The sequence below is a fragment of the Diabrotica undecimpunctata genome, chromosome 6 (genome assembly GCF_040954645.1).
Source record: "Diabrotica undecimpunctata isolate CICGRU chromosome 6, icDiaUnde3, whole genome shotgun sequence".
Lineage (NCBI taxonomy): Eukaryota > Metazoa > Arthropoda > Insecta > Coleoptera > Chrysomelidae > Diabrotica > Diabrotica undecimpunctata.
In genome coordinates this window covers 99,055,658-99,127,746 of record NC_092808.1, presented here as the reverse complement: position 1 = coordinate 99,127,746, position 72,089 = coordinate 99,055,658, and the positions used below count along the sequence as shown (strand labels likewise).

At 33.1% G+C, this 72,089-nt stretch overlaps 3 protein-coding genes across 3 annotated transcripts in view; 1 reads left to right on the top strand and 2 right to left on the bottom strand.

Moving 5' to 3' along the window:
* Positions 1–2,087: 2,087 nt before the first annotated feature.
* LOC140443626 (glutathione S-transferase-like) lies at positions 2,088–13,637 on the top strand. The gene is made up of 4 exons (XM_072534983.1): positions 2,088–2,300; positions 6,077–6,244; positions 8,178–8,317; positions 13,393–13,637. Exons 1-4 carry the CDS (start codon positions 2,159–2,161, stop codon positions 13,579–13,581), a joined length of 639 nt encoding a protein of 212 aa, XP_072391084.1. The 5' UTR covers positions 2,088–2,158; the 3' UTR covers positions 13,582–13,637.
* An 18,917-nt stretch (positions 13,638–32,554) lies between these two features.
* Positions 32,555–46,626, bottom strand: LOC140443624 (glutathione S-transferase-like). Its single transcript, XM_072534979.1, has 4 exons — positions 46,370–46,626; positions 42,350–42,517; positions 34,228–34,367; positions 32,555–32,831 (listed from the first exon to the last, which is right to left on the bottom strand). Exons 1-4 carry the CDS (start codon positions 46,503–46,505, stop codon positions 32,643–32,645), a joined length of 633 nt encoding a protein of 210 aa, XP_072391080.1. The 5' UTR covers positions 46,506–46,626; the 3' UTR covers positions 32,555–32,642.
* A 22,715-nt stretch (positions 46,627–69,341) lies between these two features.
* LOC140443623 (glutathione S-transferase-like) overlaps positions 69,342–72,089 on the bottom strand; it is an 11,310-nt gene continuing 8,562 nt past the window's right edge. The window contains exon 4 of the mRNA XM_072534978.1: positions 69,342–69,615. Coding sequence (XP_072391079.1) covers positions 69,427–69,615 — 189 coding nt within the window. The 3' untranslated portion in view covers positions 69,342–69,426. The remainder of the gene's footprint in view (positions 69,616–72,089) is intronic.

Genomic DNA, 72,089 nt, shown 5'->3' with positions numbered 1-72,089 from the left:
ACTTAACAAAAGTAAGAAGAATGCCGAACACCTTGGATGACTCAAGAAATACTGTAAATCATGGGACAAAGAAGAAAATATGAAAATAAAAACCCATAAATTAAAAAGAAACAAAATAAAAGAGTCTAATGAAAAATAGATGAAAAGTGGATTTACATAAAAAAGTCAGATAATGATCTGAAAAATCACGAACAAACACACCCAACCGTTTAATTGACAACAACTTAATAATAACACAATTGAAATAAAATAAGTATGGGCTTAATCTATTGAAGATCTTTTCATGGACACAAGAACGGAACCATGACAAATTCATAGCCAGGAAGCTGCAATAATATTTAAAACTGAAGTACAGCATGCTAGAAATAGTTAGAAATGTTTTTTTTATATAAATGTTACTAGTAACTGTTCTTTGGGACCTCACTTAGAAAAAACAGAATTGTATTTTCGAAGCAAAGGCACAGGGATGTTTCCATCGGTTTGCTTCATTCGTCTAAGTAAACAAATTTTCGGTATTTTACTTCTCCTGCCAGCTTTTCTGATGCTTGTTCTAGCGGCTTGTAATAGCGGCTTCTGCATTCTGTTGCATGCAATCATGAAATCACTTTTTCTCGTGTAATTTCTCATTTGAAAGATCAGTTAATAAAATTAATAAACTTCTGACAATAGGATAATGGAGACTACTATACGGTAATGGAAACCACTACGGGTAACAGGGACCGTAGTTCTGTCTGCCTCTATGTCAATGGTCCCCATTACTCAAAATGTAACTATATCGGAAAGTCACTTATATTACTCAGTCAAAATGCATGCTACGATAGGTTAGTTTTGTAGATTTTTCAGTGTATACTATCATTGTACACTCAGATTTTTTCAATATTATAGAAGCTTTTTACAACATATAATATTTTGGTAAAAAAATGTCTATCAACTTACAGTGAAAACTTGATTTTATTGTTCAATGGCACAACACCAAACAAAAAGCATCTGTCATAGAACTGAATTCGGTTATTGCCAACCTACTAATATAATTGCACACGAAATTCAAAATAATTGTACACGTAATGATGGTGGTCCTCGCTGTTTGTGATTGTAATACCTTGTTTGTGATTGTAAGTTTTGAGCTTCTACCTAATATCCAATATAACTCCTTTTATTGCATTTTCATTTTTTAGTTTTGTTTCAGACATGTTCCTATCACTTTTATTTATTATTCAAAGGTATTTAACTGTTTTCCCGTACACGACAATTTTATTGTTTAGTCAGACTAGGTGATTACTTGTTGTTTTTTGAGTGAAATCGAAATGAGAAGATTTTCCTTCAGTAATTTTTATGCGTCATTCATTATTCCAAATGCTTATTTTTTTCACTGTTTTTGGTGGTGTCTAATTGTGTCTTCTAATGCTTTACTGACTATTAGTATTGTAGTTTTGTCTGCAAATGTGGCCAGTTTAATATTTTCTGTAGCAGGGATCTCACAGGTATATAATAAATATAGTGTGTGTCTACAGTGATCACTGTCTTGTACTAGTAGTACAAGACAGTGATCAGAACTGGGGCTATAAAAGGTTCTTCTATTTTCATATAAGTTGTAACTTTTTTTGAAATGAAAAAGTTATTCAAGTCGGGTTTTTTATTTTTATCAGTGGGCCAATAGGTGGGTTTTCCAGTTGAGTGCTACTTTTTATTTATGTTTTTATAGCTGCATGTAATTCTCTTTTCTCCGTGTGGGTTAACCTTGAACACTATACAGTCATTTTAGCAATAAAGTCTTCATCGATAATCAATTTTTCTACAAGCGTGTTCAGCAACTGGACGCAATTTTCTTCTTTTTTTTTAATTATGTTTTGGTCTGTGGAAAATATACAGCTGTTATTGCTACGTCATATTTTTTTGTTTTGAAACTAACTGGATGGATGACTTCAGTATCTCTCCTTTTTTTAACTTTTATCACAATAGGTATTTAATTATCACCGTAATTATGACTTTATACATTTGCTAGTAATACGATGTTTACTTAAGGAAAGTCAAATGAATACCTACTCACTTTTGAGATAAGATATAGTAACGATATAACTATAAAAACATTTTCTACTAATGTATTAATTTTAATAGTACAACCGTGTTTGTAAGCTAATAAATAATTTAGTACACTAAAATGGCACATACCTATAAAGTGACCTACTTCGATATTAAGTTCATCGCAAGAGGTGAACCGATTCGAATGCTATTAAGCTATGGAGGAATCCCGTTCGAGGATATACGTATTAAGCACGAGGATTGGCCAAAAGTTAAACCCAGTAAGTACTAAATATTTTTGCTATAGAATTATAGTCAATATAATGATACATGAGTATCAAAGGTTTTTTTTATTAACAAAATCGCTATTATGGCTAAATGGCTATTAGCGAAACAATAGTAGCTAACACTAATTTATATTACAATATTTATATTATATTATATGTTCAGATAGCGTTTAACATATTAATTGAAGATAATTTTTAGGTAAGACATATTGCACCGTAGACCTAAAATATCACATAGTTTGTGGGGTGTATTGTACAACATGCGCTTTGACGTTAATACTGGACACTGTTTGACTGTAAATTTTTTTACAGTTGTCACATATTGGTTCTTGTTTGTTGGAAAACACATAGCTATTAGTTAATCGCGTATGACCCAACCGGAGTCGCGTTAATATTACCTGGTCTCTTCGACTTGTTGGTAATGTGGGCCAGAGTTTTATCGATTTTTTATTATCGCGTAGCTTGGCCGATAACACTTTCCACTTTTCTTCCAACATATATCGCACTTTACGTTTGACCGCAGCTTTTACGTCCGCACTCGTAAATGTTTCGGTACACTCTGCACTATCACTAGTTATAGCTTATTTTGCAGCGTTATCTGCCTCTTTCTTTCCTTTAATTCCAATATGGGATGGTATCCAGAAGAATATGATATTTTTTCCATTCAGTTGAGCGGTATGAACTTGTTTTATCTTGATGACCAAAGGATTAGTTGGATAGATATATTAGATTGACTGTACGAAATTTAGAGGGTCTGAAAGTATAATATAATTGGTATTATTGGATGCGTTGACAGAAAGGGTGGCCTGGTATAGAGCAAATAGTTCAGCAGAGTAAATGGAGTACTCTGAAGGGAGTTTGTATTTATTTGTCGATGTTGGGGTTATGACTGCAGTACCAGTACCTTCATTTGATTTAGATGCATCTGCGTATATGTGTGTATAATCCTTGTAGTTGTGAAGCATATCATTAAAGACGGATTTGATTAACTGTGGGTTTGTTGAATGTTTGTCAAAAGAAAAGAGGCGGGTTAGGCACTGAAAGTTCTTTTTTTGTCATGGAGGAATTAAGGACGATTGGGAGAAAAAGCATTCTGGGAACGTGTACTTTAATTGAGTTAAGTAGCTTCTAATACTTGCGTACTAAGGTTTGGCCGTTCTTGGCTTATTTATGAAGAAGTTTTGGAACTTGTCTGTAAGACTGTGATGTCCTCTCGTGGGAGTCACTATCCGGGTAGCTTTTAGACAGTCAGAGACAGAGTTCAAAATAAAAATAAAACTTTATTGCCTTCCTTAAATTAAATTGACAAAAATCTTATGTACATATTTACAATTTGGTTTAGTCTTCTCAGTACTTGGCCTATTTATTCAAATTAAGTTTGACCTTGTCATATGAAATTAGTCTTATCGGCAAGCGAGTGTGTATTTGAAATTTTACGGGAACGTTGTATCGATTTAATAATAGCGGACGATAGGTACAAAGAAAGGAAAGGAACTCAACTCGTCCCTTAAGTGATTCGGGTTAATAGGACACTCCTCGACAGTCTCAACACGACTGCTTCAGAGTACGGGTAGTGAAGAGCTCAACACGCTCTTCGGGTAACGGCGGTATGGTACGGAACAACTTGTGAACTCAACACGTCCACAAGCCGGGGTAGGGAAGAAGAGAACCTTCAGTCAACACCTGTCGATTCTCTCTCTATGAGGAAATGTTGCGGTTTATATAGCGGAGCTTGGTAATTAGTTTTGCCCTTTCTACTGTCGATACATTCCTACTTCATGGGTTGGTTCGCGCGCACGCTGGTTTAACGGTGATGGCTTGGACTCATCGTTACAAGACAGGTTTTGAATATTAGGTTTTTTTGAGTTAGGCCTGATTTTTGCGGCGTATGCTACACTTAAATAAAGTCTTCTGTCTTCTAGAGATGGTTCATCAATTTTACAATAAATACTTTCGATTGATGTTGTCCGAAAAGCTCCAGATATTATACGTAAAGAGAGATTGTGAAGACTGTCAAGTTTTTTAGCAGTGTCTTAGTGGCTGTAGAATACACAGTAGATCCATATTCTAATTTTGATCTGATTAACGTTCTGTATGACATCAAAAGTGTTTGGCGATCCGCACCCCATTATTTATTCCCCAGAGTTTTTAAAAGATTTAATCGCTTATGACAATATAAGATACAATTTGTTATATGAAGTTTCCAGCTTAGAGTTTCTTCGAATTTCATGCCCAAAAACTTTATTGACGTTACATGTTTTGGGTTCTCATCACATAGTCTTATGTTGGGGGTAATTGTGACATTTTTCTTAGAAAACAGGATGAAACTAGTGGAAAAACAGAAACCTGTTTTCTTGTGACCAGAGTTCTAAGTGTTGTATAAAGTTCTGTGTGTGACAAAATATATTTTGTATATTTTTGCCTTTGCAAAATCAAAGGTTTTTTTGTACCAAGCTAGATTTCATAATTATTTTTCTTCCAAATGATATATACATCGAGTGATCTAATGAGTTAACACAACTCGGTCACAAATTCTTCTACTTACTTTTACACAAAGCGAAAAGTTCGGGTTCGTTCGGAAAAATATTCCCATGAGATGTCTTTGCATAATCACTTCATGAGATACCCCAAAATAAATTTCAAGAGGTCGCCCAAGCAAAAATGTGTTCAAATTTTTTTAAACAATTTGTTTTAAACAAATTCGTCGTCTACTTTAAAATGTATAATATATGTCTGAATTGTCAATATGAATGAGTCAGATAAAAGTAAATTATTAGAAGAATTTTTTACCAAGTAACAAAAAACAAAATTTGTTCAATTTATTAATGTTTTGTATTTTGAGAACGATTTTCGAAGTGAAAATTGAAACGGTAAAAGTAAACTTATTTTAAACTTAAATTGTGGCTTATTCCCAATTAAAATAGTAATTCCTTGAGATACCACTATAAAATAGCTTCATAACAATATTAATTATTAATAGTAATTAAACTTTACTATATTTTCATTCTACATGGTTTTGAAAAAAATCGGTTGCCTGTAAAGTCGGTTTTACGGGCGAAGATTTTACGTGACAACGTCTTTTTCTCGGTAGAATATTTATTGATATGAATATTATTAAATTGCACAATAGGAACAAGGAATTGAATGAAAATAAGAATTGCACAAATTTTAACTATAGAAATATATTTTGTTTACTAAAACATTGTACATGTAAACTTAAACTTAACTAATTTCTATTTGAGTGATTTTGTTGAGGATAGGACGATGATAGGAGAAATATGAAATGAAAGGAAGTGTTTCTGCTGTAATGTGTCTTGAACGCCAAGAACGCTCTAGAAAGACAGAGACACAAGCACGGAAGCACGCACCGATTCAACGCGCCTAATTCTCTAGTGCTGCGCGCGCAGCGGACCGATCATGTTTGAGTGGGAGAGAGACGCAAGGCATTCGCCGGTCCGGCGGGTCTCTCTCTCGTTCGGTGACTCATTGTAACAGACGTGAGCGGGCGTTACACTTTTTCATGAATGACTCCGAGCCACAACCTAATTTAAGACGTTGTCACGTCAAAATTTCGATTAACTCATCTCTGATTTTTCAAGTACAGACCTTGCAGCATTAATCGGAACGTGGCAAATTTTTTGTCAGCTAGCGTATAAAGAGGGATTATAGTTGTAAACGCATTTAAAAGTAAATGTCATAAAATTTGTATTTATTAATTTTTCTTTAAGTCTTTTGTTTTTTCTCGGTACATTAAAAATTACTCTTTTTAGCTACTCCTCTTGGACAACTTCCAGTATTGGAGATCGACGGCAAAGCGATTCCCCAATCTAAAGCAATATGCAGATACTTGGCATCACTAGTAAAACTAGATGGAAAAGATGTGAAAGAAAATGTTGCACTAGATGTCGCTGTCGAAACTCTTTTGGACGTACAAAACCGTGAGTTTACAAGTCACAATATTATGTTCAATTTTAATGTCAATATATTATAATATTACTCAAACTCTTGAAAAAATGATGGCATCTTTATAAGATATAAAGTAACGGGTACAGTTGTTGGAAATTCACTATAGGGTTTGGCCACTTTTACAAAAATATGAAATATTAAAATTTTCAGAAATTATAAGGAAATAAATATATTTGCATTGCACTCTGGCACTATTGATATTTATTTTGTCAAACGGTCAACTGTCTCAGTTACGATTGTCTTGTTGTTAGGGCGTGTGTTGCTCGAAGCTTAACAGGTGGATCCAGTTTTAAGAGATTTTTAAAGAATTCATTAAGGAAGTATATTAACGAGGTAAGTTTTCTTGGCTAATAGAATTGTGTATATTAAAGTTATATAGGGATTTAGTGGGGTATATCTTACATTATCGGTGGTCTTAAGATGTCCGCGTTATATTGATTGGCGTGATGGCCAATGCTGGTGCTGTTGTGACTTTGTTAGTAAAAACTTTTAGTTCTTCTAGGTTGTTCGCAACTACAATCGTGTCATTTGCATACCCGATGTAATTCAACTGATACCGGCTTAGTAGAATACATTCTTTAGTTTCGTACAAAGCTTCACGAAATATTCTGTCAGAGTGAAGATTAAAGATTAGAGAAAACAAAATATAGCCTTACCTTACTCCACGCATGGTTTTTAGGAATTCGGTGGGTTCACCTTTAATTCTGAGATTTGCGAGTTAATTCTAGTAGATATTTCCAATTATTCTCAGATCTTTGTTGTTAATTCCCGATTTTTTTAGTATTTGCATTATCTTGGCATGCTGTATTCGATCAAACGATTTTATGTTTATGAACTGGTTAAAGGAAATTTAACTTACACATAACTTGTAAATTCTTTAATGGAATATCTTAAGGAACAGTTTTAGAAGAAGACTTATGAGGCTTTTTCTTCTTCTTCTAGTTCTAAGACCAATATCGATCGTTGGATATCCTGTTGGCTACCATATTCGATATCGTGACGTTATTGACAGCAGTTCTAAATAATAATGTAGTCGATTTTTCGTACCATTGTTAGGTTTTTCTGCCATGATGTTCATGATAGTTAATGTTTTATTCCTTTTTTCACTAGAATGGCTGTACCTTCTGATTGTTGCCTGTGATCATTTCTATAGATACCATAGCCCGGAAATTTGGTTTTCACTCTTTTCCGTTAATTCTGTTTCTTGTAAAGCTATGACATCTACTTTGGGGTCTGTTGGTAAACTCGTAATACTGGTATTGTATCATTAAGCGAAGCTACTCGGTGCGTTAATGATAGTTGATATCTCCAGCATGCTGGCGAAGTTTTGGATTTTTGTATTTAAATTTGCAATGAGTGCTGCGGATTCGCTGTTAGTTGCAGGAGTTAATGGTGCAAGAGCTGCGAGGTTTGGATCCTGTTTTGTAGCTTGTTTATAGCTTACATTTTTATTTGTTTGAGTTACTTGTTAAATATTCCTGCCGCTTGTTGGTTGTGGAGGCAAGAGTGTTACATATTGGTGAGTATTTTTTTATTGATTCGCTATCCATTAGTTTGCGTAGTTCTGCTTGTATATTAACGCATGTCCCTAAAGTTTTCGGAAAAAATAAATATGTAATTTCTAATTGTAAATTAAATTTATTTTATTAACTAAATACAGGAAATTGAGTCTACATATTTAGAGTTTATAATGTATTTTTATAGAACAGAAAGAGGTCAGTGATCTTAGATGGCACGTAACATTTGGTCTTGCATGTGCAATAAGCCTTTGGACTGTTTCTAAGTCGATCTCACGAAATTTTTGCAAAATTCTTCGCCTAGCTGATCTTCATTTTGGACGTCTCAGCCATTAATATACACCATTTGACTGTGGTTGTGCTATCTTAATACTATATTTTGTTGCAGTTACTTTCGATACGATGTTTATAAGTGACGCGGTCGAAAAAGAGGAGAAACTTAAAAAACTGAAAGAAGTCACGTCTTTCTATCTTGGAAAGTTAGAAGAATATGCCAAAAAACACAATGGCTATATAGCTTTTGAACGAGTAAGTATATTACAAGTGTTTTTAACATATTACTGATACTGTTTTCTTGTATATATAAACATTATGTATTTAATTTATAATAATTTTTCCTTTTATAGGGCTGTAAAATGTTTTTCTGAAGCTATTTTCCTAGCATCTTAATGTAATTACTATTTTTATTGAAAACAATGAATGAGTTGAATGAAACAAAGATGATTTTTTTTTAATTTACATAAAACTGACTTTACTTTAAAGATAATTTTTTGGCATTATAAATTAAATATAATTTCTAGCATATTACTCCCACGGCAGGCTCTGATAGTCTTATCTGGAGGTCCAATTTTCGATGAATTTTTACAACAACGCGGCGCATGTTGTCCTCCAAGTAGTAAATTGTTTTAGGCTTATCAGCGTAGACTAGCGACTATCTCCACAGAAAATAGTCTAGCAATGTTAAAACGTACGTTCTTGATAACCAATTCACGAGTTCTAAACGTAAAAACTATGCGTTACCAAACGTTTCCTTCAATCAGTCAATTGCACATCATGATTGTTTAATTGTGGAATCAAAAAGTCATCAATCATGGCTTTATAGCGGTCACCATTGACTGTAACGTGCTGGTCAGTACTGTTTTTTAAAAAGTACGGATCAATAATTCCACCAGCCCATGAACACCAAACAGTCAGTTTTTATAGATGTAATAGTTTCTCAATATTTAACCAAAAGTGAGCTTCATCGGTAAACAAAATTGGCTTATGAAAATAGGGATCAACAGCAATCTCGTTCGATGTCTCTATGGATAAGTATTATCATTTAGAGTAAACTTAGTGAGAAAAAGTTCCATCGTTATTTGAATTAATTGCTCTAATGGACGAGCATGTTCACCATAAAGTGGACGATGTACGTGATACGTATTTCGCGAAAGATTTCAAAAAAAAATTTACAATTTGGAAGCGTTGCTCAGGCGTTAGTCTATTCATGCTTCATTTGCATTCTATTCAATGCCAAACCAAACTAAACATAAATCAATTGACAGCTGTCAAAATGACCCTCATTAAAAAGTGTTTCTAACTTACATTTCTATAACTCTAAAAAAAGACTTATTATAAATTAAATGTGATTTTCCTTATCTGTATATTTATACCTGAATGCTGGAAATTTTCATTCTTTAATGTTCCATGTTTATACCTCAGAGCTAAACTGTATTTTAACTCACAAAATTTCCGAAGTGGAAATTGAAACGTCAATAAACGTACTTTAACCTTTAATTGTGGCTTATTCCCATTTAACTAGTAATTACACAAAATTGAAATGGTAAAAGAGAGCAGTTTAAAAGAAATATAAACAGTAAATTTTAAATAGAATTTTTATTTCTTTTTCTTCAAATATGTGATGGACACTATTTGATAGGTATAAATGATATTATATATCACTGTATTTTTAATCTACACTCGCGATCATAAAATCCGGGTCATCTTGAAAATTTCAAGTTTCTTCAATATTTTTGCCTCTGGTGCAGTAATAACCTTTTTTTGGCTAATGTATTTTTTATTTGTCATCAATGTTTGATTTGAAAGAAAAAAAAATGATTTTTTATTGTTTTTATTGAAAAAAAAACAGAAAACAAATCAAATTGTTGGTAAAACAGACATACGAAAAAATATGGAAAATACAGAACGTGGTAAAAAATCAGTGAAATTTCAATGACCAATATCGTGTATTGCCTCCCCTTGCTCTAATAACCTCTTGCAGACGACGGGGCATACTCTCAATTTTTCTCCGGATTACATGTTGTGGTATGTTATTCCACTCGCTCACTAACAGATCCTTAAGCTCCTGTGCGTTGTTAGAAGGAGGTGTATGGGTTTGAATACGTTTTTTCAAATCGTCCCAGAGATGTTCGATGGGATTCTGGTCCGGAGACCTAGCTGGCCAGGCTACCCTCGTAATTCCAACTTCGTCCAAGCATTACATACTGATCCTGGCAACGTGCGATCGCACGTTGTCCTGCATAAAAACGGCGTTTTCTCCAAGCCCTGCCATGTTGGGCATAACATGTTCTTCCGGAATCTCCGTAATGTACAGTCGTGCAGTTAGGGACCCATTTTCGATTAAGGGTAATTCTGTGTGGAAGTCGGAAGATATACATCCCCAAGCCATGACCGAGCCTCCACCAAATGGCATTCTTGGAGTAATGCAAGCTTGTGAAAATCGTTCACCGGTTCTCCTCCAAACTCTTACACGTCCATCGGATCCAGTTAGGCAGAAACGGGATTCATCTGAGAATAACACTTTGCTACAATCGTTAATTCCCCAACGCGCGTATTGTCGAGCAAAAGCTAGTCGTGCAACTCGAGGCACTTGGCGACGTGGCGGTCCTCTAGCCATTACCCGAGAAGATAGTCAAGAAGAACGAAGTCTTCTTCTGACTGTTGCAACACTAAAATTGCGATTTCGTACTTCCTCTAGACGATTTTGATGCATAACCCCTGTTGAGATCCGGTTTCGTAAAGACTGAAACACAAGGAAACGGTCATCCAGTGCCGTGGTCGTTGTTCTTCGTCCAGAGCCAGGTCGCCTGGTTAGCAAACTTGCCTCCTGAAAGCGTTGAAGCACTCGTTGAACCGTAGAAAGTCTTACGCCAACAGTTCTTGCGACTTGCCGTTGAGTGTGACCGTCTTCCACAAGTGCAACAATTTGTGCCGTTTCAACAGTCAAAGGCATTTTTGTCAAAAAATAAACACTACTAATGGCACTAATAAACACTAATGGTGGCAATAATAAACGTTTGTCCGTTGCATTTGAACTGAAAGTCGAAGCACAAACGAGAATTTAAAACAAGCGGAGTTACAGGTACGTTCATTTTGGGAAGTGTGCACTTTACCGCGAAATTGGCACTATTGGAATTCTTTGTTACAAAGGAAACCGCAACAATTCTCAGAAACATGCATTAGTTTGTATTTGTGTTATTAATATTTACGATAAAGCTCGTTAAAAATGAAATATCGGTGATTTTCAAGGTGACCCGGATTTTATGATCGCGAGTGTATTTGGCTATATAGTTACTTGAAAAAACATGGAGTTAATACTGTGTGGCATGAAAACAATTATCATGTTCGGGAGATAATACAATGTTAAGTTGACAAACATAAATAAATAATCTGAAGATAATACGGTAAATAAAACAAAATTTAGTTACGAACACTTCTTTGTATTTAATTAAATGATTTAAACAAGTCATACCTATAAAATAAAATAAATAAACAAAACTTACGCAAAACAAAACTTAAAGGAGCATGTATATTGTTCACTTAAAATCATTTTAGACAAATTTTATAAATCCTCACCTACTTTATCGGAGTGGGATATTCACCGATATATCGGAGTGGAACCAATTAACTTGGTTGAGCAAACTTTGCAGATGTGTATATTTTTTTGTCGATATTTTCTTTGACTTACCGTGAATCAAAGGCAGGTGAGCAGGAAATTAAACACGTAAACACGTCTAGTATTTCTGTTAAGATTAATAGATTGGAATGCTTCCGAATTAAAATTAGTTTTGAAAAAAAGGAAACCCAAATTATCGCTACATACTTGAAAGTGGATAACATCTGACATACGAAAATCTTTATTCTGCTGATTTTTTTTCCTTATAATAAAAGGTGAACAGTTGTTGTTAAGAGTTTTAAAATCTTTGAAGTCATTTTGTTCCATATTAATTACATTGAATGGTTTATAACGACAGCAAAGTCGTGCTAGCTGCTGCCAGTTCCAGGGATTCATGATTTTTAAAAAGGGTGTTTTTTTTTTCGTTTTTTTTTATTAAGACAATATTACTATCCACTGCTAAATGGGTATGCCCACATAATAAAAACATAATTTATAATTTTTATCTATGGATACTTGGTGAATTAACCATAAGTAGAGCGTGACTATTACCGTTCTGATATTTCTGTTCTGGGATGGGCAATTGTCGAACCGCACAGTAATTTCTCTTGCGTTTTTATTTAAAAGCTTTAGTCCATTTCAAAAATCCTAAAGCCTAAATCGTTTGCTTGCTCCACGTACAGATTTTAATTCATCCCACATCATGCAAAAAGACCTGAAGTCTCAAAATCGTATAATTGTATGTCCATAACTTGGGTTTATAAAAACTCTGCTGGTTACTTAGAACAGACATTTCTGTAAACTAAGTGTCAATATTGTTATTATTCCACCACTTGTTACTGCTCTTTCCTTATCAAGTATTTTTAATTCATACCTGTTACTAGCCTCCTGAAGATGTTGTTGATAATCTTGTTTAATATTTTCTTTTCCTTCTACTATCTAAATTTTAGCCAAATTTAATTTGTCACATTCATCAGACGTGTTAATGTATGGAAGGAATAAACTCTGTGTGAAATATTTCGAAATACAGTGTCAAGGTTTAGCAACGTTTTCTTGGGATGTATTGCTTTCCATTAACTCAGCATAAACAAACTGATTACAGTGCCACACCGCGGTTTTACATCGCTTCATGAAGTACTCCATCGCACCATTTCTTACATGTGCAGGTGATATTAACTCCTCTAATACTTTTATTTTACTGGGTAATAAGTCTAAACGATTGTTTAGCTCGGAACTACTGAGAGGCTTAATACACTTTCACGTTGTCTATTGGAACCACATTAAATAGGATTTAGTATCGTATTGCATATGAAAGATGTGAAGTCTGTTACGTACAAAGTGAAATAATACAATTTTTTTAAAAACTGGATTTAATACAGTTTGGCTCTGAGGTACAGATATGTTTGCATATAATAATATATAATTTCTACTGAGATATGACAAAATAAATTATTTTGCACTATTGGTATTAATACAGATCAGGTAGAAAGCAAAAATAGTTTCTATTAAGTAATCCACCTGATAAACTATCATTAGCAGTTATAAAGTACTTTCGTTATAAGTACTCAATAAAAATAGAAAAACATATTTAAACATAAATTTTTTAATTTATCTGGAAAATAGTAATAGTAATTACTTATGGTTCTCTATGCATCGTTATCTCTTTAGGAACAATCTAAAACTAACCTTGACTTTTATTTATTTTCAGTTGTCATGGGCTGATATTTTATTCGTTTGCGTCTATCAGTTATTGGCCAACGTTGTAGGTAAAGAGGCTGTCGATTCTTATCCTAGTTTACTAAAAGTTAAGAAGAACGTTCTAACTGTAAAGAATATCAATAGCTGGATTAGAAATCGACCAACATTACCTGGATATGACTTGAAACAAGATCTTTAAGACGTTTTTTTACAAATTTATGTATTTTATAATAATTTCTAATATCTATTTAAAATAAATGAAATCAATGAAAATACTTATTTAATTTTACGCTAAGTAGAACGTGCTTACTGTTATTTTTAAAGAAAAGTACTGATACTGTATCTCGAAGGAGTCTGTAACACCTGGAAAGCGCGTCTCCAGGTGGCGGATAGGGAAATACCCAACCTGGTTCACCAGTGGTTAGGAGTGAAAATAAAATACCTCCCGTGGACCAACAGGTACTTGTTAAACCACCTGGCCAGCGTGACAAATTAAGGGTAAAACGTCCCTTATAAAATGTCGAATATACAAAACTAATTACTTGATATTGATATTACGTGATAGTGATAAGACTGGCAGAAGTATGATGAAAAGGAGAGTTTTGTATCGACCTAAGAAGTGGCCACCAACTATTCTACAAACAAGATGAAAATCAAGCAGTAGGCGGCGTAGGCTTACTTATTAATAAAAAAGTGACATCCAGCATCACACAGTATAAGGCTATATCGAAAAAACTAATTTCAATAGAAATACATATTAACCAACGTTATACATGTAAAATTATTTAGACCTATGCCCCAACATCAGAAGATAAGATAGTAGAGCGATTATACGAAGAAACGAATGAGGCTGATGGCAAACAAAGTAATGTATATAATTTTAATGGGCAATTTCAATGTAAAAATACGGAAAGAAAGAAACCAGAATAAATTTTTAATAGGGCCCTATGGATTGGAAAAAAGAAATAATAGAGAAGAAATATTAGTAAACTGCAAAAGAAAATAACTTATATATAACTAATACGCTGTTTAAAAAACCAGAAAAGAGAAGATGGACGCTCTATCCCGTTAGCGTCACTAGCCTCTCTTATTCATTGCCGACTCTCACCTCCACGCGGTGAATCCCGGTAACCTGAGCAATTCTGTAAAATATTGCGGTAACCAACTCCAGTGGAAAGCAGAGTCAGGACAGACGAGAGCGGGATAAATGGTCCTTCAAAAATTTTGGGGGTTAGACAAAAGGTTAACGACCTCTTCCCTTAAAAAAACTTATTTTTATGAAAGCACAAGAAGAAAAGCCGATGTGTTTAATTCACAACGACCTAGCAAACGACAAAGGAATAATGATTTATGGATCTGCACATGTAACGTACCAACCCTTTATGTCCCAGGCGCTCTTAAATTACTAACACAAGAACTGGATAAAATGAAAGCCAATGTAATAGCGATTCAAGAGATGGAATGGACTGGTTCAGAAATTATCGAGAGAAAAGACTATAATATATACTATAGCCGACATAGCACCCGACACGAGTTGGTTTTCTAGTCAGTAAAAAAGCAAAGCAATTAGTCCTTAACTGTAAACCCATAAACAACAGAATATGTTATCTATGTCTTAAAGAAAAATTCTTTAATTATAGCTTACTTAGTGTACACGCACTCACGAAAGAAAATAAAGACGACAAAAAAGATGAATTCTACGTCACCTTAGACAAAGAATGTGATCGATGTCCACGTCATGACGTGAAAATAATTGCTGGGGATCTTAATGCAAAAATTGGCATAGAACAATTTTTCCAGTCAACTATAGGACGTGAGAGCTTGCATAAAGAGTCAAATGATAACGGGTTGAGACTAATAAACTTTGCAAGTACCAAAAACATGAGATTAGGAGGAACAAGATTTCCCCATAAAATAATACATAAAGGAACATGGAAATCACCTGACAACGAAACCGTTCACCAGATAGATCACATACTAATAGATGCAAGGCATTCTTGCGACAAGGCATTCTTTCTTGTAGAAAATATAAAAAAAAAGGAAAAAACAAGATGGATAAACTCACTCAAGCTACTAAAGATCTTATAAACAAAAGAAGAGAATTGAAAGGCAAATACACAGATAATTTTATAACACTTAGACAGTTAAACAAAGATATCACAAAATCCATTCGAAAAAATGTCAGAAAATACAACACTGAATACATAACTCAAGCCATCGATAAAAATAAAAGTTTAAAGGTTCTGCGCCGACAAAATGACTAAAGGATCGAAAAATATTTGTAAACTTGTAAATAAAAAAGAAGAAACTACAACAAATAAGCAACATATTTTAAAAAGTACTCAAGATTTGTACTCAGAATTGTATAAGCGAGAAGAACTTCCAGATCCTGATCAAAATCAAATACCAAAAGTTCAAAATGTAGGCTCGGAAGACATCCCAGATATCACAACAGAGGAAATAAAATCAGCTCTCTCGGAGATGAAAAACAATAAATCACCTGGAGAAGATGGGATTGTCATTGAACAAATCAAAGAAGGAGGAGGAACGTTAGTAAATGTCTTGAAAAAGATGTTTAATACTTGTTTGACAAGAGGTGTAACCCCCTCCCAGTGACATAATGCAATAATAACCATAAAGCACAAAAAAGGTGACATTTCAGACCTAAAAAACTACAGACCTATTACTTTTCTCTCCCATACATACAAACTATTCATTAATGTTTCATAATAAACATTACCAACCTTGTAAACAGGCTGTGTTCTGCTCCAGATACGGAACAAATGATCATCTACAAGTTATAAAAGCGCTAATAGAAAAGTGTACAGAGTATAACAAGCCTATCTTTCTTATATTCGTAGATTATGAAAAGACGTTTGATACTATAAATCATCATAAAATGCTTGGAGCATTAGCTGACTGCCGCATTGACTACCGATATATCACCTTGATTAAAAGTATTTACGAAACTGGTACAGCTCGTGTCCGTCTTCATAAAGATACCAAGAAGTTTCGAATAGAACGTGGAATAAGACAGGGTGATACTATCTCCCCTAAATTGTTTACAGCTTTTCTTGAATATATGGTCAAGCAAATGGAACAAGAGGATAACATGGGAATTAATATAAATGGGGAAGATCTGAACCACCTAAGATTTGCCGATGACATCGTTTTAATATCTGATAGAGTTGATAAAGCTACAGAAATGCTGCACACGCTCTATAAAGTGTCAAAAACAATTATTGGTCTTAAAATTAACACCTAAATTGAATAATATTTTCAAGTCTATTATCCCAGTTTGTTTAAAAAGAAAGGTTTTTAACCAGTGCGTTTTACTGGTTCTTACATATGATGCAGAAATACTGACTCTAACAATAAGAACAATAGATAAAATAAGAGTTACACAACGCGCTATGGAAAGATCAATATTAGGTATTACCATCAGAGATAAAGTACCAAACCTAGAAATAAGAAGAAGAAGAAGAAGAAGAGGAGTCACAGATGCAGTTGAAAAAATAGTCATGGCTAAATGGCCTTAAGCCGGACATGTTGCCAAATTAACGGATGTAGATGGACCAAAAAGATTCTGGAATGGCGACAAAGGCAAGAGGCATATCGAAGCAGAGGACGACCACCGACTAGATGGACGGATGATATCAAGTGCATCACCACAAACTGGATGCAAGAAGCTCAAGATAGAAATAGGTGGAAAATTTTACGAGAGGCCTACGTTCAGCAGTGAACAAATATAGGCTAATTGATGATGTTGATTCTTGCGACCTCATGGATGTCAGAAGCTACCGAGGTCAAACATAGATAGTTACCACTTTCTTTTAATGGCAAAAATCTGAGGAAGAATTTTAAACCTAAAGAAGGATAAACATATGCAACAAGACAAAATTAATGTTGATAATCTGCGCATTGAAACCGTTGCGAGAGAGTATAGGAGATAACTGGATGAGGAAATAGAGAACCTGGAAGCGGGGGAAAATGTGGAGGAATTGTGGACAAAATGTAGAAATATAATAACTGAGAAGGCATCGGAATATTGGGAAAAACCAAACCCGTTAAGCAAAAAGGAATGATTTGACGTGGAGTGTCAAGAAGCAACATAAAACAAAAATAGAGCATACCTAAAGACAAATCAAGCTAGATGCACAAGAATAGCAAAGGAGGATTACCGGACCCTAAGAAAGAGAAAAAAGGATTATATAGAAGAAAAAAAAGGCAATTTGAAGATAACAGACGTAACAAAAAGAGAACAGACGTACAAGTAAAATTTTGAAACAATCTGCACCAATAAAGAAATCGAAAAAATATATGAAATCTAACACAAAAAGATACCAGCTAAACGCAGAATATATGTAAGGAAGCGTCTTCATCTTCTGATAAAAGTGTAGATGAAAATGAACTCTGCGATTATGATAAACTTGACGACGCAGCTCCAAACGAATACTGCATAATCTGCAATGACTTTGGTAAAGATGATGAGCTATGATTGAGGTACAGAAATTGCGCTAGATGGGTTCATCAAGAATGTAGTGGCTGCGAAAAAGCAAATATGTACATATAATGCACATAATATCACATATCATAAAAAGGCAACTGAGCGGTATTACCCCATACCTCCATCTAATGCCGTCTGTGTACGTTTCTCTTAATATTTTTTTATTCGTTATTAGGTTTAAGTTCTTTTACATTACTTGTAGTGAAAGTACTTGGCATAAAGTATACAGGGTGGTCCTTAAGTAATTGTACAAAAAGAAACCGTAGATTCTGCACTTAAAAATATTACGATTTAAGTCAACTTGCCTGTATAAAATGTTAATATTAATAAAGATACAGGGTGTTAAATGGAAATTGAAAATTTTAGTTTTTGCTATAGCTTTTACGTTTATAAATATTTATAGATAAAAATCTACAACTGAGTACTTTTGAATATGGCGAATTATAATTTGATGCCCACTTTGATGCAGCTGATAGAGGGCGCCAAATATATGGCATACATTTGCGCTTAACCTTTTTGCTCTTTAAGTTAGCGCTAGTTGTTTTAAAAAAATTAAAGATACATTATTTTTACAGAGAAAAGGTATACTTGTGAATAACTTAAAAACTCAACTGTTTTCAGTAGTAATATCCCTAGGATATTGATAACAGACGAGATAATTTCATGACAATCGAAAGCTCGTTCCTTGGTAACAGCACGAAGCCTTCGGCTTATATTTGTGAATGTAGTTTGTATTTCTGGGAATTTTTTCTTTGATTAGCGCATTTATACTTTGAACATTCTCATTGCCGAAACGTGACATTTTGAAATTTATTTGGATGAAGTTGTCAAACTCGATCGTGTTGTCATAGGGATTGAAAATTGCACTGAATGCAATTATCAGTCTAATGTTGACATGATTGGGTGAAATTGTTCCACATGACACAAAATGACGAAATTTGAATGGTTGTTAGAACAGTCGAAAAATTATCGAGATAATCGCATTTTATAAGTTAGCTGCATAATAATTTTTAGTTGTGATATTTGTTCGGTAAAGCACTCGATACCTGTGGATAAGTATAATTAATAGTTTTTTCGTATAAAAACAACTCAAAGATTATAATGTAACGTAACATCACAAAATGCTTTATTATGGCTGTTAAATGTCTTATTGGGAAGAAGCTTTTATCTTCTTTAGGTACCGTGTCCCTATTCAGACGTTGGCCGTCATGATGTTTACAATGTTCTTTCTCTATCGCTTCTATTAGTTTCTATACTGGCGTTTTATTTCTTTTTATCTATTGTAAAATGCTGAGGCAAGCGTCACGGAAAAACCGCTATGAAAAGGCGTCAAGAGTAGTTTTACGAAATAACGGTCTTCACATCGATTTACTACTCTCTATCATTTCGTTTTTAGTCATCATATATTTTTAAAGTTAGTTGTTAATTCCTTTCAAACTATAATTAAATTTTATTTTTTAACATCTTATTTATTTTGTATATTAATTAAATTTACTATCAAATTAATGATTAAATATCAAATTTATATTTTATTAATAACTTCATATCTAGTCTCACTTTGACGGGTCTGTATTTTGTTGATACGTTAGCAGGTAACGCTACTAGCAAACATAGTTTATTGAATTATTTTAATATAATAAATTATTTTAAAATACAAATAATGAATTAATATTAAAATTACTTTATTAAATGTTAAAAATATTATTTAAAAAATATTGAAAACATAGTATGAAGCTTCGCGCTAGTCTACTGTGCCAGCTACTGTACCTACCACCTTCTTTTGAAGCCAGTTTTGATTCCAGTGGATAACCCCAATGTATTACCGGAAATTTTAACATAGTGGGCTAATGTACCGAATGCTTTTGATAACTAAAAATAAGTCTTGTTTCGATTAATCAGTGATTTTTGTAATATCTAGTTTATTTTGGTTTATTAAAGAAAAGCAGAAAATGCCGAGGGATAATAATTTTTCTAATATAGATATAAGAAAAAATAATTAAAAAGATTCCCAAACAGGCTACAACCTAATCACCAAATTTTTAAACATCTCTTTCGACGAAAATTTAGGCAAAAGTGGTTCATTTCGTCCTAAACGTGACAACTTATGCCGACCGAAAATCATTACGCCTGATCAGGAAGATGAAGTAATGGTTCGCGTTGATGATGATTCTTAAGTAAGTACACAACGTTTACCTTCAGCGTTAGGAATCAGCAAAACTTCAGTTTTAAAAATCCCACACCGTAAGCGTTTTCATCCTTACCATTTTACGCGTGTGCAAAATGTATTGTCAGCAGATTTACCTTTAAGATGCAGATTTGCAAATGATGTCCAAAACAGGTAAAATCTTGACCACTCCTTCGTCGATAGAATATTTTTTACGAACGAAGCTAAATTTACACACCGTGGTCTTTTTAATTTAAAGAAAAATCATTTCTGAGATACTGAATATCCTCATACAAAGAGAGGAAGGCATTTTCAACATAAATATCAAATAAACTAATACGTTTGAAACCATTAGTAATAATTCTTTACGGACATTTTGCGAATTATCTTGTAATTTGAATGGAGAGATTTATTTACATTTTCTACGAAATGATTTGTTGGAGGAATTGTCATTAAACTTAAGGCAAAATATGTGGTTTATGCAAGATGGTACACCACCACATAATAGAGAGGGACCATACATACTGTGGTGTTTATCAGATAAATTTCAGGCTACATCTGGTGTCCCCCAAGGGAGCAACTTAGGGCCTTTGTTTTTCTTAATTTTTGTCAACTCACTACCACAATCTCTTAAATTTTCTTCTAGTTTGATCTATGCTGATGATTTTAAGCTTTTTAAGAATATACATACTTCAAATGATTGTCAGTTACTACAGGAGGACCTGACCTCAGTTGTGGAATGGTTTAGGGACAACAATATGATCTTGAATATTAAGCAGTGTAGAGTCATATCTTTTACTCGCAAAATCGACTACATTCAAAATAATTATAGAATTGACAATTGTGTAGTATCTAGGAAAACCAAATGTAAAGATCTGGGAATATACTTACAGGCTAACATGAAATTTAATGAACACTATATAAATATTGTTAATAAGGCCTACAAAATATTGGGATTTGTAATAAGAAATTCCAAACACTTTAGTATAAACACAACCATTAGACTATATAACCATTGTTTAAATAGGACTAGTTAGCCAACGCAATGTATAAATTTGTTTGATTCTAATTGAGACAGTCACTAGATGTCACCACTCTTTCTGTCTCAATAGATTTTAATATACCATTGTTTGTTTGATATACATTATACTAGATGGTGCTATGTGAAAAAGTTAAGGACTAAACTAAACGTCCATTTTTGATCCACTGAATTAAATTCACCAGCGTTGCAATATTTCACTGACCTAGTAGCAACAGGTTTACTTACAAAAAACAGACCATGAATCACAACGTGTTCATTTAAAATAGAGTTATTACTATCAACTAGTAAATATAGTGTCAACTAAAATTGTACATAAACGTACTGTGGCTTCTAAATCTTCCTATATCTAAATAAGTTTAAAGAATTTAAATATTTTATTTTATTTGGAAGTGTATTACAAAAATTTGGTTCGAGGTAAGTAAAACATTTTAATTATATGTGTTTAAAACATAAAAAAACATTGTATGAGAAATGAACAAATTAGTTATTCAGAAATAAATTTTACCGGATAATACATACATTCGATAATATTTGAAAAAACTGATTTTAAATTAAAATAATGTTACTTCCATAATAAATAAATGATTTTTTACAGATGGCCGGAAATATTTGTTGTTATTACAAATGTGGTTTATCACCATACAAAATTCATTGATTAAGAATGTTCAGATTTCCGACAAAAATCCTTCGGCTTGCCTAAGATGGATATTACACTCTGGTAAGTAAATAGAAACTTTTTTTATATTCTTTTATTTTACACCGTTTCCGTTACGCAATTAAATTAAAAAAATGTTTATTTTTTTTTTCATTCATCATTTTTTATTATCGCCAGGGTGCACGCGTCATATTCGAGATGCATTAATTTGAATTTTACGTTTTCGTTGGTATTATAATTATGATATAATAAACTTCGGAAAAACAAATTAGTGATTAAATATCAAGTTAATAAACATAAACAAAGTATTAGATATTTAAATATGTATTTATTTAGCTATCTTTGGTTATTGTATTGAAAAGTAGAAATAAGTTCATCTTTATCGGAGAACTAATTTATACAAAGGTCCATCTGGGAAAAAATTATTGGTTTCACGTAAAAATTTTATACAGATGTTTGAAGGTTCTAAAAGGTATATGAGTGTTAGTTAATAATAAATCTGTGAAGATATACAGGTGATTTTGGCTATAAACGTTTTTTATCCAGTTTAGAGAAAAATAGTTAAAATAAAAATTGTAGATTCAAAAAGTTCTTCCATTTGTGAGTTTCTCAATTAAAATATATAAAGAATTCACCAAAATAGTTGCAAAAAACCCTTGATTTTGCAGAAATTTATAAATTTTAATAACTTTGTTTTTGCATAATGGTATGTAATGTAACTAATAAAAATAGTGACGATACGTTTATCGTAGAAAGCGATTATGTAAACAACTTTTTGTTGAGCTATCCCAGTTTAAAAAAAATTTATGTTTTACGTGCCACAGAATCCAAGATATTGCAAATTTTGCAATCGCGCTTCATTTTGAAAAAGTTCAAATCTAAAAAAAAAACCGAGCTCAAATGGTTCTCCATTCTACTTTTTCGAAGCGGTATTTACGATACGAATACCATCATTTTAACGGGTTATAAATTTTTACTTATTTATCGCATATGCCATATGTAAGTTGGAACGCACAATTCAGATCTTCATTTAGTGTCCCTTCAATTTTCAGCTCTTACTGTTGATAGACAATGGAAGTATGATTTTAAGAATAAAATGCTTTGGTTTTAAATATAAAATGCTCTCTTGCCTAGTAATGGTCATAGAAGATTCTGTTTTTTTTAGAAAGTGTGTTTTTCACCAGTTTTTCATAAGCCTCTAAATAAGTTTGTGGCGTAAACGATATCAACGTTATTATAAATGTTTATAAACAGATTAAATAACCTATAAACTATTTGCTCTGATTGATATTTAGCGCACTTTAATAACTTATTCATTTCCATAATTTCAAGGAGCTATGTTACATGTCTTTGCGCAAAAAAGAGTTATTATAATTTATAAATAACTGCAAAAATAAGGTTTTCTTTTGCAACTATTTCGGTTAATAGTTTTATGTATTTTAATTTGGATACTCTCAAAAATTACATAACTTTTTATGATCTACAACTCTAAAAAAGCTGAAAAAATCTTAAACAGATATTTAAAGTCTCTAAAAGGTATATGAGGGGTAGCTGATGACAATTATGTGAAGACTACAGCTAATTTTGCTTTGTTTTTTTATTAAACAATCGCAAAAAGTGAAAAAAGTTTCATAAAACGTTACTTATTCATGTTAGAGATATATGATTAAAATAAAAGTTATAGATCATAAAATGTTCTCTAATATTGAGATTTTTATAATTAAAATACATAAAGAATTGACCGAGATAATTTAAAAACCCTTATTTTTAAAGTAAAATTTATAAATGTTAATATAAATATAAATAAAATAAATATAAATAACTTTCTTTTTTGTATAACGATATGTAATACAACTATTTAAAATTATGGCAGTTAATGAGTTTTTAAAGTGTGCTAAATATCATACAGAACGACCATACAGTTTAAGAGTTATTCAATTTGTTTATCCAGGAGACCGATTATTTAAACAACTGTACTTGTCGAAACAGTCACTCTAGGGTTATTTTGTAAATAAAAATCGATTTTTATGGCTTCGTTTTAAATTATTAAAAACAAACATCAAGATTATATTAAATTTGTTTTTAAAAATCAGTTTGAAGAATAACAAATTTTGAGCATATAAAAATTTCTAATAACTTTGTCTTTTTTATGTGATACACTTGTATCTAGGCTCAATATAAAGCTAATAAAAAAACATTTAAAAAAAACCAAAACCTTCTATTGCCCAGAGGAAATCAAATAGCATTTTTTTTTCTTGTTTAAGAAATTGCAAATATTTTCATTGTTTATTAACATTAAGAGCTGAAAATTAAACACATTGTAAAAGAATATCTAAATTTTATAATTCGATTTATAAATGGCATACACAGTAAAGAAGTAAATTAGTTTTGAAACATTAAAATAATGGTACTCGTAAAATATCGCCACAGAAAAATGCAAGGGAGATCTGTCCGCTGCAATATCTCAGCTTGTTTCTTGTTATTGGTTATGTAAATTTCTGTTTTTTTTTAATTGTGCTTTTACACCAGCTTTTCATTGAGCCTACGTACAGCCGTATGACATGAAAAATATCAGAAGTAGTATAAATGTTTAGAAGCTAAAAAGCACTTTTTCAACCTGTTTTTTTAATAAAATGTTGAAGTTTACAAATAAAGCTTCAAATAATCGAATCAAAAAACGTCAAATAACTGTCAAAGCTTAAACACCCTTTTTAAAGTTTCTCACGGATTTTAAAGATTTAAACAGTGTTAAACAGATAAAGTAATTCATCGACGAGTTAACAATACGAAGCGAAGTTCTTTAATCAGAATGTGATAAGAAAACGAGTATCAAATTTGGTTTTATATTTCAATAGTCGAATTTAATTGCGGCTATATTGGTGTAATTAAAGAAAACCAGTGAAAATCCCAAGAAATAGGTGAGATCCTTTTTTCTTTCTTTCCAGTTTGGGAGAGGGTCTATTAGGTACTCACATTTAGGTATTGTGTTACGGTCTGGGTAACCAGGACTACACATCTGAACATTTGTAATCCCTGACAAGGTGAACTTCGAAGTGTAATCTTCTCTGTTAATTAACCATGAAAATACATCCTTTAAAATATTTTTATTCTCTGACAGACTATAGTGTTTTCTTTGTAAGCTTACGGGTCGTTCCGTGAGGTCCGATTGCAAAGTCTCCAGTTGACCAGATCATACACTCATTGCAGCTAATGCTCCTCCCTCTTCTTCATTTTCAGCTAACTCTAAAGAGTCCTTAATCCTAAATCCTTAACTTCATCAAAAGAATTTCTATCTTCGGAAATTGAGTCCATCTCCGTTAACTACATACCCATCCTGGCTGCCATTACGGATTTATCCATCCCTCGTCGTACTAATTCAAAGCCCATGTTGGCGGTAGGACAAAAAAGGGGACACTTCAATGACAGTCCTCCTGATACTCCTACCATTCTATCTTCATCCGGTATTCTTGCTCTATTAAGCTTTTTTCCTCCTTCGGCATTTTCGATGCCACCCAAACCAGCCAAAAAATGTCCAAATCTAATCTTTGATTGGATTACTCGATGAAACCTTATTATATTTCCGCTATAGAAATGATTTACAAAGATAATCCGTAATACATACAAAAGAACTCTTTTGTATGTATCACCCCACTACAAGAAGCTTAAAAATCCTCCAACATAGATGGTATTCAAAAGGACTTATTGCAGCTCTACATAGGTACAAGGAAAAGATCACTAAAAAACCGTATCACTAGAATCTTAAAAAAGTTAAAAGAACAGCCTACCTCCGACTTACAAAAGTATGTATAAGTGCATCCTCTGATAAATCTTCTGATGTCAAATCTAATTACAGCATACATGATGAATATAATTTCTCTCTTTCTCTCGTATTTATTCATTTTTTCTGCTCTCTGTATATTTTTACTTTATCTTTTGCCAAATTTAGACACGATATTTAATTAAGTAAGAAAACTTTATGTACTTCAAATACTAGCCCAAGTCCAGTGTGGAAAAAAAATTGTTAATAAAAAATAACCTTAAAATATCCAATCTCTTTTTTAATCGAAAGGTTATCCTTGACAATTAAGAGACAGCCAAGATTCTGGCAGAAATTTTAAAATAAAAGTTTTGCAACAAATCTGGACCTAACCATATAAATACTCTTTTCTTCCTTCGCCCTTTCATTATTCATCCTCAGTTTCACAAGATACCAATTATCCGAATTCTCGTATAAACTATTTCGAACTAAAAGCTGCACTCAAATCCTATAAAAACACAAAAATTAGGGTTTTCTAGAATGATCTTGAAAAATTTACATTAGGGCACCAACGACCCTCTAAATGAAGCCAGTAAATTTACCACTGACATACCGCTGACAATCGTTAATGAAAGATCTTGCCCTAATCTATACTAAGATAAAAGAAAGATCATTACAAAAAACAAACGAACACAAACGGGTTATGTCATGAAGACAAATCGTTTTCGGAATCCATATTCCATCATCAGTGTCTAGGTGTACATTATTTGAGCCACTAAATATCTGGGTAAAAACCCGTTAAAAGTTATAGGTTACAATTTAGTTTAATTATTTAGTCTTATATATTAGGATGTTAAAGTTACCAGTGGATATGATAACTCCACTCTCATTTATAAAAAAAAACTGTTTCACAAATCCAAGGCAATAAAACTAACCTTCATCCTATGAATTTAGTCATCCTTTATTCTTCTATCCTAACTATTTCTCGTATCATCTTCAACAACACAGTTATCTCTGACAGTCAATTCATTTCCGACACACTCGCTAATGGGGTTGAAGACAGATTCAATAAAAGTAATATGGCTTTTACTCCCAGTTTTTTAACGCGCTCAATCTTTCTCCACCATCTCGTCAACTCCACACGATGTCACGTTTATAAACGCCTTGTTTACCCTAAATAAACTAATATTTACCTTGTTTTCATGTACAAAATCTGCTGATGATCCCGATGATATCCCTTATATAGTTTTAAAAAATCTCTCTAATACATCTCTCTCCAAACTTCTCGAAATTTTTATAACCTTATCTAGAACACACAAAAATTCCCAGATGTTTGGCGCAATTCTATAATCATTCCAATTAAAAAATTTGACCAAACATCTATAACTCCAATATCTTTCTTCTGATTTCTCTTACTTGTATTACCTGCAAACTTCTTGAAACAATGATCAATGAAATACTCACTTGGTTCGTTAAACAGTATAATATTATTCCCGACGCTCAATCCGGCTTCCAACGTAATCGGTCTACTATTGATAACTTTTTTATTTTTCAAACACACATTTCTTAAGCAATCTATAATTAACAAGACGCCGTAGCAACTGTACTTAACGTTGAAGGGGCATTTTATTCAATCTCCAGAAAAGCAATCATTGACAAAATCTCCCACTATAATTTAAATGGTAATATTTTCTCATTTGTAAAAAAATATCTAATTGAAAGAATCTTTAAAGTCCTTGCCAAGGGTAAACTTTTTAATCTCTTCCTCAAAATTAGGGTGTCCCTTTAGAATCTGCATTAAGTTTAACTTTATTCATTCTGCCATCAACGAAATCTGCCTCTTATCAAATATGTTCAATACGCTGATGACCTAATCATTTACTGCCATGTTAAATCTGTCCCAACCTCATATAAACTTATACAAAGCCAAATTAATAAAATTTTCCATAGGGATTTCCACTCCCTTCCACTTCCCTTCAAAAAATCAAATCTCTGAACTTAAAATCAATTGTTTTAAAAGGTTGAACATTTTTAAAACCCTCAGTCATCTTCAATGGGGTGCCAATAAAACTACTTCTAGGTCTGAGCGCTTTTCGCTTTAGTCCTATTGAGAGTGTATACCGTGAATCTAATAAACTTTCTTCTACCCAAGACGATAATCACTTCTACTTTCGTATGCTGCATCTACATTCGCAAATCCATTTAATCCCGTTCATTCCCTAACTGCCACAATGCCGTCTTCTTCCACTAACAATAACCAACACCTTATCATAAAACCTATACCTCAATTAATTTGTCCACTACTTAAAAATATTGACCTTTTTCTGACTAGTTCATTTCCTCTACCTTTACTTCCCCTCTGAGCTAAAGATCTCCCTTTAATATATACCTCACTCACAATTTTTAACAAACTTGAATCTTCTAACCTGCTTATAAAGAAAGCATTTTTAGAATTTAATTCTCTATACAAATGCTTCTAAAACTACCACTGGTATTGGTTGTGCAGTAACCACTAAACATGAACTTGTAAGATCATCTCGGTTACCCTTAATATGCAACGTTTGCACAGGTGAACTATATAGTATTGTGTTGGCTTTTAAATGCATCTCACATCAAAACAGATATATTGCCATTTGTTCAGATTAACTTTCATATATCCATTTAGTCAATACAATTTTCACTGAGCACCTATTAGTTCAAAACATTCATGACATAATACCAAAATCTCTCTGCTTACGATGTAACAGTCTCTCTCATATGACTGCCTTCTCACACCGGAGTTACTGGTAATAAAACAGCAGATCATTTTGCCAAAGAAGCTACCAACCATGTGGTGACTGAAGTCACTCCAATTCAACTAGCTAACGAATCTCGAAATTCGTTTTTAAAAAGTCGGTATAGCATACTTGACAAAACTTAGAACAAAAGAGCAAAACAACTTTTCATAAACTTCAATCTTTTATTGGTCATCTCTCCCTAGACTTCATAACTAGAAGAGAAGCATCGACTATTACAAGACTACGAATCAACCATACCAAACTTACCAACTGCAAACAATTCACCAACCTGTATAAAGCACTGGACTTGAAACCTACTCTAAGGAACTAGAGAATTGTCTACCTCTTCCTCAACTGTAAATTGTATATGTTGATTATGATACTTGAAAATGTTGACTATTTCAATAATTTTGTGTTGAGGAAGTGCCAAAACTAAATCATCTACATATCTTTAAAAAAAAAGGAATGAAAAAAGTGCAATTGTTGATACAATCACTGATAACATCATCCATGACATAGCTACTTAGAATGGGTGAAAGACTAGATCCCATAGGACTACCAAAAATTTGTTTCTGGTAGTCCTATGGGATTTATATATATATATATATATATATATATATATATATATATATACATATATTGGCATAACTGCCAAGTTATTTATATTTAGAATACAGAACTTAAATTGTTTTTTTACTTTATTGTGCAGAAAGTTGCTTTTTTTTTTCAGTTGTGTTAATAATAATATTGTTGTAGGTAATACTGCATTGGAAAGTCTGAAGCTACCCGATTTAAAAAAAATTCTATGCAGTAAGCATTTTGTCCAAAAATATCTAAATGCAAACCAAAAAAATATAGAGAGGTAGAAAAGGAAGGTTTGTTAACGACACCACGCGTTTTTCATACGTATTCGATAGCAAAACAACCTCAACCAGTGCCAATAGTGTTTCGCACTACATACATTGCTTATTTTAGTTCATGAAAACAATGTTACAATCAATTTCTATAATTATTAATGTAAACAATTTTGTTTTGTTATGAATTATTATTTCGTTAATATTGTCTATGTGTAGATATTAGAATTTTGATAAGTGGTATATAAGTATTAAAATAATGCGAATTTAATTTTTACAATATCTATCACTTTGTCATTTAAAATTATTTCATTAATAAACAGCTCACATCGGGCGAGTTGATTGAAAAAACATTTTCATTTATGTAAACAGAAATACAAAAATGGTGGTTATATTATAAAATACATAAATAAATAAAATAAAGGATACTATTTATTAAAGTGTTGTTAATTATTATTCCTTTTATCCCAACACATAGATTAATTTTTCCCTAAATATGTGTTGCCTCTTGTTGTGGCATATCGATGTGTTTATTTGTTTCAAAAGCATTATCAAAAAACCATACCCATAAATTGACTATATTTTCAAACGTCATTTTAAAGATTAAAAGATTGAAAATTTAATTTTCTCAAAACATACATAAAACCATTGTTTAAAAAGATTTTCTTTTTTAAACAATGATAAAACTTACGTCTTGACTAAAAAATAAACCTCCGCATTAGTGTTCTAAGACGATAGCAATCGAGTCTATTTCAATAAAATATTTAATCCTTTTCTAGCAAATCATATAACCAAATTAAATATCTGGTAAACTAATAAAAATTAAAAAAGCATTTACCTACTTCATTTAAATAGATTACTAACCGATTTAGATTTAGCAAGTCTCAAAGTATAAAAACAATTTGAAATATTGGCTCGAAATAGTCAAGTTATCTTTCACTAGACGCATACAACGATAATAACAATAAGCATTTTATTAAAGTCTTATATTTTCTTCACAATCTGGCATCCGTGTACAGGATGCCAATATACTCGAATAGAACCCTGCAGAGAATTAAGTTTCTGTTAATAGTTTTTTAAATTTATGACTAGAGGCCGCCACATGACGGCAGACTGAAAGTCAAACGTTTGTTCCATAAGGATTGTCTAACTAGTCCTATTTAAACAATGATATAACGCTTTAGTCAGACCACACTTGGAATATGCATCAGTGGTATGGACTCCTGAAGCCAAAGTTCATATTAATCATATAAAAAAGGTACAAAAAAGATTTCTAAGGTATTTATACCTTAAGAAATACAATGTGTATACTCACCTTAAGCCATCAAAAGAGTTGCTTCAAATATTTGGCTTGCAGTCATTAGAGCAAAGAAGAAACATGCATTGTGTTGTGTTTATTCATAATATCATTAACAATGTTAAATATAAGACATGTGGTTTGATCAACTTTATTAGGTTTCATGTGCCAAAGGTCAACCTAAGGGTAAACAGTAATGACCTATTTTCTTGTAGTCCATATAATTCTTGTGCAATAATAAACTATATGCAATATCAGTGTAATGAGTTAATAAAGATCTGTGATATAGACCTCTTTACCTGTAGTGTAAGGGATATTAAAAAATGTTATGAATAGATAAGTAATGGACTGAATTTTAAAATTTTATTAACTTGTGTCTTTTTTTTAATGTGTTTTACTTTCTGTGTTTTTATTTTGTACTTGTGTATATTGTAGTTTTTGTGTGTATATCTTTATACCAAGTAATGAGCACTCTTACATGTAATTACTACCTAGGTGGTGTTTGTAAGTTTTAATAAATAAATAAATAAATAAATAAATACTTAACTACAACTTTCCTGAACGTTAGATTGGCCGTGGTAGTCATATTCCTTCGTCATGTGGTGAGATATTAGTAGTAGATAGTAGATAGATGTGTAGTAGATAGTAAATATTCCAAAAGAATATTTATTATTTTAATTATAATACTTATAATAAATACTGCAACAGTTTCTTTAGAATCAATGACGCTATTTAATATGAGACGATCTTGTATGGAATGTTATAGTGGTTATGGAAGTGAAATAAAGAAAATGGTGGACATATCGAACACTCACTTTGACAAAAAGTTTAATGTGATCTAGTTTAACTATTTTTAATTTGGTTTGTAAATAAAATGTTTTAATTATGACTTTAATTTAATATAAAACGTAAAATGTGTGATGTAAAATCCTATTATTCTGTTATTTTGTCAAATCCTATTATTAATTATCCTGCTGATATGCTTATTTTATTTAATATCTCGGTAACTATTAACTTAGGTTAAAGGTATTTCATACCAAAATTCAGAATGAATACCAATTTTTAGAATTATTGATGTTTTTGTCTATTTTTCCTTGGTTGCCTGGAGTAGTTGCGTTAAATCAGAATTATGCAGCTAATTTGTAAAATGCGATTATCGCGAAAACTGTTAAGTTTTTAAGTTAATAACAGGCATATTTTTTATACTTTTTTTTTTGTTAAAATATTGTATCTTAAATTTTTTTTATTAAAATTACCGGTAACTTAAAGAGCAAAAAAGTTAAGTGCAACTTTATGTCACATCTGTAGCATATATGGCGCCCTGCATCAGGTACATCAAAGTTTGCACCAAATTATAATTTCTCATGTTTAAAAGTACACAGTTGTTGATTTTTATACATAAATGTTTACAAATATGAAAGTTATAGCGAAAAATAAAATTTTAAATTTCTCCTTTAACACCCTGCACCTTTCTTAATGTCAATATTTTATTAAGACAAGTTGGCTTAAATCGTAATATTTCAAAGTGCAGAATGTCATCATCATCATTGGCTCCACAACCCATGGTGGGTCTTGGCCTGCTCAAGTCTCCATTCTCTCCTATTGTTCGCCTTGGCTTTCCAGTTTCGTACTCCCAACACTTTCAAGTCCTCCTCCACCTGATTCTTAAATCGTGCTCTGGGTCTGCCTCTCCTACTCACTCCATCTATTCTTTGGTTATAAATATGTTTTGGCGGCTCCAAGTGCAGAATGTACGGTTTCTTAAGTACAATTACTTAAGGACCACCCTGTATAATCCGTATTTTACAGCTTATTTTTCCTATTTGTCTAAACAAAATTACATTTTCTTGTTAAGTTAACCTTATTCCCCCAAGTTACCCTACTGCAGCTCTAGTTAATTTGTGAAAATAATTATATTGTTATTATGTTATGTTAATATTATATTTGTGAAATATTTCTATTTTTGCATAACCATTTCATTCGAGTCTTTTACTTTCTTTTCTGACCATTATTCTGATTTGCTTTTTATCGCCTACTCCTCTTGATGATCTTTTACTATTAAATTTCCTGAAAAGTAAAGAATAAGCACAAAGAATGACCTAATAAAAAAACCAATACAAATTTTTAATTATTTTGTTTATTTTATGTATAAATTAAATATCAATAGTAAATATTTTTAATCAAATAAAAAATTTTAAAGTAAATTCTTAAAGATCTTGTTTCAAATCATATCCCTCTACTGCTGGTCTATTTTTAATCCATTTAATAATACCTTTGGCTGCTAGAACATTCTTTTTAACTTGCTGTAAACTAGGGTAAGAAGCTACGGATTCTTTACCTGCAACATTGGCTAGCAATTCATATACGCAAACGAATAGAATATCAGCCCATGATATCTGAAGACAAATAAAGATTAAGGTTAGTACTTGTTTGTTAATGCAGATAATAATGCATGGGAAAATATAAGAATTTAGATGTTTTCTCAAAGAAACTAAAAATTTATGTAGCTACGACTAACGTTTATTTAATTTTTATTAAAACTACCACCGTTTGTCGTTTCTATTACTTCATTCAAAATTACTGTACTTCTTTCGAACATGGGAGCGATACCAATGCTATATGACACAATATGATGACTTATGGTGTTTTAGTTACAACATAACAGTAGAATTAATCAAGTAAATTATCTTCTGGATCTTTTTTCAGTAGAGCTAGAGCTAAAATTAAGCCTTGGTCTCTTTTTATTTTTGCCTCTAATACAGTCACTTGCCTTCATATTCCGAAGTCATCAAGTTCTGCGCGTCCGTTGGAAATTAATTCGCCTATTTTTTATGGTGTTATCTGCGTATCAATGATTTTTCTTAGATACGTTAGGTTTTTTAGTGAAATATGTGAATCAGCGAGACGTAAGCTTTGTTGCCCTTTATTATTCTTTCTGAAATGTGTGCTTCTTCTCTTTCCTCTGTATTGAATTAGTTTCCTAGGTAGGCTAAGTTTTTTATTGCTTCAACATTGACCCTACTCCGATTTGGCTTTCATTTTCTCCTTTTCTTATCTGTGTTGTTTTTTTGTCTGTTGTACCTATGTTTATTTTAATTTTATTCTTTTTGGTTGCATATTTTAGTTATGAACATATTTCTACAAAAGTAAATTATATCCGACGAAATATAACAGAATGAAATCTTTATTCAGTATTTGGGAATAAAAGAACCATGGGTTTTATATGGGAATAAAAGAACCATATAAAATAAAGAAAAATAAAGAAAGAAATAGATATTTAGGTGAAAAGAAATAAAGAATAGAATTTCTTACAATCAATTTATTGTACCTCGGATAATCAGTTTCAGATACTACAATTTTCTATGCATCACCAGGTCTCCGGTAAGGTAACTAAATGTTGAAAATACAAATTGCCAGTATTAAGGTAGTACTTATAGTTGCTTGGTAATGCTTATGTTATAGCAGTATTTATATATTTTTTACCCTTAGAACCCTTATACTGGCAATTTGTATTTTTAGCATTTAGTTGTCTTACCAGCGAACTGACGATGCATTGCAAATATTGTTGTCTGCGAAACCGGTCCATTGAGTTAGGATAATTTGATTTTAAGTCTATTATGTATTTGTGTTCACCTAAATTAAAATAGGCTCACATATTCAACCAACCAACATTTAAAGAAATAGATGCTATTTCTGTTTAAGTAAAAAAGAAAAATTATGAAATAAGAAGAACACTTATTTAAAAGGAATTAAGTGAAGACTATTATTTAAAAAATTTTAAAATCTACTTACCCTTTCAAAAGCTATATAACCATTGTGTTTCTTAGCATATTCTTCTAACTTTCCAAAATAAACAGGTAATACTTGTTTTAATTTTTCTACTTTCTCCTTTTTCTTAGCCGCGTCATTTTCAAACATTAATTCGAAGCCAACTAGGAAAAAATAATTCACTAGTTAAAAAATAAAATATCACAAAATTACTAAATTGCTTAGAAGCATTATAGGTTGATGCCGAGAAATTACAAGTAGTAGATCAAATCAGTGGGAAGATAATAATATTGGGTGATTTTAACGCTCGAATAGGCAATCAAGTAATACTCAGAATTAAGCTAAAACGTAATAAGAATGTTAAAAACGAAAATGGAGAACTTCTGCACGAATAACGAACCTACACATATACATTTAATAACACCCGTGGACAAAGATCTATGATAGATTATGTTATAACCAATGGAAATATACATACATCAAAAATATTTGATGTAAGAATCATCATAAAATACTTCACAATACAGACCACAACAAACACAACAGCCATACAACCACTATAAACGAATCAGAAATGAAACGAATACTTTAGTTAGACAAGTACAAAGGGAAAACTGGCATAGTTTCTCAAAATAGATGGAACACGACTTCTGCGGAACACAAAAAGAAATTGGAAAATCATCAGGGGACAAAGAAAAGAGGTGAACAAATTAATAAAAATTAAATACATTCAGAAGGAAACATGTGTGCTTTACTTTTGATCCCTATTTGCTAAAGGTGGGACTAATGAACCACCAACACAGGAGGTGACCACAAATGAACAAATAAATATTATAATAATAATAATAATAATAATAATAATACTTTATTTCCTTTTTGACAAATACAATTTGTATAGGATCAGTCACAGTTTAGTAAACAAAATAAGTAAATATAAATGTAAATCTAAAATTACGCTAAACCTAACATTACAAGACAAACACAAATAGAAAATGTAAAATTACTAGTGTATACTTAAAATAATGTCAACTACTAAAATATTCATCAACAGAATAAAACGTATTCTGCAATAAAAAATCTTTTAAAGTTAATTTAAATATTTTCATATTCTTACATTTTTTTATTGGCTCGGGTAACTTATTATATATTCTTTGACCTATTATTGCAGGTGAGTAAAAATGCATATTTCCTTTAGAAAAAGGCACATGTAATTTTTGATTCTGCCTTGTATTTATATTGTGAATTTGACTATTAGTTTTAAATTTCTCAAGATTTGAATGAATAAAAACACAAACTTCAAAAATATATAAACACGGCACAGTTAAAAGTTTATATCTAGTAAAATAACTCTTACAGCTAGTGATTCGAGAAATACCAGCAATACAACGGACTATTCTCTTTTGAGACAGAAAGACTTCACCGAATTTACAAGACCTACCCCAAAATACTATGCCATACCGCAAACGAGACTCCACCTGAGCATAATACAGCATAATTAGCTGTTTTTCACTTAGTATATCTTTGAGGTTTCGAAGCAGGTAGCATGATGAGTTCATTTTGGAAATAATATCATCACATTGCCTTTTCCAATTGAGACATTCATCAACATACAAACCCAAAAACTTTAGGCAATGAACTTTTTCAATTTGTTTAGAATATATTGATAGTTCGATATCTAACAGATGTTTCTGTCTATTGTGGAAATGAATAGCATGCGTTTTATCCGCATTAAGATGTAAGTAATTCGAGGAAAACCAATTACTAAGATCACACAAAAGTTCGTTACATTTATTTTCAAGAGATATATGTGATTTATCTGATATAAGTATTGAAGTATCATCTGCATAAAGTGTAAACTGTACAGCAGAATTTATTGAGACAATATCATTTAAGTAAATAAGAAATAATATTGGGCCAATTACAGAACCTTGTGGAACACCTATATGAATGTAAATGTAATCTGATTTGCAAATATTTACTGATTGTTGGGATACATCTGTTAAGGAGACATACTGACGACGTTCTGATAGGTAGGATTCTATCCATTTTAGAGAGAGATCTTTTATTCCAATATTTTCTAACTTATTAATGAGTAACGTATGATCGACACAGTCAAATGCCCTACTGAGATCACAAAAAATCCCGACAGGGCATTCATCCGCATCAATATAGTTAGTTAAAGTCTCATAAAATGAATGAACTGCTGTATTTGTAGACTTACCTGCCTGAAAGCCATGCTGATATTTACTAACAATACCTTTCTCCAATAAATAAGAGTTTAATCTGTTAAGATAACAGTATTCGAATATTTTTGAAAACACTGAAGGGACAGTTATTGGGCGATAATTACTAATATTCTTTGGATCACCTTTCTTATGTACAGGAACGACTTTTCCCACCTTTAGATAATCCGGGAAAATACCATTGCAAAAAGACAAGTTTATTAGAAATGTTAAAGGTGATAATATGAATGGAATTACTTTTTTTAATAAAAATTGAGGTATTTCATCAAATCCACACGATTTTGAAGATTTCAATTTTCCTATCAATAATTCACTCAGCTCATTTGGAGTGTAAGGACATAATTGTAAAAAATTGTCATTTTCATTATAAGGCGGTTTCCATAAAGTACTATTTTGATGAGTGGGAATTTTAGAACGTACCTTAATTGGAGCATTCTTAAAGAAAACATTGAACATGTTAGCAACAATAGGGCATTCCTCTATTACACAATTTTCATCTGATTTTAGACATATATTTTTCCTTCTATTATTGTCAACATTATTAGTCACGTCGGCAACAAGTCTCCAGGCACTTTTTGTTGGATTATCTGATGATGAAATAATATTCTGGTAATAATTTTTCTTTGTCAAACATAAAAGTTTCTGGTGTTTCTTTTTTTCTAACTTGTAATATTCACGAAGACACGGACAGGATCTAGATAAAACATGCAAGTTTTTTAAGTTACTACTAGATAAGCGTACTTCAGTGTTTATCCATTTTTTACGATCATTTATAATACGTTTATTTTGCAATGGAAAATTAATGTTAAAATAATACGAAAAAATATCAACAAACACATTAAAAGCCAAATTAGTATCAAGTATACCATAAACAAGTTTCCAATCTTCCAGCACAAGACTCGTAACAAAATTATCTATCCCACTCTCAGAAAAATATCGCTTTTGACAAGACATAGGCAATTTCGATATATCGATTTCAAGTTCGACTAAAACAGTTCTATGATCAGACACAGTGTTGTCAAGAATACATGATGTACCTAAATTAGAAAAATTTACAAAAATATTATCAATTGTTGTTATGCTGGTATTTGTTACTCTTGTGGGCCATTTGACAAGATTAGTATGTATGTTATAAGCAGATAAGCAATTAAGTAGTTTTGTTTGGTTATTGTTTGACGTTTTCATATCAATATTAAAGTCACCACAAATAATATAACATGCATTTGTCTTGTATAAATGATTTAAAAGACAGTCAAGATTATTTAAAAAAATATTTACATCTCCACACGGAGATCGGTAGCAATTCAATATGTAAAAGATATTATTGTTTTTATCCCTAATTAAAGAACAACAAAACTCTGAATGTTTATCAGAACAGAATTTTTTAACATTAATATTATGAGCGTTTACATTTCTCTTTACGAATATTCCTACACCACCTCCTCTTACTGAAGAGTTTCTACAATAACTACTACTCATAGTAAATCCATCAATGCATACATTATTAATAGAGTCAATGGTTTCCCATAATTCTGTTAGACATAAGATTTCTATATTTTTAAATGTATTAATATCCACAACAATGTCACATATTTTATGGTTATTTATACTTTGAACATTTAATAACATTAATTTAGGGTTAAACATTACCTCTGGAACCTCTGATTTTTCCGTAGGTACAAAAAATTGTTCACACATGCATTTTCAGGCCAGAGTGCTGGATCCATAGCTTTATTGAAATTATTTTGATATATTCGGACCTTAAATGATGAGTAAAGACTTGGGTAGCGAGACTCCATAGACTCGCAAAGCACTTCCGGAAAATGGGGTTTTAGAAGATTTTCCATTGCAGTCACATTGGTGCTAGGATCAATGCGATACACATGTAGATCCACATATTTTGGAACACCTTTGACAGATCCAGCACCAGTTCCAACAACTAACTGTCTTCTTCTTTTGTTTCTGTCTTGAACTTTCTGCCATGGAGCTTCATCTTTTGTGGCTTCTTTCGTAAGATTTATTACAGATGACATAATACTTTCTTGGGCCTTTTGACACTCATTACTTCCTAAATCAACTGAAGCTGGAAGTGCTGCTTCCACAGTGGACGTGGATTGACTTTTACTACGACTACGACTACTATTATTAGCTACAGCATTTAAATTTTCAGGTGGTTTAAGTCCCCCGTTAGTAGGCTTGGCAACGTTGGACGTAGTCCGTTTATGTTCAATATTTTTATTTGAATTTGTTTTTAATAAAGAAATAATTAAATCTTGACGTTCATTACCTTTTACTAGCTCTGTATTTAACGATTTTAAGTAAGTAATCTCGATCTCGGCACACTTTAACTTGCACTGTAGTTGAGTGAGTTCTAACCTCAAATCACTATTGCACAGTTTCACATCGGAACAAGAAGATCCACTGGTCTCCAAAACATTTTTGACACTTTCACTAATTTTTATTCCTTTGGGAACCTTTTTGTGAATAAGTATTTCCAATAATTCTGATTTCTTAAGACGATCTAGTTCTTTGTATATTAATTCGTCAGTCGCCATCTTGATTTCTCCGATATTGAGAAGAAAGAGGTAAAGGAAGCATTAAGGAATTCAAAAAACAGATAAGCACCAGGAGAGGATAAAGTACCAAACGAACTTTCAAAGTACGGAGGACCAGATCTGACCAAATTGTTATAACAGCAAACATTTAATACGATTTAAATTGGAGCTGAAAGGTCAGATAATAGAACAAGTCATGGAGCTCAAATATCTAGGCATCACATTATCTAGCTACGGAAAGCTCGAAACACAAGTAAAAGATCAAGTGAATAAAGCAAACAGAACCGCAGGTTGCCTGAACGAAACAATATGGAGAAATAAAAATATCAGGAAAGAAAAGAAAGACAAAACATTCATCAGACCAAAAATGAAATACGCAGTAGAAACACTACCTGGCACAGAGAGGACAAAATGATGTTAGAAACAGCAGAGATTAAAACACTTTGATAGCCAAACACTATAGGACCAAGCTAGAAGTACAGATATGCGACGTAGATGCTAGGTGGAGAACATCAAGGACTGGGTAAGAAATAAAAGAGTAGAATAAAATGACCATATAAGCCAAATGATAACAAAATAGAACAGTAAAGGTGGCAGGAGACGGTTCCCCAATAGGAAGACGATCAGTAGAAATACCAAGTAAACGATGGAACGACAACTTACTGGAGGCACATTGAAAAACAAACAGAGTTATGTCTACCCAAAAATAAGAGCAAGGGGTAGAGAAGAAGAAGATATTTATATATATATATATATATATATATATATATATATATATATATATATATATATATATATATATATATATAGAGAGAGAGAGAGAGAAAAGAAATTTAATCTTTGCAGATTAGTTAAATAGTAAACTCTTAAATATTGGGGAAATCTGCAAGAAAGACTCTAATGTGTATCAATTGTTTCGCCGAACGTTTTCGCCAAAGAGAATAAATTTGGCTTCTTCAGGGCTGAAAGAGAATAAATTATAATTAGCTACCATATATTATCTATTAAAACATTATTGATCTTACCGTAACTTAGAATTGTAGAGTTAGAATATTAAAAAACTTTGCTAGTAACATAGTGGTGTTTTTTGTTACTATGTGCAAAAAAAGTTTTTTTTTAAAGGTTTGAAATGTATGGTAGCTTTGAACTTGACACGTAAAGGCTTACCCAAGGTTAATCGAAAAACCCAATGTAACTACATTTAAAAGGAGGTAATTCTTTGAATTGTCGGCAATAACTAAATTTTTGATTTTTAGATAGTTTAAAAGTGAGGTTCTGTTTTAGCCAGAACGCAAGCGCTGACAACTTCATTAGTTCGTATGAATCTTTATGTCGTTAAGGTTCATTGGTAAAAAACGAATGAATTTAAATCCCAGTAAAGGGAAATATTATTTTGATTTTCTTTATTTAATTATATTATATTGTTCATGTATTATTGCATCTTATTGAGATGTATCTAAGAAAAGCAAGGGAATGTTATATATTTTTTGTTAATGAAAATTAATTATAAAGGTATGTTAGTTGTTAATGTATATATCAGTCAAGTTAGTTATCTGTGATATAGTATTGTTCTTGGTATCTGATTTAAGTAACAGGTGGTATATATCGCTTAGATTCTTGATGTCACTCTTAACATTAATGGAGAAATCGTTAAGGAAAATATAAGACATTTCAATGAACTCTCTTTTAGATTTATTGTTCTCACGGTGGAGAATTGTGCTGTTAGTATAGTCCATGAGATGACCAGTGGAATGGACATGTTTGGCTAATGCACAACGGTCAGGGTGAAGTCGAGAATCACTTTTGTGTAGTGTAATGCGTGATTTCAATAATTGAGATGTTTGACCGATGTAGGAATTGTTGCAAGAGAGACATGGAATGTTGTAGACAATATTACTAAGCCTATCTATGGGAGTCTTATCTTTTATCTTAGAATAAAGATTATTAATTGTTAGGGCTGATCTACAAGCCACATTAAGTTTAATGTTGTTATTATTATTGCCAAAGCTATTTTCAACATGGATTCTGAAAAGTGTTGAAAATAGCTTTGGCAATAATAATAACAACACTACACAAAAGTGATTCTCGACTTCACCCTGAACGTTGTGCATTAGCCACACATGGCCATTCCACTGGTCATCTCATGGACTATACTAACACCACAATTCTCCACCGTGAGAACAATAAATCTAAAAGAGAGTTCATTGAAATGTCTTATATTTTCCTTAACGATTTCTCCATTAATGTTAAGAGTGACATCAAGAATCTAAGCGATATATACCACCTGTTACTTAAATCAGATACCAAGAACAATACTATATCACAGATAACTAACTTGACTGATATATCCATTAACAACTAACATACCTTTATAATTAATTTTCATTAACAAAAAATATATAACATTCCCTTGCTTTTCTTAGATACATCTCAATAAGATGCAATAATACATGAACAATATATTATAATTAAATAAAGAAAATCAAAATAATATTTCCCTTTACTGGGATTTAAATTCATTCGTTTTTTACCAATGAACCTTAACGACATAAAGATTCATACGAACTAATGAAGTTGTCAGCGCTTGCGTTCTGGCTAAAACAGAACCTCACTTTTAAACTATCTAAAAATCAAAAATTTAGTTATTGCCGACAATTCAAAGAATTACTTCCTTTTAAATGTAGTTACATTGGGTTTTTCGATTAACCTTGGGTAAGCCTTTACGTGTCAAGTTCAAAGCTACCATACATTTCAAACCTTAAAAAAAAAACTTTTTTTGCACATAGTAACAAAAAACACCACTATGTTACTAGCAAAGTTTTTTAATATTCTAACTCTACAATTCTAAGTTACGGTAAGATCAATAATGTTTTTATAGATAATATATGGTAGCTAATTATAATTTATTCTCTTTCAGCCCTGAAGAAGCCAAATTAATTCTCTTTGGCGAAAACGTTCGGCGAAACAATTGATACACATTAGAGTCTTTCTTGCAGATTTCCCCAATATTTAAGAGTTTACTATATATATATATATATATATATATATATATATATATATATATATATATATATATATATATATATATATATATATACATATATATATATATATATATATATATATATATAGAAATAATGGAATTAACAGCACACATTTAAGAATAAAAAATTAAAAAGACCAGCAGAAACTAACTAAAATAAAATCCTATACCAGTTATGAGGGACATAGTATGTTACGAAGGGAAACAAATAAACTGAAGGACTCATCTGCCTGAGGAAAAAATTTATTTTATTATATTATTGAATATTTTATATATAAGGTAGCAATCTTAAACAAAATACTCACGTTTTTGTAAATCTAAAAGAGTTTCCACTGCAATGTCTAGCACAACATTTTCTTTCGCATCTTTGCCATCGAGTTTTACTATTGACGCCAAGTATCTACAGATTGCAATAGTGTGAGGGATTGGCTTACCGTCGACCTCTAACACTGGAAGTTGTCCAAGAGGAGTAGCTAAAATTAATAATAATTTTTATTATACAAAGAGAAAATAAAAGCCGTTGTCAAGTGAAATACTGTGTTATGTTACAACTTGTTAAAAGTACATTTTATTTAAAGCATTGCATTGAACGTTAGAATTAAATATCATTAAATTCAAGGTTAATACAAAAAAGTATACAGTAAAACAACTTTTAACTTATTATTCTTTAAAAGTCTATTGACAATATCATATAGTTATTACACTTCTTCCTAAATATTTTGTAATAAATTATTGCGCTTGAGGCCTTGAGCCACGAAACCTACGAGTCCCTAGCAAAAAAAGGTAAAAGACTGTGAGCGGACTGCGATACTGTTGCATTTAATGATATATTTTTTGCGATCTACTTCTTAAGAAGTTAAAAATTAAATAATCATATGAAATAATAAATCTATATATTTTAGAAGTTGTAAATAACAAAATTAGCAGAGTATCTGCTACAAGATGAAACTGTACCATTCACACAGTTAACTCTATTTTGACCAGAGTGAAAAACTAATTAAAGTGTTTGAAGAAATCGAACAAAAATGTGATAAAAGTTTTGTCACGCACTTTTCAAATTTTTAAGTGCATTAGAAAATCAGGATTTATTTGTTTTTTTTTTTGTCAGTATTCCATAAAATATTGCCTTCCATGTATATTATTTATAAACAACTACAGTCCAAAGATCAAGATAACATTTAAATACAAAAGGAATGGAATCTGATAAAAGCAGAATACTAGAATATTCGTGTCTATGTCAAGAAAATATGTGACATAATTATAATACAACTAAAAGAAACCATTTCTTTTAGAGGTCATTTGCAGACGCCAGAACTCTATAAAAAGAAGCTTATTTGAAATATTCCTGAAATGTCCCATCCAATATCTTAAATAACTGCATAGGTACTTTGGAGCTACAAAAACGCTGCTTGATAGATCTATTGGTCAGAGAAGAAGATTAAGACCCAGAACAAGGTTCCTTGATAACATCGTTGAGACATGAGAAATATGGCAATAGGTGCTTGGCGAAGGAAGACGATGGATAGGAACGATGCAGAGAAATTGTTAAGGAGGCCACGACACACAAAGGGTTGTAAATTTAGTATGATGATGATCATGATGCATATATATGCTACGTTGTGTAAAGTCAGAGGAAAATGGAATTAAAAATAATACACTCGAGTCAAGATTTAAAGGACATCATTGGTGCGATGAATTTGTTATACTTTATTTTAACGGACATTATTTCCAAAGAATTTGTGAAAGAAAACCAAATGTTAAATATTTTGCAAAGCACTAGTCCACTAACATCGTACAAAAACCATAACGAAGAAATTTTTAAAGGATTTAAAAAATGAATTGCAAAAATATGACATCAATATTTAACTCACTTATCAAACAGAAACACAAAAATTTACGAAATTTTTTTTCGGTTATTTACAAAGTTTAAAAGGGCAATTTTCTTTAAAACCAACATGTGTTAAAAAATACATTAATGTTGATATTTGAAGAATCAAAAGAATATATCAGAATGTGTTAAAAAATACATTAATATTGATATTTGAAGAATCAGAAGAATATATCAGAATGTTGCTTAAATGTCTTATACATAGAAGATTAATGCATTTACGCATGCCTACGTCATGGATACAATGTATGTCATCGATGGATGGCACTTCTTACATCGAGTCATTTGGCATCGCAGTGAACCATTTTCATATATTTGCAATAATTACATGATGTACGTTTCATCGAAATATAAATTCAATATCATAATCGTATTGGACGGATATCTTGAAGATGCAGCAAACCGTAGTACCAATTATGCGGAGCGATCCCGACGATCACGAATTTAGACATTTTTTTTTAACTAGACAATTATTTCAACTGTGTCACAAGATAAATTCTTGGAGAATGACGCGAACCATAACCGCCTTATAAGAATGTTGAAGACAAAATTTTAAGCGGAGAATTTCAAGGTCTCATAGACCTCAGAAGCTGCGGGTACGATAATCATCAATACCACAATAAGTGTTTTACCAGCATTCGGTACAGTAATAATAGTCAGTGAAAATATAGATCTTCTTGTTCTTTTAACAGCTCAATGTACGCGATAAAACGTGTATTTTCTCAAACCAGGAAAAGAAAAAATTTCCCTTACAAATATATTTTACTGAAAATATCATAGATAAAACAGCTGCAGATCATATTTAGTTTTTGCATGCCTTCAGTGGCTGTGATATAACTTATTAAGAAAAAATAAAATTCATTAATCTACTCCAAAAGAATCTTAGTTTAAACGACGTTATTCAAGTATTTAAAAATCCAAACACTGATCCAGAGAATATTAATAAACCCGGAGAACGTTTCGTTTTTGAATTATACGGTTAAAGGGATGACAAAAGTAAGAAAAGCATGCCTTTAAACGGATATAGATATGCATGCTTCACAAAATCAGCATTTAAAAGTAAATTTAATATTGCGTCGCTACCACCAACAGAAGCAGCAGCACAACGTTCATTCCGAACCTATCACCAGGTTCAACAGTGGTATGAGAATGAACAAAATCAGAACAATGGGAATAGAACAGAAACAAATATGGGCTAAACAAAAAGAGAAATCAAACGATTTCTACTTGGCGAAACCGAATTCAAATCTTAACCACTGTGTTTCCTAAAATTTGCGAAACAAACAGCTGGATGAATTACTCGGCAAGGGAATCTAAAATTGCATTCCATAAGTCGTTCATCCTAGTCAAAATTCGTAGTGAATTCAGTTTCTCGTACTTCCAACGAAGTAAATAACAAAACAGAATGACGGTATTAGATTTTCGTTTTGATATATTTTATAGTTTTTTATAGTTTCGTTTTAATATGGGCTAATTACTATTACGACACTAGAGCCCCAGGTTCAGAATCCTTGTTAAAACTTATTTCTTTTAAATGTAAAAAGGGATGTCAGAAAGCCTGTGCATACAGAAAAGCCGAATTAAAATGCTCCGTTTTTAAGAGGGCGACTATTTTCGAGCAAACGTTTAATGAAATCGAAAACGAAGAGACTTATGATGATTCTCATAATCGCATCGCAGATGATCGGACGAAATTTCAGTTTTCGACATTTCGATCGGTACCCAAGGCAAACTCATAACGGCGCTCGTACGCCAAAAACTATAAATTTTCCAAAAAATATTGTAAATACATAAATTGTAGGAAATTTTCATCATTTTCTTCACTAATTTAAATTTGTATATAAATATTTTTCTCGTGAAATGCCTCGGAAAGAAGATATTACAAATAAACTGTTATTAGGTGCCATTTTTTCAATAGGGAATATAATTATAAAAGTTATGCACAAGTTAAATATTTTATGTGTGTGGGACCAAACCACAATACAATATTTAATTAAAAAATGCTACAAGAAAACAGTTTCAGAACCTTTTTAAACAAAGCCCAACATCCGAAAAGCCAAAAAATTGTGTTTTATGATTGTACGATTAATATATACGTCAAAAATAAAACAAAAACAATCACAGACAACCGGTAATTTTGACCTTGAATTTAAAAATAACCTATGAGATAAATTTCTCAGATGAGGTAACCCGAAATGTAAATAAACGTTTTGGGAAGCGCAACATCTAAATAAAAAAAATTATTATTAAATTAATAATAATATAATAACAAAATGGCAGACTTAATGAAAAAGTTTAATCAAACTACTTATTAGAACCGCCTACGTAATATTTCAGATATTACATTAATAAAAACAGTTTAGTATGCAAATAAAACTGTTGTTTTCCTTTAATAAGTATCTACTCCTGTAGTCCATAATAATTAATAGGTACTTACTTGGCTTAAGTTTTGGCCAATCCCCAAACTGAATACGTTTGTCCTCGAACGGAATTTCACCATAGCTTAAAATCATTCTAATTGGTTCACCCCTTGCGGTGAGGTCAAAATATATAAGTTTGTATGTATGTGCCATTTTACTTTACTAGATTTTTCAACTGATAACCACCGGTGTTACGATTCGAATTAAAAAAAAACACCGGTTTAAACTGTTTTTATACTCATTCATGACTACACGTTATGTATTTTATCTTACATAAAGTGCTAATAATAAAAAAAAACTCGCACAATGACTTGCTATTCCACAAATACCTCATCCTAAATCGCTTGTTAAATTGAGTGAGCATGATATTGCAGAATTTCAATGAATATTTATGAACACGCCAATAAATGAAAAAGTAGGAGTAAAAATTGTATACAATGTGGATATTTCTTATCAAATAAAATTATTTTTTGATTTTTTTTTATAATTCTTAAAAACTTGGATAAGTCAATTTTTGTGATGAAAAGTATGCCATTTAAATTAAAATTTAAATGTACATATATGGTGATTCATTTATTTACAAAAATATTCAGAAGATTTTCTCAATATTTTGATTTTTTTTATTTAATTAATGTTTTTGGATAACTTGATCCATTCAGCCACGATAATGTATTTGACTACTTGAATTTTTTTTTTATGTAAACTGCGTCAACTATGAAAGGTTATTGGCGGGGAAGAGTTGTACATAAAGTCAGATGTTTGCTTTTAACAACTAATTAAAATTGAGAACTTAAGTCTATTTTTATATTAGATTCTCCAATTCAGTTAATTTTAGAAACTTACTCACTTTATCACATTTACTATAGTTCAGCGTACTTTTCAGATCACTTGGAAAATCACTTTGAAGCCGTTCCAGGTGATAGAGTGGGCAACTAACAATAATGTGTTCCATTGTCAGAGGAATATCACAAACATAGCACAGTTTTTCTTGTTCTTTCTTTATTAGGTACTGGTGGATTAACCTGGTATGTCCTATTCTCAAGCGGTGTTGTATGACTTGATCTCGTCCTTTTTGTGGCATTATCCCTTTTGGTGACAAATTTGGTTTGATGCGTTGTAGTTTGTTGTCGTCAAGTTTTTTCCATCTTTCGAGCCATATTCTCATTGAAAATTCTTTGATGGTGTTTTGAATGTCGGAATGAGGAATTATCTGGAGCTCCTTATCTGGTCTATTCGTATAGCAGGCTTCTTTAGCTTCCCGATCGGCTTTTTCATTACCGACTATGCCTACATGAGATGAAATCCAAGAAATTCTACCCTTTTATTCTTACTGTAAAGTTCTTCTAGATCAATTTTAATTTGGCATAGTATTGGGTGGTTTGGGTAAACCCTTAATATTCCTTGTACTGCGCTTAAAGAATCTGTGAAAATCATCATCATCATCGGCCGTTTTGAGTCCACTACTGGACATAGGCCTCTCGTAAATAATTCCAATGCATTCTATCTTAAGCACACTAAATCCAGTTGTGCTGAATGCGAGTTACAGTACAGTGACCGCTACCATCCAGTAAATTCCACCACGTGGATTCCAACACGGGGCTACCGCTTGAACATTCTGGACTAAATTGCGACGTATTGAACAGCAAGATCAGCAATTAATAAATTATAAAAACACCATGTTAAAATCAATATTTTCAGTCTGATTTAATTTATTGTTGTTGTTACTAAAATCTTTGTAAGTCGAAAATAAAAGTTTTAATTGTGAAGTTCAGTTTTTAAAAAAGTGTTTTTCCCAAGAATATTCATAATTCTTGATGTCATCTGACCACCTAGTTGGAGGACGTCCTCGATTACAATAAGCATCGTGTCTAGGTCTATGAAGATGACTGTTTCCAATTTGGGCTGGTTTGATATATGTTGTAGGGCTTTAGATATGGCATACAATTCGGCGAAATATATGGAGTACTCCTTATGTAGCTGGAACTGATGTTTAATTGTTTCGTCAACGAAAGCTGCGCCTACTGTGTCCCTTTCAGAAGTTTTTGACGCATCTGTATATATTTGGTAATATCTTTTGTACTTGTCTTTAATCGCTTGAAACCGTTGTAGAATTATATGTGATGAAGTATCAGATTTAGGATACAGTAAAAGATTTGTATTACATTTGGGGAGTTGTATGGTCCAAGGAGGAGGGTAGTTTATTTCATTAGAAATAACTTTAGAAAATTGAAACCTGTGATTCTTTTACTAAACGATACAGAAAGAAAGGGGTTTTTGTTTAAAAATTAAATGAAAATTGTCAGAAAATGTGTAAGAGTAAGCAGGGTTATTATTAGATTTTTTAGATTTAGATTAGATAGTTTGCTCAAATTTTAGCTGCATATTGTAGGCTTAGTCTGTGTTTTCTAATTAAAAGAGGTGGTTCATCAGCTTCTACATACTGACTTTCTACTGCTCCTGTAGGCTCCAAGTGCAAGCCTTAATGCGGTATTTTGTATGATGTCCAATTGCTTTAATAAACTATCTTTAGCTGAACTGTAGACTATTGATCCATAATCTAGCTTGCTACGAATCTGTGTTTTATATATATTTAGTAATTGTGTGGTATCAGCTCCCCAATTATGATTGGCTCATACTTTGAGAATGTTTATATTTTGCATGCAAGATTTTTTAAGTTGTTGAATGTGGGTTTTCCAAGTGAGTTTTGTATCTAATATCATTCCCAAAAATCGATGTTCTTCTACATACTGCAAATTTTGATTATATGGTGTTAATTTTGGTCAACTTGTTTGTTTGTTTCTTGAAAAACATATTGCTTTTGTTTTGTTTGTAGAAAAACGAAGACCTGTTCTCTTTGACCACTTTTCTAAAGATTTGATGGACTCTTGCAGAATAGTTGCAGCTATCCGGCTGTTTTTATTGCTTACATAAAAAGAAGGTCATCTAAATATAAACCAATTTGGACAGGAGTATTAATGTTATTAACAACTTCATTCATTGCAATCAAGAAAAGTGTTACACTAACTGTTGATCCTTGGGGAGTTCCGTTATCTTGGGTATACGATCTTGAAAATTGATTAGTAATTTTAACTCCAAAATTTCTATCATAAACAAAATGTTTGATAAAAGCTAGAAGATTTCCGTCCACACCCCATTGTTTTAATGTTTTAAGCTTTTACTATATCAAAGAAGACGGCCAGTACTTGACGATTACTTGCAAATGCCTCGTATATGACCGATTCTAGTTTAATCAAGTTGTCCGTTGTACATCTGTTTTTCCTAAATCCGCTCTGTTATTTGCATATTAACTTATTGGATTCCAGGAAGTATTGAAGACGTTGGTTAAGTATTTTTTCTATTAGTTTGCACAAGGTGGATCTTAAATATATAGGTCGATACGAATTTTGATCCGTCTTTATTTTATTAGGTTTTAAAATAGGAATTACAATTGCTGCTTTCCAAGATTTTGGGAATTGTTTCGTATAGAATAACAGATTATAGATATTCAGTAGGTATTTTTTAGCATTTGCTGAACGATTTATAAGGAAAGTATAAGATATTTCGTCAGGTCTTTTTTCGTAGTCAGGAATTTTTAACGTCCTGAAGTGCTTCATTTAGTTCATTTATACTTAGTGATAAGTTCAGTGGATGATTGTTATTGGTAATGATTATTTCTTGTTCTGAGTTTCTTTTATGTTCAATAAATAAAGGGTGATACATAGACTCATTGCTGTATGTTTCAAAAAACACCGCTAAGGCATTTGTTATTTGTGCTTCGTCAGTTATTTGATTTCCGTTCATATTAAGAGAGTTTATCTTGTAAGTACGAGTATATGAAAAACCTTTAATTCTGCGGATCTTGTTCCACACTTCAGATGCGGGGGTATCATCGGTAACTATCACGCTTATTCTTTTTTATTAAATATCTCGCCTTAGCTCTATGTTTTTTAAAATTAACTAAGTTCTCTTCTGCATTGTGTTTTTTTAATACGTTGAAGGCATGTTTACTAAGTTTCAGTGTATCTTGACATTCAGCATTCCACCATGGGACCGTCTGTTTACGTTTTGGCCTGCTTGTTTTACCTATAGTTTCTTCTGCAGCTTTTATAATCATTGTAGTGAATTTTTCAACGATGAAATCAATATCCGTTTCCAGTGGTCCTAAGTGGGGTATCTTCTTCTTCTTAGAGTGCCATATCCCTACGGAACGTCGGCGACTACCATGCTTATAATATTTTTATACTGATCTCTATCTTGCCGTACGTGTAGCAATTGGTCCGCTGTCAAACCTGTCCACTGCCGCAAATTCCTCAACCAAGGGAGTTTCTTCCGTCCTATCCATTTCTTTCCTTCGATTTTACCGTTGAGAATTAGCCGAAGGAACTCATATCTTGGTCCTCTGATTATATGTCCAAGATATTCTAGTTTACGCCTCTTAATAATATTTAATAGAGTTCGTTGATGTCCCATTCTTCGAAGAACTTCTTCGTTTCTGGTTCTGCTGGTCCATGGAATTTTTAGTATCCTTCGATACAACCACATCTCAAACGCCTCGATTTTATTCATGATATCGGCGTTTAAAGTCCAAGTTTCACATCCATACAAAAGTACAGACCACACGTAACATCTTGTAAACTTTTCACGGATTTCCAAATTAAATGAGTTATTGGATAATAGAGGCTTGAATTTTTGAAATGAGTTTCTTGCCTGTTCAATTCTACATCGAATTTCGAAGGATGGATCTAGATTTTGGGTAATCCAACATCCAAGGTATTTGAATCTCTGAATTCTCTGCAGCGGTTGTTGGTTTAATATCAGTTGGGTTGCGCCGATATCCACTTTACTGGTCACCATGTATTTAGTTTTATCGATATTTATCGACAGTCCCCAATTTGTGCATTCCATGTCAACTCTATTGATTAGCTCTTGCAGATCGTCGATGTTTTTAGCTAGAATCACAGTATCGTCGGCGTACCGTATATTGTTAATTATTTCTCCTCCTATGATAATTCATTTTTGATCTTTTAAAGCTTCCCTAAATAGATTCTCAGAATACACGTTAAAGAGGGTGGGAGATAGTATACAGCCTTGTCTTACGCCTCGTTCAATACTGATTGGCTTTGATTCTCTGTTGTTGGTATTAATAATGGCTGTTTGGTTCCAGTAAAGTTTGGCAATAGAAAGTGGGGTATAGAGTTTTTGATAAAGTTTTGATAACTTTCCCAATCTGTACTATTGATTTTCTACTTTTCTGGAAAGGATATTTCAGTATTTTTGTCTGATGCGTAGTTTGTTCTTCATATAGTAATTAAGCAAGACAAGAGTTAAGCAAGACAAAGTTAGTTAAGCTTAAAAATCTTTCTGTAGTATCACCTCTTTTATCTATAGATAGACATCCCCATGTTGTACTATGTGCATTAAAGTCTCCTACTATTATTCTGGGTTTAGGAATTTGTTCAATTAACATTTTGAGTTGTTTGACAGTGATTTCGGTATCTAATATATACATTGCATATACATATAATATTGTGTTGAAGATTTTATTTTAACTGCTACAACAACTAATTCTGATTTTATAGGGATTTCCTATGATTCCAAATGTGAATTAACATAAATGGATATGCCGCCACTAGCTTTACCAGCGTTTGTTCTAATTTCATGGTAGGCCTCATATTGTTTTAATGAGTATTTTTTATTTGTTGTGAAATTTGTCTCTTGTAAGCAGATAACTTGTGGATGTGCTTCTTTAATTAAAAACTGTAGCATTTCTATATGTGTAAATACGGATTGAATGTTCCACTGAATAATAGCCATTTTGTTAACTTTTTGTTTTTTTTATTTATCATTGGAAGGAGTATTTACCTGTGATGCATTAGTATCTTCAGAGGTGTCATCCTGAATACTAAAATCTTGGTTTATTTTACTAAGTAGTTTTTTCTTGATTCTTGTAATTCTAGATTTAATTGCTCTTTCGTTCAACATGGAATATATTTCAGTTAGCATATGTCCCAACCCGTATATATACTGTGTGTATTCTAGGGCCAGTTCTACAGAGGTGGAAGAACCGTGAACGTCTTCTAAGAATGCTAGTAATTGGGTGTAATTTAGTACATATGGTGGTGATGCATCCTGGATATATTGTTTGACTGGTTGTAATAACGACTCAATATTATTAGTTTCTGAAGTGGATTTGTCTAATTTCATACTTTTTTTCTTTTTTTTTCATTTGCACTGGTTTCAGTTTCGTGAATTCTGTTGGTATAGTTTCTGTATGACTGGAGCAAGTTGGGGATGACACTTGCGAGTAAGATCGTTTATTTTTATTATCGGTATCAGTGCTGACTTGAGCATCCATTTCTTCTCGAGATTCGTCATTTACATGTGTAATGTGATGGTATTTGTGGAAGAAAATTTTCCTCCGTTTGGGGCTTTTGAGTATTTTGTGGATAAGAGGGTTTTGAGGTACAGTCCGAGGAAAAATTGACCAGCTTGGTGGCATTTGTAACAAGTTAGTTTATCGGAAAGAAAAGTTCGGTACGAAATATTTTCAAAATCAATTAGGACGGAGTCGGGTACAGTAAAATTGTCTGTAGGTGCAAAGTAAACTTGTCTTCAAAAACTAAGTACATGGCTGTATTGCGGGTCTTGTATATTCCAGCTCTAAGGAATGAAATCGGAGACAATAATTTAAAACCAAGATTAATTAAAGACTGTTCGATTATGTCATGGGGTATAGATGGACATACGTTGGATAAAACTAATCTATTAGCGGGTGTAATTAGTTTACGTGCTTTGATTGTATGTTCTCCAATTTTTATTTCACCATGTTGACTTAGAAAATCACCTACGACTTGTATGCTTGAAAGGTAGATGCATATTCTTCCGTTTGACATTTTGGATGAGAACAGTACATGTTTTGAATTAACTGTAGTTTCTACTGCAATGGTGTACTCTTCTGTTCTTATTTTATCTACTGCCGATAAAATTATGGTATGGTTTTTTGTTGGGAATTTTGTTAATGGTTGTTGCTTAGTGATGGTAGAATAAGTAATGTTTTGCTGATCGGAATTAATTGATGGACTCCTGTAGTCAGAAGTACCACCTGTCATTTTGTCAAATTTAATCTTCTATCTTTTTTTAAATTTAAATTGAACTTTCATTTCAATAATTTTAATTTGGGTAGATCCGAGTCTGTTTATTTAAAAGTAGATAGTCGATCTAGCAATTAGCAAGACAATGCCAAGAGTTGAAACTAGTTTTTTTAAATAATTAATAAATACGAAATATAGATAATGTTCTTCGTATGTGTTTAAAAACAATGTTTGTTATCAAACTACCGCCAATTTGGAAACTGTACTTACAGCTACTGTACATGTCGCCAAGGTAACCAATCACGACAAAGATTGTTACTTTGGCCGGCCAATCACAGCGCTCGTTATTAACTTCGCTGTCATTGGCCTCTCGGCGGAAGTGTGCTGAATTTTCTCAAACACGATGTGTATAAAAGAACAGCACATCTTCCGATCGGGGTCCAGTCGCACATACTCTACTAGCCCCGTTAGACCTTGTTGGTTCGGTGCGCTACCAAGCTACCTTTGAGTTTTATTTATTACCGCTATCCTGTTATCGTCGAAGACGTCCTGAAGTAAAGAAATACTTAATAATGGTTATTCAATTTAGAAGTTAAATCATCGAGAATACGAGAACCGGCGTGTCGACTGCAAAACGCTTCCTGACAGTAGAACACGACTTACTGAGATAGAAAAGACATTGGTCTTAGAACTACCTCACATCGTGTCGAACTGACCACAGCGTTATTTGGGCCTGTCACGGTAAAGAGCGAATAAAAGCCCCGACGGGGACTTGTAATTGCTTTTCCGATCAGGTTGAGCTGCAATAACGTTTCGTCTCCGAAACCTTACGCAAATAGTAACTATATCAAATACTGTTAGCGAAAAGGTAGCTATACGAAGCGACTGGCAGCAGGAAGGGTCGACACGACCGGCATTCTCGCACCTCTCTCGAGGAGAGGGAACACGGCTCCACGACGTGAGAAGGCCGACATCTCTGTGGAACTTGAGGTATACACCACGCATCAGAATTCTAACATATATATAATTCATGTAAGAACATTTTATCTGTAAGAAAGCTCGAACGGTTAGAGAATTCTGATTGCCGGTGTCCCCTCACCTACCACAGAGGTTCGGCGGATCTTCTTGCCCGTAACGGCCGATATCCTAATAAACTCCTTAAATACGAAGATGGACTCTCGAAACTTGAGATCCTCTTCAAGAGCGGCGGTCGTAGATCGTCCAGAAACTCCTGAAAACCAGGAGGACGCTACGGCCGTACGACATGGCGCCCAACACATAGAAGATACCCACACCCCAGACCTGGCTACAGTATTGTCCACGCTGATACAAGCAGTCACAGCTTTAACACTGGTACAACCCAAATCTGAAGCCCAGGAGAAAAAGATCGAGATCCCACAACCAAAATGGACCCCTGCACCACCTCAATACTCCGGCGATGATACCGAAAATCCACAACAATTCGTAGATGACATAATAGACCACATGAGCAATATGAACATCGATACCAAACACTGGATAGCCTACATCCTAGAAAAATCACTAATAGGAGAGGCAGCTCAATGGGCACAGAGCCAATTCACGACTGGTCTAAACTACGAATCATTTTTAAACAGGCTGATCGATCACTTCGACAACGCAACGAAGAGATCATCACTAATGTCCAAGTTATACGGACATTACCAAAAATATCAGCCAATAGCCGAATTTATTTCAACCAAGATGGCTCTTTTTCGACGATTATTACCACATATCGACGAAGAAGAACGGTGCAGGGCCATTGCCAACCTAATTCGCCCAGAAATCAGGAAAAGTCTTCGCAACAACATGCCGAGAACTGAAGAAGACCTGAGGCGAATCTGCGAAGAATTGGAAGCAGACGAGAACATTTCACGACGTGCAAATCGACAACCCGACCCGCCAAAAGCCGCAAAACAATCAAACCAGAATCAAGCCAGGGGACAATTTTCACAGAGGCAACCGAGAACTTCTGAGACTATAGATGATTGGAGAAATAGAAATCCAACTCAGAAACCAACGCCGAAACCCCGACAACAACCTAACAACCAGGGAAACGACGAGAGGGGCACCCACTAAGCCTTTCTCCAGATGCGGTGCCCCAACTTAATCCAATCAACGCCATGAAAGTTTCAAATCTGCCACGAATCGATGTGAACATCAATTCAAAGAAAGCCCAGGTCCTCATCGATACCGGTGCATCGATGAATTATATCAATCCTGACTTGGTTCAAGCGGCAGATATTCATAAAAAGCGGAGAATGGTCCAGTTGGCTTGAAAACACACCACTACACATAGTCAGGGTACAGTCGAAGTCACGATCGATTTTGGAAGTTTCCAGTCCACAACGAGATGTGCCATTGTAAAAGATCTGAACCAAGATCTAATTCTGGGTATGCCATGGCTCCAAAAAGAAGAGGTACTAATAGACATTAACCGAAAATGTCTACACGTGGGAAAAGAATCACGAAAAGTCCTCTACTGGAAGTCGCATTCAGCCAAACAATGCAACTCAAAGACTCAACTCCAAGACGACCAAGCTCCACAATTTGCAGTCCCAACCGTAAGGGAACTCCTGCAGGAGTACGAAGACGTCTTCGACGATAAACTTAAACAACCCACTACCCGAGACACGGTGATGGAAATCAAGCTGACAGACACACGGCCGATCAATACGAAGCCATTTAAATGTTCTCCAGCTAAGAAGAAAATAATGTTCGATGAAGTCCAGGAGATGCTTGCAGCAGGTGTCATCCGACCAAGTCGATCACCCTATAACAGCCCAGTGGTGATCGTCAAGAAGAAGGATGGCACGCCTCGATTTTGTGTTGATTATCGTAAAATCAACAAGATAACAATCGACGAGGTCTCCGCCCTACCGCCTATCCACGATGCAATTAAAGAGCTAGGAACGGCGAGAATATTTTCGACATTAGATTTGAAGAGTGGTTTTTGGCAAATACCACTACACAAAGATTCGATTCCGCTGACAGCATTCAGTCTACCCGACGGATCGTCTTATGAGTTCGTAGTTATGCCTTTCGGACTCAAAAATGGACCTGCAGCCTTCCAAAAATTGGTTACATCAGTTTTCGCTGGTTTCATAGACGAATTTGTAAAAGTCTATATGGATGATATAATCATTTATTCCAACTCCTGGGAAGATCATCAGAAGCATCTCCACCTCGTCCTAGAGCGACTCAGAACACATGGACTCTGGGTTTCGTTGAAAAAATGTCGGTTTGCTACCAACACGTTAGAGTATTTGGGCCACAAAGTAACCGACACAGATACTCAACCCTTAGAAAAACATTGTGAGAAAATCCAAGGTTTTCAGCGGCCCAAATCTGTCAAACAACTGAGAAGTTTTATTGGGACAGCAAACTGGCTCCGAGATTTTGTTCCAAACTTCGCAGTCATTATCACTCCTTTGACTGACTTAACATCGAAAAAGAAATATTTCAAATGGACGCCAGAAGCCGAGACAGCTTTCAACACATTGAAAACAGCCCTATCTGGAGATCTTCACCTAGAGCGACCTGACATGAACCAGCCATTTAGCCTGCAGACTGATGCCTCCGAATATGGTATGGGGGCTGTCCTATTTCAAGGCTCGACCGAAGAACGGAAGATAATTGCTTACGCTTCCACTAAACTTCGACCAGCCGAAAGAAAATATCATATAAATGAAAAAGAGTGCTTAGCAGTTATATGGGCACTTAAGAAATTTCGTCACTTCCTCCAGGAGAAAAAATTCACTCTTCTCACCGACAGTACAGCGTTGCTATGGTTAGACAAATACCAAGCCGACAAAGCCAAACTGTCAAGATGGTCACTGCTATTACAGGAATTTAATTTCGAGGTGGTTCATATACCAGGGAAAGAAAACCAACTTCCTGATCACCTCTCACGAAATCCAGCAGAAAATGACCAAACCACAGAAGAAGACATAGACAGTCAAATTGACCGAATCTCCTGGCCAATACAGTCTCCGCCTGAAGCCGAACCAGAGGACTTCCCATTACTCTGCCTTTTAGACGACGAAGAAGAAGGGGCAGAACACCCCATCCTCGACGATTTGAGAGAAATGCCTCTGCAAACCAGAATCGCACGAAGTCACCAGGTGCGAACAGGCATGCAGAGGTTCGTTCGAAGATGGCATAAAATCACCACCAGAGGCCCGAGGAACGAAGTCGAGCAGAGCCTGCTAGAAGAATTTGTAGTAGAAAACAACACAGCCTACTACACAGCCGGCCAAAACCTCAGAAAAATCCTCGTACCCGATGCTTTCAGACCCGAAGTCCTGGAGTGTTATCATGACAGCGAGGAAGCAAATCACCCCGGCCAGGAGGAGACCACAAGGGCCATTAAAGAAGTATATTACTGGCCAACAATCGCAAAAGATGTGACAAAATATGTCAGGTCATGCCTGATATGTGCCACGACGAAAGCCGCAGCCAGACAGCCAAAAGCACCCATTATTCCTAGAGAGCCTGTAAATCCTTGGGAAAGGATATCTTTCGACATTCTTGGGCCGTATCCAGCCGCAAGAGACACCAAAAATAGATATGTTCTTCTAGCCACTGACTGCCTCAGTAATTGGATCGAGTACAGATGTTCGACAGCCGCAAAAAGCCGGGACATCATCCGTTTCCTACAAGAAGAAATATGTAACAGATGGGGCAGGCCATCCACTATCATTACGGATAATGGTATTCAATTCAGGACAGATGCTTGGGAACGTTTTCTCCGAAAACATAATATCCAAGGCGAACGAAGTCCAATCTACCACCAGCGGGCCAACCCAGTAGAGAGACGAGTCCAGGAATTGAAGAAAGGTCTTCGTGCACGAGTTTCATCCCCTGAGGACCCCAGATGGGAATCCTACCTAGCTGATGTTATTTTCAGCCTTCGTACCCGCCAAAATGAAGCCACAGGCCAGACTCCGGCGGAACTTTTACTGGGCTACAGACCGAGAAGATCTCAGGAAACTGAGCACCAGGTGAGACGAGAAGAGACACGCCAGCAGAGGGTCGAACGAGCCGTTCAACGAGCCACCCTATACGCCAGGAATCTCTTCCCAGAGAACGAAGATGTCCGCCAACCCAGAACCTACTTACAAGGCGAACAAGTCTTGGTAAGGAACCATACCAGAGGGAACTTCGGCCCCACCTGGACGGGCCCCCACACCATCCTCAGAGTGGCAGGAGACCATACGTATGAAGTACGTAGAGATCAAGATGTCGACAGAGTCATCCACGTAGACGACATCAGGCCAGCTCCACCACCACGGGATGCCCCCGTATAAGCCCCACGTAAGTGTTTAAACAGACTAATAATTCTCTTTTTTCCCATATAAAAACATTTTACAAACTTTTCTAAGTGTAAATCTTTAAAACTTTTCGTCATATTTACAAACTTTGCCAAGTGAATTTGATATTTTAACCGCGAAATTTTACAAGTGTTTAAACACCACACATTGACATTTTAGATTTTTCTACATTTTTATACCCTCAAAAAGACAATTTAATATTGAAAATTTTCTCTTTTATTTCATACTCTAAGTATTTTTAAATTTTTACAACTATATTGGAAGATTGCAGAAATCAATTTTACCTAATTTTATTTACAAGTAATATATTTTCAGTTCAAAAGTTTTAGTCTGTCTGGCAACTTCCCAATAGAAGTGTAAAAACTTAGAATAATTTCGAAGCTGATTTAGATTTAGCTAAGAATTATTGTACTTTGACGTTTAATTTTCTTAATAAATTATCTTAAAACATTTTCCTTGCAGGAATATTTCGCATAACATATATTTTCGAGTGAAATTATATATTTTATATTATCGTTACAGCTCTATAAGTGTCACAATCATTTCAAGTTTTATAAATATTTCATGCCTTAAAATATTGTACAAGGCGCATTTCAACTTGGATAGACACTCTGCGGTAACCAATTAAATATGTTTCACGAATTTATGCACTTGGGGAGATACCGAGTCGATATTCCACTTAACAATTTTCACACTGTGTATTAATTGTAACCTTATCACAATTTCTTTGTTTTATATATACCTTTTTGACTTATAACTTGAACATTTAATGTCTTAATTATGACTATTTTTATTTTAATAAATGACCTAGCTATAAGAATTTTCCTTTGCTACAATTATATATTGAAATTATATTGTACCAATGTTTTCGTTTCTTTTACATAATTATGTTTATTAATTGTGAATTTCATATGTTTACCGAAAAATTCTTTGTAAATTTTCTTAATTTTTTCAATAAAAAACACCCTACCAACAGGTCTTCGGAGGGGAGGGAGTGTCGCCAAGGTAACCAATCACGACAAAGATTGTTACTTTGGCCGGCCAATCACAGCGCTCGTTATTAACTTCGCTGTCATTGGCCTCTCGGCGGAAGTGTGCTGAATTTTCTCAAACACGATGTGTATAAAAGAACAGCACATCTTCCGATCGGGGTCCAGTCGCACATACTCTACTAGCCCCGTTAGACCTTGTTGGTTCGGTGCGCTACCAAGCTACCTTTGAGTTTTATTTATTACCGCTATCCTGTTATCGTCGAAGACGTCCTGAAGTAAAGAAATACTTAATAATGGTTATTCAATTTAGAAGTTAAATCATCGAGAATACGAGAACCGGCGTGTCGACTGCAAAACGCTTCCTGACAGTAGAACACGACTTACTGAGATAGAAAAGACATTGGTCTTAGAACTACCTCACATCGTGTCGAACTGACCACAGCGTTATTTGGGCCTGTCACGGTAAAGAGCGAATAAAAGCCCCAACGGGGACTTGTAATTGCTTTTCCGATCAGGTTGAGCTGCAATAACGTTTCGTCTCCGAAACCTTACGCAAATAGTAACTATATCAAATACTGTTAGCGAAAAGGTAGCTATACGAAGCGACTGGCAGCAGGAAGGGTCGACACGACCGGCATTCTCGCACCTCTCTCGAGGAGAGGGAACACGGCTCCACGACGTGAGAAGGCCGACATCTCTGTGGAACTTGAGGTATACACCACGCATCAGAATTCTAACATATATATAATTCATGTAAGAACATTTTATCTGTAAGAAAGCTCGAACGGTTAGAGAATTCTGATTGCCGGTGTCCCCTCACCTACCACAGAGGTTCGGCGGATCTTCTTGCCCGTAACGGCCGATATCCTAATAAACTCCTTAAATACGAAGATGGACTCTCGAAACTTGAGATCCTCTTCAAGAGCGGCGGTCGTAGATCGTCCAGAAACTCCTGAAAACCAGGAGGACGCTACGGCCGTACGACATACACTGCTTTTATATACAGTGTGGCGCACCGAAAACGAACCAGAGGCATTTACTGGCAGATGATTCCTTTTTTGAAAAAACGCTCTGACCCGTCGATTTTGTTTTCGAGGGGGACACAAAATTGGCATAAAATCACTTTAACATTTGCAGCCCCTTAAGCGGGGGTGGCATCATCCCTAAAATCTTAAATGAAAAGGGGGTTCGAATGATCCATTATTTGAAAGGTCTTTTAACTCCCTTTATAATGATGTAAAATTCATGTATTCAATTTAGTAGTTTTGGAGATTTATTGATTTAAAGTTTAAAGTAGACTATAATAGGTACATCAAATTAGTTTGTACTTCTTTCAGAAGAAATTTGAGTAAAAGCATTTTCTTGATAAGTAAATGCTTTTATTTACTACGCCCATGGTTTATCAATTGCCCATTTACTACGCTCATTAATAAAAATAGCAATTGAAGTGTCCTTTGTGACAAAAAAAGTTGTTTATTGAAGAAAGATAAGTAGAGAATGCCACGTACTTATTTTAAATAGGAAATAGTACATTAGTTTGCGATTGATTTGACCAATCTTTGTTGTTAAAATATCATTTATTGCTTTATACATAAATTAACCATGGTATATTCCACGGCAGAAAGGGTTGAAATTATTGAAATATTTTTCGGAAATAATCAGTGCGCTAATAGAACAGCACAAATTTTTAATGAGCGACATGAGAACAATAATGTGCACCGAAAATATGTTCTAGAACTTGTAGCTAAATTTCGGGAAACTGGATCAGTCGCCAATAAAAAACGTAATATTGAAAATCCTATAAGGAACGAAGCAACAGAAGTGGGGGTTTTAGGGCAAGTTATTGTAGATCCTACATTAAGTACCCGCAAATTGCAAACTTCGTGTGGTGTTAGTCGACGTACTATCCAACGGATTCTAAAGGCCCATAATTTTCATCCGTATAAAATTCACCTTGTACAAGAACTTAATGAAGACGATTTTGATAAGCGATTAGAATTTTTGAAGTTATTAGTGAACGAATTACAAACGATGAACAATTTTTATTTAACATTTGCTTTTCCGACGAATGTTCCTTTTTTTTAAATGGCGAAGTAAATCGTCATAATTGTCGATATTGGTCGGACTCTAATCCCAGAATTTACCATGAGGTACACACACAGCAGCCACAAAAATTAAATGTTTGGGCTGGCATTTTTGGCGATCATTTGGTTGGTCCTTTTTTCTTACCTGGAAATTTGACTGGTGAAATGTATTTGGAATTACTGCAAAATGCCATAGATCCTGCGCTAACAGATATAATTGAAAATCAGAATGATGGTCGATACGTTGAGAATATGTTGATGTTCCAACAGGATGGTGCCCCACCACATTACGCATTAAGATTTCGGCATTATTTAGATCAGACCTTTCCAGGTCAATGGATTGGTAGAAGAGGTGCCGTTGAATGGCCCCCAAGATCGCCAGATTTATCACTTTTGGATTTCTTTTTGTGGGGTTACTTAAAAAGCAAAATCTATGCTACTCAGCCAACATCCTTAGAAGATTTACGACAAAAAATTGTGAATGAGTGCCATCAAATTACTCCTCAAATATTGCAAAATGTCCAGCAACGTTTTCAGCAAAATCTTTATTATTGCATGGAAAGTAATGGTGGTCATTTTCAACATTTACTCGGCTGACAGGTCAGTTCATTCTTTATTTTTTAACAACTTTGCTGCTATGTATTGATCTCCTCTTACGATGATGTATTTAAACTTTAAATCAATAAATCTCCAAAACTACTGAATTGAAGTACATGAATTTTACATCATTGTAAAGGGAGTTGAAAGACCTTTTAAATGATGGATCATTCGACCACTCTTTCCATTTAATATTTTAGGGATGGTGCCACCCCCGCTTAGGGGGCTGCAAATGTTAATGTGATTTTATGCCAATTTTGTTTCCCCCTCGATAACACAGGTTACAATAATTAAATGAGGAAAAAAATCCAAGGCTTCCACTAATATATTACCCTCTGAAGAACATGCATTTGATCCCCATAATCCGTGGTGCGCATTAAAATCTTCAGAAATAAGACAGTCATTGTTAATTTATGAAAAAAGTTTGACATAATCTTGCACTGATACTTTTGCTTTTACTGGTCGGTATAAACTCAAAATCGTCTTATATATAAAATCTTATAATCGTAAAATCGTATTTGTATATAAAATCAAAATATTTTTTCTTGACAATACTAACGTTTACGCCACAAACTTCTAAGTTTTGATTGAAATTATTAACAAATGAAATAGGTTCGTAATTGATGTTATTTGATATAAGTATAGCTACTTCACCGTATCCGTTAGCTCTACTTTTACTTGGTATACTAAAACTACTAAAACAAACATTATTTGAGGGTTTGGACCAAGTTTCCGATAAAACTGCTATATCAAAATGTTCTTCAAGAAGTAACTGATGTAAAGAATATTTGTTAGCGAAAAATGTTATTAACAATTTCTTTAACTTTGTTCTTAAATTCAATGTCATTGACTTTAAGATTAGAAGCCGTATTTGGAGAAGAATTAACAAAATCTTGAAAGCTTTGTTTAATAAAATTTTTAAGAGTAACACTAAGCTGAGTGATAAATTTACTAAATTCATCTACAGGTTCCGGTTGTCTGAATTGGAATATGGGATCAGCACAGAAACTTGTCTGGAACTCTCCTCGAATAGGAGGGAAAATAATAGTAGTGTCGCTATTTTTTCTTTTTTTTTTGGAGGGTTAACTACCGGAGTTGTATGGCGTTTGGGAATATTGTTATTTTTATGAAGTGAACCAGAATTGAACTGACGAGTAGAGTTAAATTTTAGTGTGGGAAATTCCGTTTCAGAGTTGATTAACGGTGCAAATCTATTCTTCTGAACTAGGCTGGAATAACCTGGATTATCAGTTATTTTTTGAGCTTGATTAAACGAAATGTTTAAGTTAGCCATAGTTTCTTTCGTTTTCGTCGGCTTAAGATATTCAGGACAATCTCTGAAAATTGACTCGTGACCACTATTTTGACAATGAAAGCAAAAAGTATTACATTTATCAGGACAACTTTTATTTTCTTTATTCCCACATTGTTTTCACCTTTTTCTTATTTACATTGAGTAGCCGAATGACCATACCAAACGCAAACACTGGTAACATTGCATGACCGGACTGACAAATACCTCGACCGTACATCTAACTTTATTAATATAGATAAATTGGGGAATTAATTTACCCGTAAAAGTAAAAATAATCATCTCTCTTGGGACTCTCTCCGATACAGCGTCTTTTTGTAATAATCTAGTCATTCTTTGGACTTTTTTAACCATTACATTCGATTTTATAGTATTTAGGAGTTTATTTTCACAGTAGTGTCAACAGCGTGAACTAAACCTCTTTTTTCTGTCAACTAATTAGGTATAAATGCAATTAAATTATTTTTTTCAAAAAAAAAAAGATTCTTCTACTAGACTATTTGCAACCAGTCCCAAATCTACTTCGATTTTAATTCTATTCCTGCCAACACTAACAATTTCAGTTATATTTTTATCGTAATTTGCGAGAAAACTTAATTTTTCTCCTATTTTCATAGGATGAAGACGACCTAAATTTAAATCAGTATGTTGAACAAAAATAAACTACGGCCCCGTATCAGTATCGCTAAATCGATTTGAAGTATTTTAAAACCTGACTTGATTGTTTATATTGTTGAGTTGTAGACAACAAGTTTTTATTGCCATCATTAACAATAGATTTAATGTTGGAATTATTAATAATAGAATCATCGGAATTCAAAACATTTGGAGTATTATTACAATTATTAACCTCAGAAAAAACAATATCTTCGACGTGAATATTACTTAACATGTCGTTATTCCCTGGATCCTGTAGAGGTGGGTCTTTGCCACATACACCATTTTTACCCTGGGACATCCAGGGATACGAGACACACTCACAAACCGCTCCTCACTATACGAAGGTTCAAACGAAACTGTCAATCTTTTGAATAATGTTGATATAACATAATTTTACTTTTCTGAATTAAAGAGTAGAAATTATAAAGGGCCAAAGTGCCACAAACAAAGTTTCTAAGTAATCTAAAAAACAGATAAAGATCCAAAAAGATTACTGACAAAAACTTTATTTGGTACCTACATAGTATATTTGATATAAAATAGTATATCTATGGCTAAGGAATATTATTGCAAAAGTAACTTCCTATAACTAAAAAAAACAATTTAAAGAAGCAAATTAGGAAAAGGTGTAGGGAGACCGTTGTACCTTGGATCACTTTTTGAGTTTTTTTCCTTTAAACACCCAGTTTATTGATTGTTGCCATTATTAAGCATTTATTGTAAAGACAGTACCTTTTCCTACATCGAGAAAAGGTTTTATAAAAATTAAATTCTGTGTTAGTTGTTTTTTATAAATTTTGAAAAATTATGTGCACCATGGACCAAGGTTTATGATGCTTGTGTACCTTAAAACAAACGTTTTGTACCTTGAGATAATGTTTAGAAGAAGGTAACAAAGGTGAAATAACGGTTTTATTGACAAAGTAAACAATTAAACTTGGCAGAAGTCACCAACTTCCAAGCACTTCCTTCAACTCTGGAACATAGATAGTGAGTCCATCGGCCACAAGAGATGTACCTTCACCATTTTTCCCACTGTTGTCAGAAACCTTCGCATTCTTCGTTTGCGCTGTCTTCACTATTCTTCACTGTCACTAGAAGCAAGAGGTAAAACTTCATCGTCTTCTGTATCAGAAGACGAGTTAATCAATTTCTGTTGTTTTGCTTGATATCGTACATTCTCTTCTCCAAACTTTGGCTTTTGTACATATGGGCTTGATGGTTTTAAGAGACTGCCTGTTAAATTCTTTGTTAGTTTTCCTCTATTTTTACCGTTTCCTCTCTCGCTGTCTCTCTTGCTCGTGTTTCTTCCTTCTCATCTTTTATAGCGTTTTTCTTTGGAATGTCTGTAGCTATCATGGTTTTACCTGGCTTTCTTCTACCAGCTTTCTATTTCCTTGCCTGAGCCTTAAGGCAAAACTGAACTTGTTACGGGGTTATAAATATTTTAACCTATGTTTTTTCTGTGGGAGTCGATAGAAATCCAGGTTCTTTACTTTCGTGAGTAAAATTAGTTGTATTACATATTGCATCTGATGCAATAATAGCAACTGAATAATTTGTGTAAAGGTGGCGGCATATTAGCGTGCACGTATAGTTTCCGGCACTTAGCGTTTTCACTCCAGCAATTGGGCTGCGCGTTCACATTTTCATACATAGAACGTTTCAGTTTGGTTCGGTGAAGATATGATCTCGCTTTTCTTGACAAAATTATTTGCAATTGTTCTTCTACTTAACGATGAAGAATGAAAAACTGTGTTAAAAATAAGGTTTGAAGTACATCCAATGCTAAGAGAAAGGAAGAAGGAATGTGAATACTGGACTTTATACAGAGAATTAATTAATGACGATGAAAAATATTATGGATATTTTAGAATGACTGGGATTTAGTTTAAATATGTTTTAAATTTAATTTCACCTTCAGTTAAAAAACAAAATACTACATTTAACGAAGCCATACATAGCAAACCAAAAAGTATTTTTAAAAAGAAGAGGTATCACTTCCGTACAAAAATCCCAATTGTTTATCACTTCCGTGATTAATTGTCACAAAGCAATAAAAACACATGCATAAATGACAAAACAGCCTCGAAAAATTTTTTTTTAAATACTCTGTATCAAAATCAAACAAATACCTAAATAAACAAGGGGAAAATGACGGACATCTAATTCACATTATCCTTACCAACTGGTTACGAATCGTTACGTAGCTGTCTGCATCAGTAAAATGTTGTTTTCGAATATACTGAACGGAAACGTTCAGTATATTCAGAAAGTGTCTGAAACGCTATGTATAGTTCATGATTCAGTGCGTCACAGTTTATCGAATTCTCTCTAACGCATTAAGGCTGTTTTATCGGTGCATCAAAACCTAGGGACAGTGTTTTCTCTGTTATTTACTGACAAAATGTCTTGAAATTTGGACACGTTATTCGAAATTATGTTGCCGTTAAACTGATGGTTTTACTTTTTTTATTTTTTTGAAACTTCTGTTGAAAAATTGGAATATACTGTTTAACGTTCTATTATAACCAAACTTTTTACGCCCATCACTCGAAAGAGTTTTTTTTTTCTGTAATCGTTGATTTTTGTTTCACCTTTCTGTGTCCAGTAACAATCGAGAAAAGCGTGTTCCAACTTTAAAGAAAATTGCTAAAAAATACTGAAATCTAATAGTGAAACGTGTTACTCATTATTGGGCTTAGTTTCATCGTTATCGCCTTCGTGACGTCAAATCTCATGAACGTACGGTCAGTTAGTTCGTTTTAAAATTAATTTGAATGGAGAATAATGTATTTGTTGTCATTAAACTACCCGTCGGCCGGCGGCACTGAGTAAAGATGGTCTCGCGTAAGCAGTGTAGAAAAGTAAGTGATACGCCCATTTCAAATCGCAGTTGGCTTGAACTGCTAAAACAGCCTTAAGCTAGAAGTGACAGAAAAAAACGTGAGTCTGTGATTATTATACATAGAACTTAGAAAATTATATTTCGTTCACGGGTATTTGCATATTAAAGCGAATTCTACTTACGGATATATAATTGGTCGGGGTTTAGAATACGCTAAATAGATATCCAATCAATTATGCGCATAAATATAATTTGACGCAGATGGTCTCGATAGTGACAGTACTTTGACAATGTCAACTGATAAAATGATAATTGTCATGCCAGGATAGTATTTTTAGACATTTTACAGTGAAAATTTAATTTTGTATTTATTGTCATAAAAATATTTTAAATATGCCGAGATATACCTACCGAGAATGAACAAAGACTAATATTAAAATTATTAAATTATTTTCAATTAGAAAAAGAGGCTGGGACAACTTTATTACCAGTTTCTGCCGTTCGTGAAGTAAGTTTTAAATTATTCTAAAAAATCTTCACATTAGTAGTTTAAATACTATACATTTTAGCCATAGTGTTTGTAATAAATAATAATAAATACATAAATAAATCTTAGCTAATTAAGCACTTTCCTTGGAGTGTATAGAATAGGAATTATGACAAACTGCCGTTCCAATATAATGCACAATAAAAATTTTTATACAGGACGGGACCTCTCATATGTAAATTAAAAAAAATTGAATTCTTAAAGTTTTTACTCCACATTTTCAAAAAATAACATTTTCACATTTAGCCGATTACGATCCTTCAACTAACTGCCATATTTAACTAAAATGCCATGCAATAATTCTCGACATTCTTAAAACGTTATATGACGTCAAAATTAGTGACGCACTGAAAGAAGGGTTTGGGATAGACTGTACCGGATAATGTGCGTTGTTCATATTTAAAACCATTTAAATTATATTTTTCGGAAACTAAACGCTATGTGCTGGAAACGCAACGTGCATGATAATATGCCACGACCTTTACTTGAAGTTCCTGCTACTGAAACATAAAGACATGTGGAGTGGGAAGGCTCTTCATCTGAAGGTCCTATTTCAGTAACAAGTGGCTGGCTTGTATTACTTAAAAGTACTACAGGAGTAGCAACAGAATTGGCTTCTTACTTCTTATGTGGTGTCTACCGAAACTGAAAGAGAAGAAGTTGTCGAGGTATCAGTGACACAGGAAGCTAAAGCTTATGGTTGTTGTAGGTAGAAAACGTTGCACAATCGATTTATTTCATCCCCTTAGGTCCGACCATTTTTGATTGTTTTTGGACAGTGCTCATTTCTGTTTCGTCAGTATTTCAAATGCATTCCGGAGAAATTAGCCCAAAACGTTTAGGAATGTTCTGAAAAACTTGCGGCTTCTGGCTTTTGAATCGAAATCTTGTCAGAATTTATCTTTAAAAATGCTTATTTATACAACCTTGTAAACTATTTTATTATTTTTATACTAAAATTATTGCTTCTATTTATCTTTTTACATTTTTTTATCATTTTTACTTATCATATTATATTTACAATATATTATATTTAATATTAAATTAATAATAAAGTGGAATTAAGGAAATCAAACTCTTTTATTAAAACTATGTTTTTTTACATATATTTTTATTATTAAATTAAAATTTACATTTCTAACTTAGATTTTCTGTGATACATTGTGATTTGGAATTAATTATGGCTTTATCAGGCTGTAAAATCTGTTGGTAAAAAGTTACTGTTTATACATCGATTGATTGTCTTGGCATCGATATATTCTTTCGATTGTATTGATATCCATAATATTGATATATCGATTCGAATGGAGTATCGCAAACTAAAAAGCAAGTAAATGTTACATTATAACCTATCGGTTATTGGCTATTGATTAAAAAAACCAAAACCGGTTTTTGGAATACCGGTTATTTTGACCGGTTAGAACCGCTAGGTTAAACCGTAAGTAAAACACAAGTGTTTTGTCAACAGCTGCCGTTCCTATCCTCAGCCCAATTAAAAAATCAAATACAAATTTTAATTATTTTGTTTATTTTATGTATAAAGTAAGTAACAATAATAATTATTTATTAAATAAAAATAATATAGAAAATTGTTAAAGATCTTGTTTCAAATCATATCCCTCTAATGCTGGTCTATTTTTAATCCATTTATTAATACCTTTTGCTGCTAGAACATTCTTCTTAACTTGCTGTAAACTTGGGTAAGCAGCTACGGCTTCTTTACCTACAGTATTGACTAATACTTCATACACGCAAACGAATAAAATATCAGCCCATGATATCTGAAAACAAATAAAGATTAAGGTTAGTACTGAAAAAAAAACCAAACAAATGAAGGTATGAAAAATTGTAAACATCTACTTATGTTGTTCATATGTCTCATATCAATTTTCTTTTATAATATTTTAAACACATCTTAAGAAAGTTGAGCATATTGGAAATTATTGTAACCTACTTAAAAGTTGAAATCAGTAATTTTTTTTCAGGAACACCTAAAGACTAGCAGACAATTTCAATAATTAATACATGTAACAAAAAGGTAGGTCATAAATTAAATTACATATTCCGGGACCAAAAATAGTTCGATTGAAGCTAACTTACCTTAGTACAAATGTGCACATAAAAAAGTTACAGCCTTTTGAAGTTATTAAATAAAAATCGATTTTTTTTAATATCGAAACTTGTTAGAGATATTATATTGAAAATCTACCGGTGGCTTTCTTATGGCAGGAATATCTTTAAAAAACGGCTCCAAATGTTTGTATGGGTTCCAATTAAATAATTATTGTGGTTATTGTTTAACTAATAACCATCAGTTAAACACATTGTTTTTAAAACTTTTTTGCCACTTAGTACTTTTTCGATAAGCCCGTTTTTATCGAGAGGGGGCTACTTTTTTATTAGATTTTAAAAATTCTCTAGTCAGCTGTATAACACTTATTGCCTTGGTTACTATATATAAAATAGTAGCATTAACAATACATATAGTCAGTAATAAATATTCAAATTATTGTGCATTTAAGATTATTAAGAAAAACTAAATTTTCTAATACAATGGTGTACACGTTTACATAAATGACATTTAATTGATATGCATTTATTTCTTTGTACGTTTGAGTAGGCTAAATTAGGGGTTTAGATAATTATTGGACAGGAACATTGCAATCGCAACTTGTTGTTAATAATGGTCCACCAAAAGTAAATACAAACGGTGAAAAGATTTGGGAAGAAATTGAAGAAATCCCTGGAAACAGTACAAGAGTAGTAGCGGCTCACATGATTATTTGGAGAAGATTCAAGAACTAGCAGTTTCATTTTATCACTTAAAATCCGTTCAAGAATTACTGGATGAAGATTATCCTAAAAGAATGTGGTTTTACGATTGGTTTTTAACGGAAAACACACAAAATCTCATTACGACAGAAATAGCGTTACGAAACATCTTAACACGCATATCTGGGCTGAAGAAAATCTCCACGCAGAAGAGTCTCTCATTAACAAAGAAATTTTAAAGTCAATGTTTGGACAGGAATTGTAGATAATAACCTAATAGGGCTAGTATTTCTTTCAAACAATTTAAATGGTGAAAATGATTTACACTTTCCACAAAACGTGTTACCAGAGTACTTAGACGAGATCAATCGAGTCAGGAAAAATATGTGGTTATTTCATTACCATAATGAAATAAGAAAATATCGTTTTGATCATTATCACGGACGTTGGATTGGAATGGGCCTTGATGCGCTTATTTCTTGGCCACTCAGAGGTGCAGATCTTAACGCAATTGACTTTTGTTGCTGGAGTTTTATGAAATGGTACGTATATTCTGTACCAATTATGAACGAACAGTAACTAAGGAATAGAATCATGAAAGCTGCAAATTGGTTTCGTCAGGAGCTCATGATTTTCCAAAATATTCGATTTACCTTTTTAAAACGGTGTAGAAAGTGTATTACAGAAAATGAAGGTCATTTTTAACTTTTGTCAAATCCACCATATATTTATAAATGGTTAGGTAACACTATGAGACCTGGTAAAATATGAAAATTTATTTATATTTTACATTTTGTTAGGTACTCAGAAATTTTGAAACATATTAAAAAAGAAGCCACATCTCGATAAAAACTGGATTAACGAAAAAGTACTAAGAGATAAAAAAGTTTTAAAAACCTTGTGTTTAACTAATGGTACTACAATAATAATTTAATTGTAACGTATACAATCATTTGGGGGGCTTAAGGGAACAAAACCCCATAAAATTTTTATGGGGTGTACACATTTCACTGTTATTTTTTTAAAATATTCCTGCCATAAAAACGCCACTTATCCGTTTTCAATATAACAGTTTTCGATATATTGTAAAAAATCGATTTTCATTTTCAAAGGACTGTAACTTTTTTTATGTGCACATTTGTACTAAGGTAAGTTAGGTTAAATCCAACTGTTTTTGATTCCAGAATACGCGATTGAATTGATGACTTACCTTTTTGTTACACCCTGTTTATGACAAAATACCTTAAGATGAAGATCTTGACCATTTTGAGGATTTTTTGGAATTTGGTTAATTGTAAGAGAAATAATGTTGATATTCCAAGTTGCATAAAGTTAAATGATTCTGTTTTTAGTGAGCCACAGTCAATTGTTGATACTGTTTTGGCAATTTCTTAAGAAGTGTCTACAATCCTTTTTTCCTGCCTAGACCAGTGGAGTCATAGACCCGATCAGTCACAGCCATATTCACTCTTTAACTATTAAA

Excerpts from the sequence above, each read along its gene's own strand:
- LOC140443624 (XM_072534979.1), bottom strand. The coding sequence starts at position 46,505 with ATGGCACATACATACAAACTTATATATTTTGACCTCACCGCAAGGGGT. Across the intron at positions 42,518-46,369 it reads TTGGCCAAAACTTAAGCCAA|CTACTCCTCTTGGACAACTT; the intron begins GTAAGTACCTAT and ends TATTAATTTTAG. Across the intron at positions 32,832-34,227 it reads GTTATATAGCTTTTGAAAGG|ATATCATGGGCTGATATTCT; the intron begins GTAAGTAGATTT and ends ATTTGTCTTCAG.
- LOC140443626 (XM_072534983.1), top strand. The coding sequence starts at position 2,159 with ATGGCACATACCTATAAAGTGACCTACTTCGATATTAAGTTCATCGCA. Across the intron at positions 2,301-6,076 it reads TTGGCCAAAAGTTAAACCCA|CTACTCCTCTTGGACAACTT; the intron begins GTAAGTACTAAA and ends TACTCTTTTTAG. Across the intron at positions 6,245-8,177 it reads TCTTTTGGACGTACAAAACC|TTACTTTCGATACGATGTTT; the intron begins GTGAGTTTACAA and ends ATTTTGTTGCAG.